The 72,089-nt window shown below is 42.9% G+C and overlaps 3 protein-coding genes and 3 long non-coding RNA genes across 20 annotated transcripts; 5 read left to right on the top strand and 1 right to left on the bottom strand.

Moving 5' to 3' along the window:
* Nucleotides 1-83: 83 nt before the first annotated feature.
* On the bottom strand, nt 84-58,444 carry LOC111271718 (nuclear factor interleukin-3-regulated vrille). 13 transcript variants are annotated; one of them, XM_022852692.2, is made up of 3 exons: nt 57,156-58,366; nt 21,595-21,733; nt 84-2,972 (listed from the first exon to the last, which is right to left on the bottom strand). In XM_022852692.2, exon 3 carries the CDS (start codon nt 2,947-2,949, stop codon nt 1,639-1,641), a length of 1,311 nt encoding a protein of 436 aa, XP_022708427.1. In that variant the 5' UTR covers nt 2,950-2,972; nt 21,595-21,733; nt 57,156-58,366; the 3' UTR covers nt 84-1,638. The 13 variants fall into 13 exon arrangements, 8 of the variants coding, with proteins under 8 accessions (XP_022708427.1, XP_022708425.1, XP_086829140.1 ...); XM_022852690.2 differs by having other exon boundaries at nt 21,591-21,733; nt 57,156-58,365; XM_086973014.1 differs by lacking the exon at nt 57,156-58,366 and adding an exon at nt 50,085-50,662 and having other exon boundaries at nt 21,591-21,733.
* LOC147751958 (uncharacterized) lies at nt 6,274-7,258 on the top strand. 2 transcript variants are annotated; one of them, XR_015315440.1, is made up of 2 exons: nt 6,274-6,372; nt 6,881-7,258. It is a non-coding gene; the product is annotated as an uncharacterized LOC147751958 (long non-coding RNA). The 2 variants fall into 2 exon arrangements; XR_015315439.1 differs by having other exon boundaries at nt 6,284-6,372; nt 6,829-7,258.
* LOC111271719 (uncharacterized) lies at nt 15,241-21,708 on the top strand. 2 transcript variants are annotated; one of them, XR_002687051.2, is made up of 3 exons: nt 15,241-16,999; nt 20,691-20,976; nt 21,569-21,708. It is a non-coding gene; the product is annotated as an uncharacterized LOC111271719 (long non-coding RNA). The 2 variants fall into 2 exon arrangements; XR_002687052.2 differs by lacking the exon at nt 15,241-16,999 and adding an exon at nt 18,297-18,560.
* LOC147751959 (uncharacterized) lies at nt 25,953-48,954 on the top strand. Its single transcript, XR_015315438.1, has 3 exons — nt 25,953-26,535; nt 42,957-43,639; nt 48,265-48,954. It is a non-coding gene; the product is annotated as an uncharacterized LOC147751959 (long non-coding RNA).
* On the top strand, nt 26,793-32,976 carry LOC111271717 (uncharacterized). The gene is made up of 3 exons (XM_086973015.1): nt 26,793-27,275; nt 27,621-27,690; nt 32,492-32,976. The coding sequence occupies exons 1-3, from the start codon at nt 26,793-26,795 to the stop codon at nt 32,692-32,694; spliced, it is 756 nt and encodes a 251-aa protein (XP_086829141.1). The 3' UTR covers nt 32,695-32,976.
* A 4,540-nt stretch (nt 58,445-62,984) lies between the features above and the next one.
* On the top strand, nt 62,985-68,782 carry LOC111271720 (uncharacterized). The gene is made up of 3 exons (XM_022852696.2): nt 62,985-63,267; nt 67,367-67,458; nt 68,003-68,782. Exons 1-3 carry the CDS (start codon nt 63,011-63,013, stop codon nt 68,032-68,034), a joined length of 381 nt encoding a protein of 126 aa, XP_022708431.2. The 5' UTR covers nt 62,985-63,010; the 3' UTR covers nt 68,035-68,782.
* The last annotated feature ends 3,307 nt before the right edge of the window (nt 68,783-72,089 follow it).

Raw genomic sequence — 72,089 nt, forward strand, 5'->3', positions numbered from 1 at the left:
TAGAATAGTGTTGTTTATTCTTGTTTTAAGTATATAGTTATCTGGGTAATCTTTGGTAACCGCTGGCGATAAAGGCGTAGAGATGATACGAAATTGTACTCTTTTTTTATTATTAGTTCTACGAGAGCATTCCGAGGTTTGCGGACGTTAGTTCGGCGTATATATATATAGTGACCCGTCCACACAAAAATTTCAATTTTTGCGTAATTGTCAACAGATCCGTCTATCATTGGGTACTTTTTGGGAAATCTTATAGTTTTTGTGTCAAGGTACTGAAGATATAAATTCGAGGCACTTAAATAGTAGTCACGGCAGTTTTATACGGTCAATCCGATTGTTATGGGAGGAGAAAGCAAATATATTCGACGTGTTCATTACAGACAATATTTTTATATACATTTGGTAGGCGGCTATCTTCGAGAAGACCATGAAAGTAACCGTGTTCCTCCAACGAGTACTCCCAACATAAAATATTTATATATGTATATATAAGTTATATTACTCTGCTAAAATCATTAATAATAATAATATTACAATTATTATCATTATTATACCGTATATATATCTCATTACTCCGACAACAAAGCAGTGACTTGTCATCAAATATCACATAATTCGTTCTCTTCTTTATCATTTTTTATCTGTCATATATAAAACTTTTTTTTAATTCACATTTCGATCGATTAAAAAGCCAGAAATGTTTTCATTATTCTGCAAGCTGCGTCATGTCCAACAGTTTCAGCGTCGCTGACAGACGAAATGAATAAATAGCCTGTATCGATGTCCAGCATACACCTGTATCCTAATTGGCTTCGTAAGGGCAGGATAGGACATAAGGCCCGATGATGTAATTTGTAGGTTCGCACAACAAATAGAAGCGCATAGGCAATAAATTTGAGAGTAGTTCTGAGGGGAAAAAGAGTAGCATATATATACACATATGGGCGGCTCGCTCAGCAAGACTTTCATAGTTGTCCGTCTTAAACATTACCCTTTACTTCACCAGTTCATCGCAGAATCCGCATTCAGTAATCATCATCATAGTGTTAGATCTATTTTATTGTCAGCTAGGTCTAGCGACAGACTTGACGGGGCCGCTGAGGCCATTAGAATTTGAAATAGACGTGCGCATCGAAAATGGCCCTCCCGCTAACAGACAGACATCACCAGCGACAAGACACTTATATTAAGGATAAGGAAAGTGGGTTGCTAGTATTTATAGATAATGATAAAATGCACGTTCGTCGTTAGTGTCGCATTATCACTGCTACTGATGTACTAGCATCAGTCAATGAATAAACATAGAGCAAACTGTTTATTGTTTAGCGTGATGCTATCTTTCTATTACTGTATATGTTATTTTATACGAATTCCTGGAAGTCCTCTACAATGTTTTTGCAGGCAATGGTGCTTAGGTGTGATGATGATCTAATTAAAAATCGTTCTATGCTCCAGTCGCTGTACCGCAGCGTCGACTAGTAGAAAAGGCTACTAGGCGACGTCTGTGGAAGTGTAGTATTTTTGTTCGTTCGTTTGTTTGCGGTTTCAAGTCTGTCATTGGAAGCAGCGCGCCATTGAAACATTAAGAGCACCGGATGGGTCCGTCTTTTAGCGCTTGGCAGCGGTTTGAGTAATATCTTAATGTTCACTTCCGCTAGAATTCCCACACGAGGACGGCGAGCTCTCGCCTACTTTGCGGAGGTCTTCAGGCTCCGCGGGCGTTGAAGGCGGACTCACTGGTGCTTCAGCTGGGGCGCCTTTACCGGCGAACGTCCCACCGGGACCAGGATGCAGCATAATGTCGCGCAGAGTCGCTACTTCCTCCGCCAACCTCTGCATTTCGGAACGCAATTGAATATTTTCGCTTTTTAGATTCGTTTGACCATTTACGCTGACGATCACTCGTCGACGTGATTTTGCCGGCCGAGGCGGACTCGCAGGCACATCCGTCGATGAAGCCCCACTGTCTCCATCGGACGATACACCGTCCTCGCGTTCACGCTGTTCTGGTGAGGTGCTTGCATCGCTGCCACTAATTAGCCATTTGTGGCGTAATTTATGCGGAAGGGAGAATGCTGTCCCTGCAGAAGGCGTCAAAGCTCCAGTGGGCTGATCTTCGGCCGAGGCCCAGGAGCCCGAGGAAAGCGGTGAACTCTCTTCACCTCGGGACGAATTGTGATGTGGCTCCTCGGCAGGATGTGGCAGTGGTGTCAATGTGTGGGGGTGATTGGGAGGATGAGGAGCTGGGCTATACACCGGTTGTAATAGTGCTTTAGGCATCGACAGCGCCGTAATTAACTTCGCATTACTTGTGGGAATTCCGGGGGCAGCAAGTGGGGCGGCTGGTGATGGTAATGGGCGCTGTAAGTGTGGATGATGCAATGGTATTGGCTGATGAATGACGGTACGTTGCGGAATCGCCGTTACTGGATCGGGAAGAGGTGGTGACGCGTGCGGCGGAGGGGGATGCGGTGTCCCGTGAGGATGTGGTCCCTGCAGTAACTGGCTCAGTCCGTGTGGAAGTTGCGCTGGGAGCATGGCTGGTCCAAGGCCGTACTTTTCGCGTATCGCATTTAGTTCGGCCCGTAGCATCGAGTTCTCCTTGACGAGTTCAAGGACGCGAGTTTCGAGAACCATATCATTGAGTCGGCGCTTCTCACGCGACCGTTTCGCCGCTTCGTTGTTTCGACGTCGCCGATCCCAATATGAATCATCTTTTTTCGAGTCGGGAATGAACTCGCGCTGTTTGCGTTGCGGGAACAATGCATCGCGCCCTCCTCCCCCTCCGCCCATAGGCGTTAATGCACTGCCAACGTCTATGGGCATAGTCCACGGACGTGGCGGCGGTGTTGCACAGATGTCCGAGCTGCCAGTTCCTGCTGGTGGACTGCCGTTGAGGAGCGCAATCTCCAGGCGCTGCTGTTTCTCGGGGGGCTCGTCTGCCACCATCGGATACCTCACGGCATCGATGTCTGTAATGAAAAGGGATGTGAGATGCGAAACAAAGACAACGCACACAAAAAAGAGGGTTAGAATTTCATCCTTCGAAGCCTATTTTATGACTGGGTTTTTAGCATCTGGGTTTAAGAAAGAAAAGGAATAGTTTGTGGTCACCGATTAAGCGATCGTTGTTGATTATCGTTAATATTTTATAGATATCTTCGTTTATTTATATATTACGGATATACGGCGATTTGATCCCATAAGCCGGACTGTATAGGAATTGACTAAGAAAGAGAAGAATTGGTTGTCTTTTGATCGAAGAAATCTTTCACACTTTTGTAAGAAAAATGGTAAAATACATACGGCAATTTACAAATATGTTTTTTAATAACGCCGCGATATAAAGGCCTCCAAGAACCTTGAAAAGTTTAAGGACTGTCTCCAACAAAGACATACACAGCCAGGCCCGATACTTAACCGATTGAAAAGGCTTCTTAATGAGAGGCAGAAGGCCACACTATAAGAAAATTACTGCTAGTCAACTAATGAAACAAATTCGAAAAAACTCATTAATCTGTTCTGATACCTACGAAATCTATAGTACGTTCCGCCAATTACTGACCATGAAAAGTGAATGCCCAGTTACCTACGTGTTCACCTACTCTATTCCTATTGCCGTTATTTACGTGCGTCGTCAGCACACACATGTAAACACAGAAAAGTACGCGTATATTACATATCACATGACAATGGCGTATAGCGCACATAACCGATGTCCACATACAAACAAGGAAAGGATCGTATAGAAAAATGAAAAGAGAACGCCCATTAGAAAACGATCTACAACACACAAGGATACGGACAGGTAACAAGCTCGGACTGGTCTAACATTACGCGCAACTCGTCGTCGTCGAGTTCGTCGCTGCTGTAAAGATAGTCCCTTAGATGCTCAAGAGTTCGCCCCGCTATTCTATTTTATTGGGTTATATGAATGAGCAAACTGGGGAGCAAACGACGATCTAGAGCGCGCTCCAGTTGCAGTTCGCGCCGTTCACCATGGCTGGAGGATGCAGGAAAGGGTTAACGCTGACAGACGGCAGACAGCGGCACGAGACGACAACAACAAAAACGACAACAACGAACTAACGGCCGATGCTGCTGCTGTGAGAGCTAGGCTACAGCGACAACGACGATAACGATATTCGACCAAAGCATCGCCGTTCGCAGTCGCCGAACAGTCGCGGCGTAGACGGGTTGATTGCCGTTACGCCTAGGGCAGAGTCAATGGGAGCAGCAGCAGCAGCAACAAAGGACAGCAGCAGCCGTAGCAGACGAAAATGTGCCACATCCTCCACTACAGAGAAAATCGGGTCAAGGTGCCAGCCCCGATTACCGTTATGTCACGAACGAACTAGAGATGGGGGAAAAACAACGATTGAAATAGCAATCCGCTTAACCTGAAGAGCTGCATTTTCTGTGGTCATAATGTCAACATCAGGCCCGAACACAAAAACGTGCTGGATGGCCGAACGCACGTCACAGATACATCGCACTCGATACTATACTAGTATACAAAACAAACAACTCATTCATATGTGGCCAACAAATCGATAACGAGGACAACAATTATAACCATAACCGGCAGATATTTCATATGGTCTTGGAATCGCATTGACAATACGCTGTGTTCGCGTGATATATATGTGCTCGATTATTACTACTGTTAATGTCTTCGGAATAGAAATAATAACAAAGATGAGGAACGGTTGTTATTGTTGATGATGTGGTTATAGTTTTGTTTGTTGTCGGTTTTCCAAAAATGATCGATCGATCGATCGGTCGATAGAAGCATCTCAGCAGAGCTCACGCAGTCTTACCTGAGTCAGACATTTAGCATCAGGCGCCGTCATCGGAGTGCCAAGCCGTGTGCTTTTACACCAACAGCAGGAGTATCCCCATTACAAGGCGGCTTCAATGGCAGTAGTAGTAATAGGAATAGAAGCGATAATATCGGTGGAAAGCTTCTAGCAGGGACACCATAGCACTTACTTGCCACTATGAAAATATTACTGCTACTATTAGAATCTCGAGGCTTCTGCAGGGTGCGCCTGCAGCTACCTTCTGGGTATTATTACGTTGCTATCGTCTATCGCCTAACGGTGGTTTCATCAGCGACGCGTCAGAATGCAGCGCGCCCGTAGTTGTAGCGGCAACAGGGGGAGGGGCAGCGTCAACAACAGTAATTCTAGTAGCAACCTATAAGATGATAGCCTAGTTTCGGCTTGCACATGAACTAGGTCAATGCTAGACAGTACAAAACAGATACAAAGACGGTAGCCGCAGCAATACGTGATGGCCTTACATACTTCAATGCACTCAACGGCTGGTTGCTTCAGCCGTCGGATAATAAACACAGTGGTGCTAGAGGTGCGACTTTCTCACAAGTACACATGTCTTGCTGTTTCATACTCTTCTTGCTGTTTTCTTTCTATCGTCAGTATTCGCCCAGCGTGCACGCCGGTGCCCTCCTATCGTCGCATTCCGTGTAAACGCCGACCGATACTGTAGCAGCCGTTACTCACGATCTTAACGTGTTTACGACTAACATGCGACTATACACCAGTCTGTTAAAACTCATGCCACAGCACAGGTGGCACGACTTTGTCACGACACGTTGACGAATGGAAAAAGAATCGTTTGTTGCTTTAATAGCAAACACAATATTGACAAACAACAACATCCGTTTGACGCGGATTTGCGATGCATTCAAATCAGATTGTGTTCCTGACACTGGGAAGTACTCATCAGAAGACAAGGCGTATGACATTGGCTTAACTGGAACGAGACGAAATAATTTTGCAATTAATGTTTTCAAAAAGGCTGTGTTTAGGCACTGGGCTTGCAAGTACCATAATTGAGTTTGAAAGTAGATCTTTCACATAATACACGTACAGCTTAGTACTTACTAAGTCTCGTTTCGGATTTGGTCGCAAGCGTCCACTCGTGCTTTATATTTGATTCATGATTCCTGGACTGCACCATGCAAAGAATTTCGAACGAGCGATCTCAACAGCAAACATCTACTACTGTGAATACCTCGTCCCTACAAACACTTCGCTCTGGAAGTGATTGAACAAATACTTTTTGGCTTACGACGGGCGTTACATATTGGACCGTTCGCAGAACTTGTCAGGGCGACATAAGGACGCCATACTTTCCGTTACGACCTTCTCATGCAACCCTCAAAGAGCTGGTTGTGGCGTCAGCGCACTAAATCTCTTATTCCATGACATCTACTCAGTGAAATGATAATGAGTCCATACATGAAAAGGCAACCATTGCCTACTAGACCCTTTACGGATGATGTTAGACAAAAAGCCTAGGCCACGACGGCAAACATTTTACTTATTCCTACAACTATGTAAATATGTAAGTACATTAAGAATTTTTAGAAGCGTTGAGATGTTGGATTTCCGAGTTTTCTTAATGAAATATTCGCCTGCGCCCTACTTTTAGATCACATTGTTATACGCCGGCTGCCATTAATACTCAACTAAGCTAACTACTGATTAAGAGTAATTGCGTAATAAATGGATTCTCTTCTAGCCTATAAAACATACATCGTCAAACATGAATTTGATTCCGAGTAAGCGGATAGTATTATACCCACAAAACATCAATATCGTTTTATCAGTACGAACGCAGGCTCGTCATCGACGGTGACAGCTATATCTTGTAGTTCCATTGGTCTCATTAAATACTTTTATTTGTTTTCATCGTCCTCCTGTTATCACCATAGTAAAGCCTTATCACTAGCACGCCAATAGTAGGTTTACGCCTAGATGTCTACCCTATGTATTCTTCTCGGTTTCATAACGACTACAGGCCACTGCCCGTTATGGATACGTATGCTAACACTGAATGTGCCAATTGACAGTTACATGGTGGTGGTAACATATCGTCAGCCTGCGCTACCCCATCAGGCGACATAATAAAGATGGCAGTAAATTGGGACAAGGCTGCCAGACCATGTCGACCTTCGTCGTTTGATATTATGGACGTCGCTAACGAGATCTGTGGCGAGCAGTACCAAAAAGAGGATCATTGTCGTTCGGGGGCAGTTTGTTGTCAATTTAACACGGAATTTGTGTTCTCGTCAGCGTGTATCGTTATTGGAAAACGTCATGAAGGAACGCACCCATGATGATGCGGTACGCATGTATGCGCATGCTATACGAAAGAGACAATTGCGATTATAGTACGTATTGCGGGCTCCTGTGCACACAAATACTGATATTTCGTTGGGTCATTTGGGTAGCATGACGTTTCTAATTACGCCTTCTTACGTTTTTAGTAGTAAACCAAATTAGTGTAATAAGCTTTTTATGATAGAACTCCTATTATTTGTCAATGTCATCGGAAAAACACGACAAACATGAACCTACTTTTGTTACGTGACAGGTTCTATCCTTTTGCATACATTTGAATTATTCCGGGATGCACGCCAATGTAGATTATGGTGTATTTGGAATTTTAAACCTAGGTCCATCCTTATATCGCGATGCAGAATATGTCACACCTAAATAAACTGAGGATTTTAATCGTGCGGGTAATACCATATTTCCAAAGATTACCCTGAACGCGAACCCCGCACTGTAAAACATACTTGTTATATTCATTGAAATAGAATAATAAGTTTTTTTTAGAAAAATTTTTTTAAGGACTCTCAGGACAATAGATGTTGATTATTTTAACAATTTATTTCAGATTTTCAGATTTTTCAATTGAACAAGGTGTTTTTCAATCTGCGACGTGAACCTAAATTCTCATGTAATTGGGGAGGACCACTACAATTATCATATTGGTTTCTACTTAGAAGGTCCTTGGAAGTAGACTAGAGATTCGGTAAGAGTGTATCGTAGAATCGCATGAGAGTATTTTAGGTCCACGTGCGTTGCAGGATCGAGCATAAGTTATAAGTATATAGAACTTCCGGACGTACATAGATTCGAAGAATCCCACTTATCTTTATAGCTAGACTTGTGTCGGGCCACGTATTCTTCTTAGAACAGTAACAATAAAAAGTACTGAAACTTTTGCATTCATTAGCAGAGACGCCGTCGGCTTAGGCGGCCCACAACACCTTAAACATAACCTCCATCCAAACCAGTGTCGAAAAATATGGGCGTAAATTTTTCTAATTTAATAATAAACGTTAGCTAGACTGGTCGTATAGCGCGCCGATTTGACACCACTCATATCAGATGTACTACACTGTACGACACATAAGTTATATGCGCCCTTATATCGCAACGCATACGCGTCTTACTGTTGAGTAATTCGATAAATATACTAGCTATTCTATGACGTTCTCCTTCAAACGTTGCCTCCATTTAAGGTCCAAGAAATACGTTATTGACACTAAAATGATAAACTTACATTATACACAAGCATAGAGATCTATATATATATATAGAAACTATCGTCAGTCATTTGTGCGACTCTTTCAAGCGCAAAGGCACCTGCAAGAAGAAAGAGAGAGACAATCCCAAGTGACATGATGTCAGCCGAATGGCGTGTCAAATTGATACTGCTGAATGTTTCCCAACAACGGTAGTCCCTTTTCCGTTATCTTACTGAGATTCGTATAAACACGCCTAGGTCTATTCACTCACTTCGGCGAGTTTATGCAATTTCTGGACCGCGATACTTCATGATAGTTTCCTTTTGCTGTCATCACAAAAGCTCCTTCATGGTCTGCAACTATAATCACAACAAGTGAACACCATGACCGCACTGCTGAGTCAAGTAATCTGACTTCTTTGTTATGACGTTTAAACGGTTCTAAATTTAGGGTAGCGTCCAGGTATTAGTCGTTATCGCAAAATGATGTAACGTTTTTTACGAGACTCTTTAAGCTTTCGTCTTTACTGGTTGCGAGTACAATAAAAATATTTCGAGTGGACTATGCCGATGAACCACAAAATGCGTCGGCGTACATCGATTTGTCCATCAAAAAATCGTTTTAGCACAAACGGACGTCGAGGAGTCCGATCAAAACAAGACTGTATATGCAGATTTTATTATGCAGATTCTAAAGGTCACTTTGTTATAATTGTCTTTGAATAGACATATTGTGCTGTAGTTATTTTCGAGATAGTGCTCTTAGATAATTCAAAGATAAGCTTTGAAGGCTAATTGTCTGAGGTAAGTTAGAGCTTCACACATCCTTTGATTGTAACATGTATACGCAGTCAAGGCTGAAATAAATGTTTTGGGTTTGTACGTCAGCTACTGCCATTCAGCACTCCTTTGTGCACTTGGCTCCCAGCAGTACGAAACGAAATGTCTGCATGGCCGATTTCAGACCCAGCCCACCATATGTCTCTAATTTTGGCAAGTAAACACGTTAGCCATTGCGTTATCACTGGAAGGAAGGCGACAGAGGACCAAAGAGAAAGGTGCTATTATGTTATTTCACGTTTGTGTTATGGTCCTATTAAACCCGTTTTTGATGAAAAATAGGTATCAGTTATCCATAGCGCGGATTGGCCATTTATCTTGGTACCGAGAATGAATACACGAGTCACTATTGATATTAACTAGAAATGCCAGAGTGGACAAGGCAAAGGGCTTTCGAACGGTCGACCTTACCGTCTAGTAGTTGCAGCGCGCCACTATGGCGATTGACAATTGGCAAGAGTTACATTCATTCCTAAACATTTTTATACAACATATAAAGCTTATTTCAACCCGATAATAACTTCTAATAGAATAAAATGTTTCGATACATAGACCGTAAATAACTGCGCGTGTTTCCTACGAGTCGTCACCCATTCGAGGCACGTGTTTGTTGACAGGCTATTTTTCGACGAAGAGATTGACGGCTAAATAAAAGCTAACAAATTAACTAAATGGTAATAAAATTCTAATAGATTTGTCATTATTATATTTGCGTGCACCAGCCAAGTGTGTCCTTAGCGGTCACGTTCCGGTTAATTTTAATGTTTCTTCGTTTGATGTTATATACATATATAATTGATCCAGGTCACTTACCCTAACAGACACCTGTTTAGCTCAATCGATATAAAGGTTAGGTAACTAAATGCAGTTTATCCTTGTATAAAATTTTTTACCGGTATTTCCGAAAATATACTTCCCTGAATAGTCAATGTTAACTATAAAAACGGTAGACTTATTAATCAGCTCTTCTGTTCTGCAAACCCTAGAACGCATGATATTTTAAAAAGGTTATCAGAGCCTGTTTTGCGTGATCTTCTACAGTAGTACCATCATAAAGGGTTCGGGCTGCAGCTCCCAAAAGCTTTCGCTCATTCGCTTGCCATTTCTATAATGTAAAATAGTATTATTTTACATTATAGAACATATTACATTGTTACAATGTTTTTTCCTTGCTAGGAATTGACTGAATGTTTAGTCTTTCTTTTTTCAAAGCTAGCCTCTTGTGACGATTTTAAGGTTGAAAAGAATGACCTTACTCGTGTCTCTGTAACAAAACTCATAGAGACTAAATAGCAAAGCAGAAGAGCGGGGCTACTGGCATTATCTTCATTTTTTGCATTTAACGGTACAAATGAATTATAGCCCTTTTCTGATAATCGTACTCATTACAGAATGAAAACTAAGGTCGTTAACAAACAGAAACTATTTGCTTGAGTATATTTTGTTTTTTTCGCATAGTCCTTAATCGAGTCCTAACCTGCGAGTGGAATCGCAGCAGTCAATAACCGGTCAGCAGATTAACTAATTTAACTTCTTACCTCATGAACCACTACAATCGACTCTACTTGGCTTTTTGAAGTTATATCACTTACAAAATAATTGCCAGTGTCCCAGTTTTTTAACATCCTCAGATGTTATCATCAGATAAATATATATTTTATTTGTCAATTATCAAACACAGACTTCGGTGTTTGCCAGACTTCTAAGTGTCATTACACCGATTTTCATCACTTTCCAGCGTGGAACGTGTAACATATATAGCCGGGTTTAAGAGCGGAATCATAAGGCATTCGCTTTTTACATCGATTCCTTTGTTGGTCAAACGCTGCGGAAAAAGCCGTTTTCCCTTTCCATCCCCATTTTTTGTTTCATTCTGTCTGTCTGTCACGTGTTGGGTCCCAAACGTATTAACGTGGGGTGAGCTCGCCCATCTCAAAGCAAGCACGCAGCGCCGCCTGCTATCCAACGAGTCAGACAAATGACTTTGCAGCGCCCCTTCTGTTTCCTGAGGCGATGTGAAGTGGCGATACGGAGACCCAGAAAAACGAAAGTGGGCTGTCTAAGTGGAACAACGCTAAATATTTCGCCAACGCTGGATCCATTCAGCCCACGGCATGACCTCGATTAGCCTTTTGCAACAACATTAAGAGAAACAATAACAACAACAATGAAAACAGCAATAATGACGAAATTGTTTAATAAATGAATCCGTGTCGGATGTGTTTTATCTATTTCTATGGACGCGGATAAGTTATAAATACGGTAAGTTCGACGGCAATTACAGTTGGTTTCTGCAACTTGATCGGTTCAACGACTGTGAACGAGGTGGGAAAATTAATTTGCCACGGTATACCGTCGATGGTTGTCGCAAACGATATAAATTGTCTAACAGATCGTCTATTTCAATATGGTACAAAAAGGAGTACTTCCGCTAGCGAGGCACAAAACGTAGTACATTGATTCTGAACAAGTAAGATGTTTAATTTATTTGGTTGCAATGCATAGATGATTCCCCGTCTTATCGGGCTTCTAAGCATTAAATGCTAGATATTCCGTACTGAGACCCTCAACATAAAACATGTACTTAATTAATTGCTGCAGATTTAACAGACCATATGCCTCCATATTGTATATAGTGATGCTTGTTCTTCATGGATAGATGACCAAATAATACATCCTCGCAGTGTGGAACAATTTTTTGGAGTTTGTACACTTCAAGTTGGTAACTTCGGTTACCTTCGTGTGACAGACTCGATACGCCATCATCTATGGTCCTTTACAGATACTGCCGGCGAGCTTGACCGAATTCAGTGTATTGATGAATGAAATTTAGGTAGCGCAAAAGCAACGTTTTTAGCGGTGAAGCAAACCGCGGATAGCATTCGATATGGACTTTATTTATGTATATCAGCACACCTAAAAGGTTCATCTGTGAAAGCCTGAAGAAATATTGCCAAAAAACTTTTGCTATTCCTGATAATTACGAACATTTCGAAGTGGTATCCTATGACACTTCAGTGGCACATGTATCAGCAGTGCCAAATTTTTTACAGAAGATAACTGTGCTGTATCCGCACCTGTTTGTGTATCCTTGTCAAAGATATTCCAAGTAACAAATATTAACAATGACATCTGAAAGCTACCATATTTAAAGACAACACTCGTTACTTTTCCGCAGTACATCATTGTATCGGTAGATTTGCAGTACTTTGCTATAATCCGTTCACCTTCGACAAATATGAGTGATTCGAACAACGGACACCGCTCCATGTGCTGAAGGCTGCAGTTCTCTGCAACACGAACGTTAGAGCCTGAACATCAGATAAGCCAATGGCCGAACTGCAAAAAAGCTAATACACGAAAACGTCATAGGCTAACATCAAGATGGAAAAGCAAAATAATCATTTCGGCAGACGAAAACAAAGTTGGCGCGTGGCAGAGAGGGAAGCACTTGCTGTTCCAAGGCTCGGGTTCTATTTAAGCGAATCTGGGTTGATCGAGACGCTGATCTGAGTGTTGATCTGGGTTGCGGCGACCCCGTTACCCCGGTCTACGCCGTCTTGTTGAATGTACCATTCCGTTCTTAACTCACCACTCAATGAATGGGATAATAAATCATTATCATCCACCATTACTAGTGAGGATGCGTGGACGGGTAAATGGGTAGACGTAAATGGGGTTATTTTGCAGTCTCTGTTGCCTATCCGACTCAGAAGGACAGCGTCTAGTACGCCGTAGCGTGAAGAGATAGCAGAAGAAGAAGCTAGAGAATGCAGCTGGCGAGCGACGCGTAACGATCAAGCGCTGCAATTTATTTGAAGATGTTCTCCGACTGGTGACGGCCGCGGCGGCGCGCTCGGCAATATTGTCTCGATGACAACAATAATAACAACTACCATCTGCAAAGCCCTGACGGGGAGAGTCAGGACAACCACGTAACAATCATTCCCGACAAGCGGTATGGCACGATCTAACTGGCTGTCTGGCAATCTTAGTATGTTAAGGACACGAATAACATCGATGCTACCACCGATAGGAGGTAGGGCATAACGGCCAAGGCTAATGTGGCGAGAGAATCCTATGCTGAGTCTTATCGACCTAGTTTAATAAACGCTAGTAATGACGAAGGGTCACAAGACGTAAACCGCTGGTCCTTAATTGTACGCACACGAGTATGATCGGGACAAAGTTTACTGTGCTTACCTGTCTTAATTCTAGCTCGTTAGGGAGTGGCTTATTAGCCAATTGGACTTGCATAAGGTACTCCGATTATTAAGTTACTTAATCCATCTTCATTAAAACCACCAGCTGAAGCAACAGAAGATCCAGCTGTATCATCTGCATTAATACCGTTTATGAAAAATCATTAATCCTATTTAGTGAAGATAATTCAAGATGTTGAGGTGGCTCTATAAATCCAGTATACTTGGCCAGAATAGTTGTTGGTATTAAAGGCCCGATAATTAAATCGTCTTTGATCACATATTCTAATCGATTTTGAAAGCCCATAGAAATGGAAATCGTGTATTTTTTTATGGATGAGAAACGCTTAATGATACTGTGGTCGCGGCAGCGGGATTCAAGCGAACGGGATGAGAGCACTACTTCTGGCTTATTTCCATAGAAGTTAATCAGCAATGGTTAAACCGATGGACAGTTTTTGCCGATGGATGGCAAATGACAAAGGTGGGAAAGTTCGTAATAAAAACCTAGTATTTATAATTAAGTCTCCGCTGTTCTTATTTAATAGTTGAGCGTTGTGCTGTTGTCTAGTATTGCCTTTACATCCTAAAGGAGTATACTGCAATACTGGTTCAGATTCAGCAATAAACGCCTAAAGTTTCTGGGTACTATTCAACGAAACTGAGGATCTCCGAATGTAGCAGGTTTGCGATGAGGTTCCTCCTGACTAAATACGCTCACGATAATCTCGAAGTAAATTATCTCACGATAAGGTCGGCTATAGTCTTGCTTGAGCCATCGTAACGTGTGTGATGTAATACGATGGACGAGGCTTGTATATACCTATGCGCAGATATAAAACACGTAAACAGAGATTGTCAATTGGATACACTAATATAACAACATGTCGTTGCTTACAGTGGCTTTAAGGTACCCGTAGTAAAATATCAATGATGGCTCTTAGATAAATCTCATCTTGCCTCCAAGGCGCCTGATATATATCATTAGGCTACCACGATTATTATGCGGATCGACCAAAACGATAAAAACTAACTCGTTCCACCTCTTTTTAAAGAATCAACCACTATTTGAGAAGTTGATACATTTCGTATTAGGTACTGTTTATGAGATAACAATTGACTTTTTTTCGTACATGTAAGAAGCCGGCATCTTATTGTACCTTGCATAGCCCTTTCCTGATCAGAGAGCTGAATTTGCGTGCTAATCGCTAGTAGCACCTGCCGATGTGTCCATCAGACGACAGGCGTATTCTCTCACTTCACAAGTCTCAAGTTGAAGACCGCTTTTTTTGGCAACGTAGAAATTTCAAAATCGTGCTATATTTATTATTCAAATTTAATATACACTTGCCATGCATTGCTGGCTCTAGTATACATATGGCTAGTAACAGCTAATCAACGGAAAGTGTCTAGAATTGTCAGATAACAACATTATTATCTAGTCTTATTTTCCCTTCAACAATATATGCCTTTGGTACTCTTGTTGTGTGTGCTGTTGTTGTAGCAGTTTATTGCTGTCGCTTTAGACGTCGTTAGATGTAGTTTGGGCGCGTGGACACCGATACTGTTTTGAAGATAGGTTGTGTTTCGTTGACGCGCAGTGCAACGTCACCCGTCCAGTGGCGTCCGTTCGTTTATTCAATAAGACGACCCGAGAAGAGAGAAGAGGCCTTCAACGCGAAGGCTTCTCCAATGGCAATCATCGAAGGTCCTAGAAGTAGCAGTATGTGTGTGGATGGCGTACAGGATGAATGGGCTGACTGCGCCTGCTGTCACAATTACGGCCACGAAGGACAGCAACTAAGTTGAACTGACCGATCCTTACAATCAGCAATCTTCTTAAATCTAAATTTGTTAACATACACACATATATATATATATATCGAAATTATCGAAGGGCAATGCCCACTCTACTGAAAAAAATTAGCGAGACATAACTTATCAATCGATGAAAAGGCGATACTTGCAATACGCGTTTAATATAGTAAGTTTAATATATTAGTAACATTCAATAGAATAGGGTTGAACATTGACTTCCAGGTAGCCCGAAGTGGTTGCTAGTGATGGCAGCCTTTTAACTTATAACTTATAACTTTTCAATATATAACTTATACTCGTGAGCTTTTGAAAGAGAGGAGGGAAAAAACGTTTCCTTATGGTCATCCTTTATACTGATTCGCATTTATGTAGCATAATGTGGTAGGATAAACATTTTATGTATGATGATGTAGAAGCCACAGTCGTTTTGTACACCAAATTTCAATGGCATGGAAGAAAATGTGTTTGGAACATAATAATGAAATAAGAATACATTTCAATTGGCATATTTCAAGATTATGTTTTGCATTGAGGATATGTATTTGAATGATCTCGTTTTCAATTGTTATAGTGGTTAGTAATAGCGAAACAGATATACACGTTCAGGAAATGTACGTTTGTTTCTGAATTGGATTTTGTCATTTACGATTTGTCGTCGACCTGTTTTTATCAAGGATAGAGTATACTATATACATCAGAAAACAAAGCTGACAGGGCTCTCGTCAGGATTTGTCTGACATTTGGCTCAGTGATCGGTTTTATCCTTTATATTTTGTTATTATCCAGTTGGTTGGAATCGGCCACTGTGCGAGCGATATATCCGCAATGGGGATAATACTTCACAACAGAACAGAAAATAGAGACCGAAGTATCTGTTCAGGTGCACTGGGTATAGGCTCAGACATCGGACTCCGATGAGATATTTATTGATCGGTCCGATCGTTTAATTAGCATTTCATAATCAGACTTATTCAGCAAATACCTCTGGGTGCTCTTGTTTTGTCTTAACTATTACAAGGCGACAACGGTGTGTTCTCTTTAACATTGTGTCTCTAAATCGACATAAATTTTTATAGAAAGTTTTGATCATTGACTTAGGTACAGATAAGTGTTTGAGCACAGGTATGCGTGATGTCCAAAGCTTGATGATTTCAGAGCTGCCTCTTCACTGACCGGCTCTGCTCATCTGAAACTGCGTGTTCATTACACGATTTAGCCAAACTACTGAACTTCTTGCCTTTCTGTTGTTCTTTTTTTTTTCATTCTAAGACGTGACCACGATGATACCTTTAGTATATCCACAATACGGTTATCTGCCGTGTGCTGTTTGTCTATGTGCGTGTGTCCTATTGCCGCCTACGTGCGCTAACTGATATCGCCATTGCCTTGGCCGTGACAGTCCTTACCATCCGCAGCAGCCCCAGCGGTAACAGCGCACGCAACCAGAATCAGGTAGCCAGGACACGCCAGCCGTCGTCAATTTGCTTCTACTTATTTATCTATATCCGTGTGCAGTCTATCTCAAGTCTATCGGGCCACCTGTCCGTTTGTCTGTCTCTCCATTCATAGGGGTTCCTGAGCCCTTGACGTCGTTCTGCTGTGTGTGGCAGTGGCCATAACGATGGCCACAGCCGCTGCTGTTATCGCCCTTGTAGACCCTGGCGTGGCCAGCTATACGGACATCGCTGTATTGCCATCGAAATCACCACAACGCAAGCGTCGAGCATAAGCCCGAAACAACAGGACAGCCATATTTGGTTCTTTTTTTCTGCCAGCCACTCTCTATACAATCAGTAAGTCGTATAGTTAGACTACTATTAGCTTAGCTAGTGTAGGGCAACGCCGTAACGAACGATACCATAGCAGCCATCCACAACAGCAGCAAAGAGACGCTGCAAAACTGCTACGGCAGAGGATCAGCGGTGCGCCCCTATGCGATGCTGTGACTGGGTGCAAGTGTTTCGATTGCCGTTGTTACTACGATCGCCAGTACGAAAGAGTTACACTATATAGACGTACCATACAGTAAATAGACGTTGTGCGATGGCTATGACAAGGCGCTATAACAATCACGCTTCACTCTTTCTGTCCGCTCTTTCTGAACATCTGGGTCATGGCCTCGTTCTTACATTGCTGCTATTCCTTATTTCTGTCTTAATGTATATATATATATATATCTATATAAAGTGAGAGAGAGCGAAAAAGGGAAACTACATGTATGTGCTTTGATTTCTATTACAGTATATAAATACACACGGAGAGAAATTAAGTTACTCGAAAACGTATCAAACTGTTCCGCATATGTGTGAAGAAAGATCAGGCCCCCCCTCCCCCCCCCACACACACACACAGTTTAGAACAAAAAAACCTCTATTGATCTGGTGAGGGATTAACAAATGGAGTAAAGACAAGATGCAAGTTTTGCAGTAAGTTCACTTAACTTCAACAGTTATTGTCAATGCAGCTATCATTTGCTTTAATTAATTATATATTACGTGACGAACACGGTATATAATCGAGATGCGGGTACAGTATGTGATCTTATGTAACCAAACCTACAAATGTTCAGTGCCGGAAAACACCCGACATCTGGTTAAACTAACCATAGCTACCAATACGTATAGTGCCACATCAAAGCCAATGGAAATAATCTTCTCTCATTGAAATCCACCAAAATTCCCACACGAGCCGATTAGGCATACGCTTATATTAAACAAATTCACTTTTTTAGCATTGATACCGGGCGCGGGACCCTATTAATTTTTCGATTTTAATAAACACAAACATATTGAGCCAATGGTTAGTAGGATTCTTTCCGAATACTCCCACCAAAACATGTTCAATCCGAGTTGTCACAGGACTGTCGCACATGGACTGTCGTATTGGAATTGATTTAACCGCTTACTAAATATTACAATAATATAATAATAAATAAATAAAAAAAGATAAAAATAAGAACAAAAATTTTGCTTATGTGGACCATCTATGGTAGTCTTTTTCGTCTGGCTTGGCTACCAAAGTGTTTCATGCGTACTAATCAGACTAAAACCTCTCGTCACGTTAGTAGAGAGAGATCCTAAGCACATGAGATAACAGTCAGTCCAATTAATGCAGGGATTCGTAATGAAAATGACGGCCAATTCTGCAATGTGCCCTGTATTTCTTACGGCTCAACCCAGTAGCGCCGGTAACCTTCATTCAATTTTGTCACCAGAGTTACCACTGAACCCGAGTAGAGCCTGTCGTGGTAATCACCCCGCCAGCCGCCCCTGATAGCACAAGATTAGCGACGAAAGAAAGCAGGACGGTAAATGGAAGCTACCAGCTCTAACGTATGATTGGACGGATTTCAATGTAAGCATTTGTTTCGAATATCAGCAGACTCAGAACAGCACAACCTCTCCAGTTTTTTAACGCACGTTTTGATTTGTGACAAACGTATGCTTTTTCCGTATATTGACTTGCAAAATCAATTGTCTGAATGTCGTTCATGTACTCCAACGAGCATTTCTCGCCTGCCGCAGTGTCGCTATGCACAGATCGTTGGCCGTACGCTACGCGTGTTTATTTGTTATAACTCTTCTACCGCCTGTAAGCTACAGTCACATCCACAGTTCTGCATATATATATATATCATGGAAATGACCTCTGCCGGTCGCGTCAACCAATGGTTGTCTAGAATTCAAGCACCGACTATGCCAAGCAATTGCCGCTGCTGCCAGTAGCAGAATCAGCGAAGAACGCCAGGCTGGCGTATTCGAAGGACGCTGCACTGCGGTACTATGCCATCTGCTATAGCGCTCACCCTTTGGTTGACTAGTTAGTGAGCTCATGTGAATGAATGAAACGAAGTGCTTCAGTCACTTCAGAGCTCAGCCGGGCAGGCTCAATTGGCAGTACCAGTTCCGAGTCATGTCCGAGCTGTGCACCGACTTTTCAATCATAAACAAACAGTCACGCGCACACAAAGGCTATACGTAGGATCAGCATGTACTATTATTGATTGTGGAAACAGCAACGGCTGCACGGATCCGTAAAGATGGCGATCCATCACAGCAGCGCTGGGCGGTGGGCAATAACTTTCGCTTCGGATTACTTTTCTGGTCGGATCGCTCCTCGGGTTCGCTTTTTGCTTGTGTTCATCATCCTATGGATAGCAGAGACTTCGCCGACTTCCAAACATCAACTTCACTTATATGTCCCAGAATCGCTTATAGGCCGCCCAGAATCGGCATTAATAGCAGCAATTGGACAAGATGTAGAGGTCCAATCAAATTGATGTGGCTATATACAGGCCGGCGTATATGTGAAAGGGCTCGCTCGCGAGTCAGTGGCACTACAGAAAAGTTGTTGGTGAGCTGAAGGATCGACTCCCTAAGTTGACTAGACGATGCCGATGATAATGATCCGGATACCAACGACGGTAGCGGTAATAATACTAATATTAATAACAACGATCATACGTAGAAGAAGAAGAAGAAAAAGAATGAAAGTGTTTATTTTCTGTCATGATTCTTGTTTTGTCGTTTCGCGCTTCATGTACTTGCTCTTTCTGCGTTCATTCATGAATGAGCTCGTTTGGTTAGCCGATCAATTATCGTATCCATGAAAAAAGCAAATGATTGATGAAGTGTAGGGACACGACATAGCGGAAGCCCAAATCAAGTCAAAATCAGACTGACTACGGATGCCGGGCTGAATACGGAGGACGTTGCTAACCAACAAGCTTTATTAGGCCAAAAATCTGCAGCGGAGCAGAGGTCAGAAATACTAACAAAATGAAAAGTACAAAGTAGTGAGGCTGCTGTGTATTTACTGAGAAAGTCCTGTACGTCGAAGCAAGTACTTACAGGTCCAATGTACTATTTAAATGACAGTCTGCGTGCCCTAACCGAGAGTCATCGTATATGAATTATAACTATAAGACATAAAATTTCCTTCAGATCTTGCCCCTAGCGAACATGGCCTGATAAGCAAAATTTTGACCAGCGGTGCTTCTTGTCGTCTATTGCTTATGTGTGTTGTTTATATTTATGTGTATATGTTTAATAACCACAATAACAACCAAATACGCGCAGTAAATATCTTCATTAATTAGCAGTAAGAAATAAATAGCAATTAAGAGCAGTTCCTTTTTTATCGGCTACTGTTGCATTAGTACGCCTTAAGGATTCTCAATTAGCATCAGATTCTATGATTTGCAAGCAATCTCTAGTAGAAAGAAGAACTTTGACAAAAACGCATCATTTTAATTTCCCCTATATATATTCATATTATACTATAAGTAACTTATAGTAGTATAAGTTAAGTACTATACTAAGAAATTTATACTACTATAAGTATAAAACGCGTATGTATTCTCTATTTTGGTGACTCTGCTGTTGTTTTTTTATAGATTAAAATTTGCCAACAGTTAGAACATAAGCTATTGTAGCAAAACGCATTTTTCTTTCCTTCTACTGTTACTACATAATGGTTCACCAGTTTGGAAGAAGGATGCCACTTGGTCATGTGGACGTATTTTCATTACGATACTTCGAGACGTTGAATGAACCTTCGGGGGGCCGGCAAAAAAAAAGATGACGCAATAATAGGAAAGTCAGCTCGATCAATTATTCGTCTGTATTAGAAGTGAAACTGTTGGAACATCACAGTGACGATGTCGGCGCTCAATTCCCCGCTCCGGCCCACAAATTGATCGCTTGGCCGTCGGCTCCGGGCCGATCGACCATCAGCACACGCATGTTTGCACAGGAACAGAAACTTCAGGGTAAGAATGTAGAAGTCTGTGCCATAGTGTACATATGTGGGCTCGTTGCTCCTTTACACTATTAGATTTGGATTTCTATGGGTTTCTAGTGTTTGACAAAATTACACGCCGGGTATTTGTATACATAGACAAGGCTTTAGAGGCCTTTGCAGATAGTAAAGCTTGTTAAAGAAAGGGCAATAGGGAAACCTATATCTAATGGATACCCACGTTCAGATGAGTTTCCCCATTTGGACATGTAATTCCTTCTCATTTGGAAATTTTGAATACCAACGAAAATGCGCAGGCTGTGTACACGTTTATGACCTAGGATTGTATCTTTGCATACTTCTAAATGATTAGATTCACATGATCTTCTTGAAATGAAGAATGGACAAGCAATAACGATTTAATGACTACATTAAAAATTCAATAATGGAAATGAACAAGATGTCCGAATATGAAATATTGCTGTGGACATGTACTGCTTGGCATGTCCAGAGAAAGACATAGGGAAGACGGCCAAAGATAGTTTTTCCGTCCTTAAGCTTAAAGCACTAAACTCAACTACAAGCGTAAATAACTTATGGAATAATTGTTAAATCAAAAACAGGTAAAGCCAGCACCAGACCTACCTACAGATAATGCTACGGAACTTCAAGTCAATGAAGGCCGGTGTTGGGGTCCAAGCTTCAGGAAACGGTGTTTTTAGTTGGTTGAGCTATTACCGGCTGAAGATCGACGGACTGGAGTTGTAATCTGCCAATTCCTTTGCCACCTGTAACAGAATGAGAAAGTAGTTTTGTAAGTTATAATATTGGATTTTAAAATCAGGCAATACGAACAGTCAAAAGGTTAATACTGCAGGTCCTACTATTTCTGGTGAACACTGTCTTAGAATTTTCTGCAAAGGTCTGGGAGTTATATGAGCAATGCAGAAAAGAAACGGTAACCTTAATAAATTGTCTATTTAAATATTAATCAATCACAAATTTAGACGGTCCAGTTTTTATTTTTAGCTAATAAAATACGAGTTCGAAAGTCGAGCGCGTTTTCCTTATTGTACTGCCGACTCATTCGTACACCCCCTTTTTCGCTGACCTTTTCCTAGTTTCCTGCTGAAGCCTTTTTCTACAGAAGACGGCATTATAACTGAACAGTTTGTACAGCGATCGTGTATAATAGGACATCGCCAGTTACCTTATATACAATACTATATTTATTTTTGCTTCAGAAATACGTCGTGCGTGATGTGCAATGTTCGACGAATGTGACGTCGTTCACCTGCTCGAAAACCGTATAGTTATTCTCGATGGCGAACAGCACAGACATTATCTGGGCGCCCTGCAACACAAATTCCGACATCGACAATAATCGGAACAGCTATTGCGGTAATATCATGGCAAAGAAAGCTTCCAAACGCCAGCTAAAACCAGGCCAGCGTCTGGCATCAGTCAGTACCTTCTGGGTAAGATTGGCAACACGAAACGACATATATCCATGCTTTCTTCTATCCGTCGCTCCATTGATTCTTGCAGTTGCGCCAAAAACCCTCGCGCGCGGCGGAAAAAACACAATGACGACGATAAGGGGTCCGGTAACAGCCAACAGCGACACGATAGGTGTAAGGCTGTGCTCCAAGATGCAGCTTCTGCTGCCACGATGGGACAGCGGATGAGGACTCCAACGGAACCAACGTCGTCTGCAATGGCGACTTAGTCATGACGGTGATGATCGTACCCGTGCGTTGAGGATTCACAAAGCCAAATGAAGTGGGTCTCGATGGCTGCTAGCTGACCGCGGCTGTGCGCCGCGCGATCATCAGCCGTGAACAAAATTCTTCAAGACAGACCCGGCGATTTTCTTCGTGTCACCGCTGCCGTTGTTGTTGTTGTTGTTGTTGCTGCTGCTGTCGCCGTCTTCTGGAATCGCTTGGTCCGCGCTTGTTGATTTAACAGCGGCGCGGCCTCCTTGCTCCCTCTGTTCGTGGATCAGTTAACGGTGCTAGTGCACCAGTGTTATAGAGGAATGGGGTCGCGGCTCGCGCGCCCGAGCAGTAAGGAAACAACAAAGGTAATGCTAATAAGGAATGACGATGTTCTAGCAATACCAGAATCGAAGCTAAAGTAGAGTGCAGGTCCATGATTGATTATTGTCTATCAGATAAATAGGCAAAATCGGATTCGGTGTGGAAACAGTTGAAAGTCAAGGGATACTTATTGCACTATCGGCATTTTGGGGGTACATTCCACTCGATTTAAAGCTGTCAAACCATTTTTCTGAACATAGATTTAACTATCGTAGGCACAGAAAGTAGAGCAACTCATCATTGCTCGACCCTCAATATAGGTTCAAGGAGCGGAGGAAGTGGAAGACATGATTTTACTACTACTAATAAATAATTTGATCAATGAATAGTAATTTTGCAGTAACAGTTCATCAAGGTGATCGGTATCATGGCAAGATCGAATTTTCATCGTTCGACTAACTTCAATTCTTTTTTTTCAATTCTATGAAAATCGAACATTGAGAAGTATAATCTCTTCGAAGCCAGCCTGTAGTATAGATCAGCTTTTAGTAAAAATAGTTTTTTTTTTTTCTTTTATCACGCTGCAACTTTTAATGAGATTTAATTGAATCGTGAAACGAAAGTGGTACATGACGAAGCAAGTCAATTTAATCTCTTAAGTGAACTAATGCAAAACATTTTTGCCAGTACTCGGGCTGTAGTTAACGACGCTCGACACGCGATGCAATCGCGCTGAAACAACTCGTTACGTGCATAAAAATCTACGTTCCTGAGTCTTGGATCGATAACAACCTGTTGCCATGCTCTAACCGATAAACCAAAACAACAGACATATTCAAAAATGCGCGGCAGTTTTGAATTTCTTGAAATGGTTTTGCCGATCACACTAACCTTTCGTAAAGTTCGTTCGGTAATCTTTTGTAAGACTTTGTTTCGACTAAGACGAAGTAACAACGAGACTGATGTAAAAATATTCCACACTACACAGCATACCGTGCTAACACCACTTCTACTAAGTGAATTGTAGGAGTCGACAAAGACCATATAATTAATAGGTGTATCAACATTACTCTATATATACAACTCTATATATATATATATATATGAGTTTCACTTTTCTGTCCTTACGTATAATTAAAGTTAGTCCAATAGACCTCGTCAACGGATCCGCTAATCGAATTTTTAAGCTGCCAAAATTTGAGTATAGATGTACACACATACAACTTCTAACGAAGTTAGTTCATTTCCTTAACTTCATTCAATTCATTATGATGATACATTGACATTTGCATAATTTAATATAAATAATAATAAAAAGTTTTACAGCATTTGAAGCAAATAGTCATTTCGTTCCGAACGACTGTAGAATTGTAGCAAGAAGAAGTAAAGACATTTGCCAACTGATGGATTGTCAAACTCTAGAGATTATAGAAGGGTACATGGACAGTACGCAGGGATTAACGACAGATAAGAAAGTCATAGCGGACCTCGTCGTCTGGACAATGCCACAACGATTTTACCTTTGCTAATTTTTTGAATAGCTAAAGTTCGACAAAAAGTATTTGTTGTTTTTATCGTAATGGCCAAATACCGGTAACCCGCATTATTTGACAAGAAGGTTCGCTCCTCTCAGAGCTGGAAGCCGTTGTTTAAGTATTCTGGAGTAGCTGGCGAAAGGACTCAAATAAATGCGCGATACACGTTTACAGCCGACCGACACTGGATAATCGTGTGTCAGCAGCACCTTCTGATAGACCACCTGTGCGGCTCGCAAACCGCAGGTGAATTCTAATAACGAACCACGTCTATAAAAATAGTTTCTCAAAAGTAGCAGGTAGAAGCTACTAATTCCCTAATAATAAAAGTAGTGTACTTTTGCCCGAATCATTTGTTATTTGCAGGCTCCGTCAGCTAGATCCGAGACATTTCATTCAAGTTTATATTATCACAATAAAACAATGGGACAACCAGCACTTTGTAGATGTTACAGGTCCACCGTTTTTGGGGTAAAACCATAGGCCCGTCAAAGCCGAGCTAGAAATGTCGGGGTTTAAGTACAACCCGAAAGCTCTACTATCGAAAATTTTCATGTCAAGATTTCCGTACGCGCACTTCATTTAGTAGTCGTAATCAACACCTCACGAGGTGGTAGCCTGTTGCGTGACTTCTGAAAAAGCCAGGGAAGGACTCAATATGTCAACATTGATGACCACTGTAGAAAACAGATTTGCACGCCTCGACAACTAATAAGCAGATGTAAAAGTCCATATCTGATAGTGATAATGCTGTATTAGAAATCAGGTCTCTGAAAACGATACATGAAGAAGTGTTCTGTAGCTTCTAATAAAAACGCAGACGATCGCCATTGAGCGAAATGCCATCCGTATTTCTACAAATATCAAAACAGGCATACATCGGGCATTTAGTCAAAAATGAGCTCAGTCATTGTTTGAATCCTCCCGAAGTCACGAAACTTCTGCCTGTGTAATCTCATTGCGCTAAATTCAGCATATCTGGGTGCTAAACCCAAAAAAGTCTCGAGATCAACATCAGGTCACTTTCCGTCGATGCTAACAAAAGGTGCTTCGCTACGAAAATCATGGATGACACAAATTATTCCTTAAGAGATACACCGCATAACAATTACTACTATATCTGCGCCAAAAGGTAAGCTATTACATGCACTGAACACGAATTGACCAAAGCTTTTGGGATTGAGTTGATTCCCATACAGGGTCTTATCAGCCCACTACCGAATATAGCCTTACATTTGAAGGAAACAAACCCCAGTGACTCATGTTGCTCCCGGCGATTGGTAGGCAGATTTTCTTATGAATTATTCTAGATGTGTCCTCATTGTATTAGTATGAATACCATCAATAGTCGTCGTTAACCCTGGTACTGGTTGGAAAGGATAGTGCACATTATTGGCAATTGAATATGTTTGTTTCTTTTTTTAACGCACATTTTGACAACGGCTGTACAAAAGGGGCTCTGTATTCGCATATACCCAGACTATTATTATATAAGCATCTATACACAGTAATAAATGATGTGATCCATTCATGTACGCGATTTTGGAGAGCTTAAAGCAAAAAAGTAGTTTGATAGTAAGCAATAAATCGGCTAATACGTCGTAAACATACGATACAGGATCTAGTGTAAGGGCCGATTTCTGATACTACGAATTTGTTGACTCCAACATCTGCACAAAGTTACGTATTTATCAGAGCAGACGATTTCGAGATAGTGCGCGTCGTGGCAATGCTTCGATGTCAATCTCCATGCCGAGTATCTGTCAAAGGAACATATCTGTTCGTTTGCTTTCATTGCGACTTCATTCTTGTTCATTATATTCCATTCTCTTCATTTGCCCCTAGCCCTTTATCAATAGCACCCGATTCATTACCCAGCAAACATACCGTATCGTATTGGTGTTGTCGAAACGTTGATATTTCTAATGTGTGAGTGCGCAGTGTACACGAAGACAGCAGCGACAGAAATCCGCCTTCATCCTTGCCGTCGACATTGCCTACAAGCTTCAGCCCAAGGTTCGATGATGAGACTGTAGCAGTTAATGTTATTTTAGCTCCATGAGTAATACAACAAGTAGTACTAGATAGTAATCTTGGCTTTTTCACCGTTATTGTCATAACGGAGGCGACAGCGGCAGCAGCAGCAAACGCTGCTGGTGCTACGCAAAACGGCAGCCTTCACTTCAGGGCCGGCACTCTGAGAGCTGTGGCACAGCCGTACCACGACGCACTTGACAAACAGTTCTGTTAGGGCTGTTATCGTGGCGTTGTTGATGTGGCTGCTGTGGCGATGCTCGTTGTTGGTAGAAGGGGTAGACCTCAGCAACAACAGCAGGAGCACCAGCAGAAGCCGCCGCCCCTGGCGGCGACGTTCGATATGTGTCCGTTACTCGATCTGCATATGTGAGTGTGTGAGGCGCAGCCGCGATGGCGTCGCTATAGCGACGGCGTTGACGAAGCTATATGGGCGGCTTTCGTGGTTATATAGCGTCACCAGCACAAGGGCAAGCGCTCGTGCAGGCAGCCCACCGCCGTTGACAACAACAACAACAGCAGCAGCAGTAGCAGTAGCGATTCTGGATGACGATATTTGCGAATTCTGGACGACCTACAACATCAATAACAACAACCACAGCCACGACAAAAACGACAATAGCAATAACAACGGTAGTGCCGGTTTCAGTAGCAGACGAACGACCAGCACGAGCCAGAGGGCGACGGCAAGGATGATAATTATGGTGATCGTGTTGATGCAGGTAGTATTTTTCTGGTTAACGTTAGCAGCGGCGGCGGCGGCGGCGGCTTTACTGCTCGTGGCCCCGTTACTATTATTACTACTAGTGTATGTACTATTATGATCTTATATTTCGCCATCACTCGTATTGCTATCATTACTACTATAGCTTTTAATAGACACGCTACAATTGCTTCTTATAGCACTACCATGTCGAAATAGCTACACAGCTCTCTCCGTAGCACCAGCTGCTAGAATTAGAATACTGCTGCAGATGTTGCCGTTGAAAACTATCCGATTGCTTGCAATTGAGAAGGTGAATAGTTCGGCGACAGTGGCTGCCAGCTAATGTATATGAGTATTTCAGCCCTCTCGTTCAGCAGCAGGATCGGGCATGACTTTGGCCTTTGATGTGCCTACTTCAACTATATATATTGGTATGTGTGTATACATAGTACTAGTATATATATAGTAGTGGTATGATGAATACAGTAGTAGCTCGACGGCGATGTCATTGTCGCATGGCCTTTCCAAAGGCCGCCGACGAATCAATTTAGTTACTGCCAGCATAACGACGATTGACGGTTAACGACAATTCATACGCATTTCATACGATCACCGTAAAAATACGTTGATGACACATTAGGAAGGCGGCACTGGCAACTAGGCTGGGCTGTCTCCGCGCTGTTTTCACTCATTTCACTTGAAAATTAGAACACTTTCTGCTTGAACCGTTCTGGGTTTTAATGTATTGCTCGTATATTGTCTTACATCGCCGGTGACAGTTTTCAGCGCGGTTAAATCAAAACTCAGCATTTCTTTGCGGCTCAGCGGGAGAATACCGTTGAAGCTAGAACGAAAAGCTTGAAGTAAGACGAGCGCTGAACAGAAATCAAAAACAATAGCGTTTCCCCACACTCTGTTAGAGGTTTGAGTCTGAAGCGCAGGCCATGCTACAGAGGGCCACATATAACGGATAGTCTGGAATCACGAGTCACTTCTTGAACGTTTGGCGCAGTCATCTCAAAAGCCTTTTGCATAACAAACAATTAGCCGGCCTTGACCATATGTGTATGATTGTTTATTGGAAAAGAAGATAATTTCTTCACAAGCTTGCTGCGCAAGGTAGGCAAGAAAATTTTCAGGGCAATTTCCAGCACAAAATGGATAATTGAATTCCGAAAGATTTACTACATCGACATCTTAACAAAGTTGGTGAAATCTAAGAGAAATTTCAAAAGCTTCTGAAATTTGTTCAAATGGTGAGTGCAGACTGTAACTCAACTCATGTATTAGAACTGAATAAAAATTAACGACATAAAGGTTCTGGAGCACGAGGGACCGTATGATGTGTTCGCGTTATATAGCACTATCTGACTTGATGTGGCGCTGGCGATCCGGATTATTCTGAACAGGTTTCAGATGGAGTTCCTTCAAGCCGGATTATAGCCCAGATTTTGCTTGATCGAATGCAATAATTCAGATCGATTCAACGCGGCAAGCTGTTCACACAAGAGGCAAAAGTCCCAAAATGACTCTCTATGAACAGATAGCCCCCATCGAAGCCACTTTCGCTTGCCGATTAATTTTTCTGTTGCCTGCTCGGTCGAGGGAAGCTATGCGAAAGAAAAATTATATATATAGGAACAAAACGATTATAGTTACTCGACCTGGCAGTTGAACGAACAGAACGACATGCAGCATTCTTACTTACGTATATTTTTATCTGTTTCCCGTACACGAGCCGTAACACATATCAACGGTCAGTCAAGCCTGCTACTCTATCCTGGTTCTACCATTAATTGTATCCCTTTTAACGATTCAGGCATGACGCTTTATGCATGCTATAACCAATATTTTGTTTCGATTCTTCAATTATCCTAACTTACATTCTTCCGCTACTTCGTAGCTATGTTGTACCACCTTTTTGTCTCCGGGACAACGCTGTATATAACGTGCTTATCTGGTAAACAGGTTAGAATCCGAAAAGAAACGCAGTGTGGTCCGGAAGCAAACGGCTGGTCCGCGCTGTAACGGGCCAACCATCTCAAGTAAAACCTAACGGCCCAAGTGCTGCACGTGAAATACGAAAAACATTCGCATAGTACGTGCTATTCCCCTTCTAATAAGATCTTCCCCGTGATAAGTGTTACTAGGACCACAGTTACTTAACTTGCTCAGGCATTAACGTTTCATTAGGCCGTTAGCCATATTAGGCCGTTCGATAAATTAAGCATACAAATAATGCGAGAACTTTCATACTTTGTAGAGATCCTTGACCTTTTTTGGCAGAAACCCCTTTCTTGGACAACAAGAAAAAATGTAAATAATCGATTTTTTGAAAATTTTAGTCTGTGTCCGCTTGCGTAGAAGCCAAAGGACTAAGTAACTTTATGATACTATGCATATAAAAATGGTTTGACGTATCCTCTGAGTTAGTTTTTACCTAAAAAGAGTAATAACAGATTGAGCTTCTCTAGTGTGTATAGGTTAGGCAATTCTCGGGTAGCATGCTTGTCAAGTTAAGCAAGACAAAACGAAGCTGCCATAGCAAGTGGTAACATTTAGCCATATCATCTGGGCAAAAATCACAAGCCGCCACTGTGTAATCATTCTCGAAGGCTAAATGCAACAATACTATTTGTTAGTATGGGGCATTTAATTCAGAGTCGGCGTCCTGAAGTAACTGTTCATCATTAAATACTTAGCCGCATGGTATAACCGCGTAAGTAAGAAGAAGATAAGCCGCAGTAAATTGCATTAACTTTTGTCGCGAATGGTTTACTTTTCATATTGCTCTACGAAGTTGAGGCCGTTGAAGTTGAGGAGGAAATTATATAATAGTGCCTTATGTTGAGCCATTAATATGATCATATGCCCTTTCTATGGGTATCACCGACATAGAACAAGTAACTTTGCTGACCTAGCATAAATTCGTATGTACTTGGTACATTTCGTATTATATTGCATTATATTGTAACGAAATCAAAAACATTGTTATATTTATTATGAGCTCGATGGTCCTAATCTCAACCATTTCAGGCGGCGTGCTTCATTTCGACGAAGAAGCTTAAGGCCCCACCTCCCTAGTCCCTGCTGCTGCCGCGATACTGGCATAATTCTCGCGCGCACAAAGCGATACGCCTGAGAGGAATCCGGTTAAATGTGGCGATCTAGCATTCAGCCTTTCCCATAAAGCTTCGGAAACTGTACGTCCTCCTTGGCCATGAAGCCAAAGTTTGCTCCTGAACACTGGCGTCGCCATCTTGTCTACGCTACGGCACCAAATATGTTCGAACAAAGTTCTGTACAAGAACGAGCTTACCTGTCACTGGAGATGCACGCGTTCCCCAGAAGCGGATCACTGGTGATGTCGATCACATAGTACGAGGAAAAGCTAGAGTGGAGAACCAAGCCAAACAGTGACTTGACCGCTCAGACTCTGTCGGAAGAAATTTCTAGGAGCGGGTGAGATCTGTAATGTTGTAGCCGGGCATGGAATCTGCACCGTCTTAGACGGTGCTCTTCGATATCAGTTGAAGAATTTCTGCTGTATGTCAGGAGTGTATTATGACTTTAATGAAGGTAAAAGAGGTTCAATAGGGCCTACCCCGTGAAGGGATACTGCTATACATGGCTAAGGCGTGCAAGTTACTGGTTTATGGCCTTATGGTTCATCAGTTGGGCCTATTTGTTAGCGATAAAAGATTGTTCCTTTGGCGCAAAGTGTAGTTTGGGTATAAGTGTCAATTTGAAAACACGCATTATCTGCATCTCTGATATCTGGCAAGCATTGGCTTTGCCTCTTCATGGAGCACTTGTAGTCTTTGTCGGCTCCATTCAACTCGAAATGTTGAAAGTTATTATTATTCAAGCACGTTAGGGTCGAGGTACTAGATCCTTTATTTTGGTTTGTGATCTAATAATTTACTGCAATAATATCTTAGTCTCCATCTTAGAAGTAGCAACAAATTTGACTCCGGCCGTGTCCAAACGTGTTCATCGATATTGGCACTTATCGTGGGGTCAGCTAAATCCTTTTAAGAGAGTTAGCATCCTGCCAGAAAGATCGCCACGTATGCAGATGCCCTGTAATATACTGCAGCACCAGCTTCCATACCTATTCGTGTTGGAGCTTATTGAAAAAATAGTTAAGGCACAGAAAGTAATGGCGATGAAACACAGCTATGGAGGAAGCGCCTGCGGGGAACGATGCGCTCGAAATAACGCACAATGATTGAGATTTGCAAATTGGTCCGACTCCTTCGTCATCACCCTAACTCCGTCAGCCAGGGTTTTCAGTATATATATATATATATATATATATTTGGGCCCAGTTCACTATATATACACACACACACACACACAGTAAGAAAAGTGAAGAGTGACTGTTTGCATATATACATATAGGCACGTAACGTCGTAAATGACCATGTTACTGATAATATGCTCATTTACGTATGTATTTATATAAAACGTGTTTACCGCTATAGCTCTTGAAGTAGATGAATACCTGCGGTATCAAACAGCTTTCATTTTTCATGGGCAGCTCACGAAGCGTTGATATTAGTTCGACAATAACAATAGGCAACACCCATAGGATAGGAAGATGTAAATTAGCAACCATAAAGCATATTCTGTTGCTTTTACGGGCCCCACTGCGTGGTACTTTTCTGCAGTCGTATCCATCACTCACTCCTGCATTTACAAATTTGTGTGTGAATATTAACATTAGGTATTTGTCTGTCAATGTGCACGGACTGGTCATCCACCTTGTTTACTTCTGTTGTTTCTTTGTTGCCCTCTTTTTCTCTCGCTGAAATGTGTACCGTACATATAACAGTGTATGAATTTGTAGTAGAACGCAATGTAAGAGCGTTGCCTTCGAAGTCTGCTGGCTTCAAACGGCGCTCATCGCGAGAGTCGCAGTTGAACAGAATTGTGAGCAGACAAATAAATAAATGTACGAACGAGTGCTCTAGTAGAAAATAAACTGGAACCGGTGTGAACGGTGAGTTTTATTATGGCTGTTGACGCCAGCGATGACGCAGCTGCTGTTGCGATTGGCGCTAGGCAGCGCGAAGTGCATCGTGAAGACCTTGGCCTCATTGGTTTCACGTGAACAGTCACAGCGTTACAGGGCTGTTGTTTTCTGTTGCTGTTTCCAACGGTAGTCTCCACAGCACCCTCATGTATAGCAGTAATGACAACAACAATAGTTCAAAATATTCGTTGCAGTGTACGCACTTCTGGTGATGATGGCGGCTGAGCTTGTGGTCGTTGCGGCTATGAAGCGTCTTGCAGGAGCCCGCGCTGACTGTATCAACCCGAACCGAACCGCTCTGGGTCCCAGAAGTTGGGGCCTTTTCATGATAACGGCGATGATGATGATCGCCAGTTTGCTGATGGTCGTCACAGCGATGCCAACAATAACGGGGTAGTCGAAGTTGTAGTATCCAACCAGAATACCGAGCGACAATGACAGCACAGAAGATCTACGCTACGCTGAAAACACCTACAGCGATAGCAGCGTTGGCCGTGGCGACAGTCTCGGCAGCAATCGATAGGATAGAGGAATAAGACCCAAAGTTCTTCAGTTCATTCGTTAGCGTTCGTTATCATCTATAATCGGCTTGATCGTCGGCGATATTTGGCAGGTTTCGTTCTGTCTCAGCATGCGGAGAAATTCGCCTAACGTGCCAGACTGCCTAAGATGTTCGAATATTGTCGATAAATAAAACGCGATAAATTTCTAAAACAATTAGATCTAGCTTAGATATGACTAATTAAACCAATAACAAGCACTTGTCAAGCATACTGTTGGCGGCGCCCCTCTGTTTTTTACCTTATGATACTAAAATGGCGTCCCCAGTAGAGTCTATCATCGTTCGGGGACATTGAGCTAACGTCTTTCACCCGCTAGTTCGTTCTGCCCAACAAAAGGAAACTGCGAATTGTTTTGCTGCAAATTGTGAGATACGTCCCGTTGATTTTAGCTGTTATTAATAGCTCATATTGACGTAGATAGATACCTGCTTGTCATAGTAGCAATGCTCCAAGCTGTTGCTTCTAATTGTGATAAGTGGTAATATCACCCACTGATGATTCTTATAGGCTCTTCAGACAAGATGGGATTTCCCATCCCTACATCCAGTACCTTCAACCGATAAATCGCTTCGTTAATCCGTCCAACTGTATTCACTTAGTTCTTCGTTGAAACAACCTCTTTTTTCTTCGTGATATTAACGTCAGTAGCAGTAATAATAACGCTACTTGTAACAGGGTGACCGTCAGAATTATCTGTCGCTGTCAACAGATAACATAGTACGAAGTCGCATCCTTCTTACTTACCAGTTATGGCCGACTTAATTGACTCGTTAAAGTTCTCGCTAAGTCGCAATTCTTTTAGTCAAGAAACAATTCATGGCTGTCATTGTACAGTGATTTCGCTGGTCAAGATAATCACATTGAGTCCTAGATAACTGTAGCTGCAACAGCACTTGCGCTAACTGTCAACCATCGTTGCGGCCTAACTTCCATTGCGGTCCTACCATTTTCAAGTGTGAAATACTGGACCGCCGCAGGCGGCCTTTGAATGGGCGTTTCCGAATTCATAGACATACAACTATGGGCTCCCTGGTGTGCGTCCGTACGGCTCTGCGATGCTGTGCGCGCATCAATCCGCCGTCAATTTGAGGGCTATAATGGCCGCGCCATGCGCACCTTCAGACGCGAACATCGTTTATTGGTGGCTAGAAAACAGTTACATTCCCATAGCCAAGCGAGAAACATTTGCTAGCTGGGGGCAACAATGGCTAACGTATGAGAGCTAGTCACATCATGATGTAGCATCGCATATCGATGTCAATTGTTCTATGGCTATATCTTGCAGTAGCAACTGAACGTGTTCATTGCATTTGCTGGGTTTCAATAATCGGAAAATAGCTGAAACACTGCGGAATACTATAGCATTGGAAGCCCTTTCGTTGATGAGTATTCCACAGAAGAAATTTTCTTTTTGCTTATAAAGATTTTGTTGCCGGTTGTGTTAGATAAATTGAACACCCGGGGATTGGCTTGAAGTCGGGCCCCAGTCCCTGGGGGAAAATAGGCTTACTGCTTATAGCCACTTTCTGGGTAAGGATCGTATTTTTAAGACGGAACCGTGACGGAATATTGTACATTAAGGACTTGTGTTAGTTATAATAGAAGAGGAATACGCTACATTTTTCGACTATGCGGTCGGCGAAAGTTCTGTAGAGACGTGGTATTTTAAGCCTTAGCTATTTCCATTGTTTACCTACATGTAAACCTGTGTGAAGCAAACTGATGTTTGATGAAGGAGTTAGAAAAAAATTAGCCCATCAGATGAAACAGTAGAACAGTTCGATGCTCGAACTTTTTGACGTTAAGTTTGCAAGCAACGATTATGATAACCAATAATAGTAAATATAACATGCTAAATGAGCAGAACGGATCCTGACGGCCGATTTGTCCAGAGGCGCTGATGTGCCGATTGAATAAAAACTCTGTTACTCGACAAAGAAAGCGCCTCGTAAGTGTCCTACAACCGCTTGAACTTTACTCATTCGTTGGAGGCAAATGCCACCCAACTGGCGAGTTAGCGGTGATATGAATCGTACATCTACTTACATACGTATACACAAAGGTACACAGACTATTTTTCAGGGCGCGACATGCTAGTTTGGTTTTCGATCTAACCCTTTCGGAGAAACAAGATATTTGACCCACTTAACCAAGGACATTATCGACTGCACTTCTCCAGGCACTCTGCTATTGTTAGCAGTGGAAGGCTCACGGCACGCTATCACTGTCACAGAGTAACCGTGCTGCGCACGCGTTCTCTAAATGAATGACCCGTTCAGTGTCACTGCTGCTGCTGCTGCTTAGCAGCTGCAACGGCGACAGCAGCAGCAGTAGTGGCGGCGATCGAGATGTTTCACTGTCCTCCTTTCCGAGTCTTGACCTGTCACTCAGTCCCCAAATACGAGTGAATATGGTTAGACTCCGCCATAAACAAACCGCCAGTTAGCATGGCACCGTAGCGCCTGCCAGGCCATGCCGGCCTACCTTCACGACGTTATCCGCTTGACAGCGTTATTAGGGAGGCCGTCAGTCGTTGCCGCAACTAAATATGCCCGCTCTTGTTCGGTGGCCCGTCATACGCTTCTGTTGCTGCGGTTTAAAGTTCGACCTACGCCAACCGCGTACGTTGACTTGGTACAACAAGAGGTCTCACGCGCGTTTCTAATTGACTAGGACGTAAAAAATCAGACAGTAGACAGGTTCCATTTGCAGCTCTGTTACTGGTTCAGTATTGCAGTCGCTATATTTGATTGGAAAGTTGAGCGGCCTTGTTTAGAATGAGAAAAAAATTACCATGATGAAAAGCCACTAATGAAATCAGCTTAGCAAAATTTAGACTAAACCTAGGCACGGTGCGTGCAATACCTTAAACACTTCGAACATAGATCGCGTTCAAAGCTGCATTTGCGTACTGTCGACAGGCCGGCATGGGTACAACAACAATAACAGACATTACAGCAACAGTCCGATACTTCATTGACAATGATACGATTATTACTCTGCCTGATCCGAGTCTTCAACACTAAGCACGAAGACCGCTCACGAGGGAGCTAGCAAACAAACAGCCGAATCGTTGTGGAAACGGAAAGAGCATTGCTAGCCTCAATGGAGAAGCCAATCAATACAATCACAATATTCACTGCTGCTGGCGCTTCTATTACCGCAAACGACGCTGCGACGTCCCTCTTAGCGGCCAGCGTCGTTACGCTGTGGCTGAGCAACCCCGATTGAAGCGATGGCGGAAACCACGGCACCAGCGACGGCAGGCACCCCGCTAAACGGCAGAACCATGGGCAGTGGTGGTAACTCGTCGCCGGCGACTAAAGTTAACGGCCAGCTTCAATCCGATCCAGCGCAAGTCAACCTGTTGCAACAGAGTCAGCACCGGGCCCGCAGTACTAATGCCGCTCGAGAACAGTTAGCCTCTAATGGATTATGGCGGCATCGTTGAGCTCGGGCAGTGTTTGACACTTGACGCCTGACTCAGTGCAACGATGCCTTCGGCTATGGTATTCCATCGCTGGCTGTTGACGGCGGTGTCTGGTCTTCCGTGATCAGTGCTCCCCGATAGAGACAGGTGAAAATAGGCGTCACAGGGGAGAAATCGTATGAGTAGCGGCAAGTCGAGTGGAATAATGTTGGCCATGGTGAATTTGTTGCTGTGACACAATTGATCTCTACGTTTAGGTCGGATTTTAACCGAAGCAAGTAAGTCTATTTCATTTCTACCCGGCAGAAAATTACTACAGAGACGATAAACAACGACAACGCGTTGGCTAAGTGGGAATCAAACGTTCAGTTTTTATGACGCATCGTTTAATCTTGCCTACTGACGACATACTCAGACATGTGAGCATAATACAGCAAGTGTAAGCGTGTTGTCTGCCGGGTTTATTTAAGATACCTATTTTGTTTCGATTAGAAACCGCGTACCCTCTGTTAATTGACACATACAAGTAGCTTTTGAGACACGTAAGTGTTCTATTCAGTAGGCGTATTGATATCAACTCGACACAAATCTCCCAATCAACCCTAATAACATTCGCATAAGGCCGGACGTAATGTCAAGTCGCCTGCTTAATTGGCTATTGTCTCCTATGGTTTGCCCACGCGTCATTGGCGCGGTTCCTAACGAGTTGTTGATATGATGATAAACAAAGGGAAACAAACATAAACAATTGCAAACTAGGTCAGTCACAGGGACCTTTATGCGTCATGACGCACATGCGCGCCCAGAACGACGGAGGAACCAACGGACAGCGGAAATAGCAGCAGCGGCTGTCACCGCCGCGATACACAGACGCTCCAAGCTCTCTAGGCCAATCGAAAGCCGGTGGCTTATAGCCAGCGCCACGGATCACGAACACGGAGAAATGGCACGTTTCGCTGGCAGAATTGAATCGGTCGGAAGTCAACTCCGTCCATGAATGGCCGTGGCAGAATGTGACTGAAATGGACGAGTCGTCGCCGTCACTCTTCAGAACGGGTCAGCTATCCAAGCCTGATAACACCGACGGCGATGCTACTAACGTGGCGTATTGCACCCAATTTGTCAGGTAAACGATACGTAGATGTGTTGATGCTCGAACGAAAATGCTGACAGTAACGCTACAGAATATGCTCTGCGAGTCTAATTGGATATCTTATTCTGTGGGCCAGAGCGGCATAATTTCAGATAGGACATGGAAAGAAAGCTGTGTTATTGCTAAAAAATTTCGTCGAACTGACGGGCTGATCGAATATTGCCGAGAAGTTGTATATTGAGACTTTTGCATTTGTGTTGGTTTTTCTGAGCAAATGTTAGTTATGGGTGAGATTCCCGAAGTGCGTCCCGCGGTACTGCTCTAGCTTGGAACCAGCGTGAATGCCGGTTTTCTATTTGAGTACTGCCATATTGGAAGCGTCCAAGCTATACCCTGTTCGTGGCTAAAATCTCTAGCTTTTAGATCGCGACATTTAGAAGATGGATAGATCTCTTCCAGTTTCCTGTTACATTCTCTCACTAAGTGTACCATATAATTGTCGTCAATATAGAAATCAAACACTAAACTATTGCATCGCATTAAATAAACTAAAGTCTACCGAACTTTCCGTTCTCTTATAAAAGTTTTACACTAAAATATCACATCGATTGCATGTACCGTGTGCTATACGATCATGTAAACCGTATACGTACGTGTGCATCTTCTAACAACATGCATGTAGGATTTGTATCTGTTTAATCTAGATAAAGGCGAGAAGTACTGGCCGCCTTCTTTACGCCGGATTGACTAGCGTCAGGCATTTGACGTGACGACGCTTCCCGTCCGCTGGATAATAAGAACGATAATTATAGAAACCTATCCAACGTATAACCCAGTTTGATAAAGGCCTGCAAAATCAATAAGAAAAAGACCATGCAATTATTTGGTACTATTCTGCTGTATCGACGTCATTGCCCGTTCGGACCGCGGGTGGTGAACACGGATTCGAGCCGACTGACTGTGGTCGAGCAGGATGTGTGAACGTGATGATCGGAGAGTTGCAGCGCTCAGAAACCGATCAGGTATCTTGCTGGTAAGCTTCAACACTGACTAGCATAAAATATCGGAAACTGAAAAGGACTTGCAGCATGGCCTAATATGATACAAGCACTCGAGGGCGAGAGCAAAAAGAAAAAAAAAAATGCAAATAAGAAGCCAATGCATTCTCTTAAAAAAAATTTGCGACGATATGGGTCAATAGGCCTACCGGTTTACGTGATAATGACATATTTAAGAAACAAGCAAAGCTTCTGAGAGTTCGATAGTCACTGTTTACCAACCGACATAAACAAAAAATTAGCGACGTCACTATCATTGTAATGATGTAGGATAGTTTTTCTAATTATAAGTAATAACCACAACAACAACAACAGCAACATAATGTGTACGTGTGATCAAGGTTACAATAAAAAAAAAAGGACTTCGTCGTGTCAAGCGCATCCTTGAAGAATCGGTAAAACTTCCAAATCATAGCAACTCATATTGAAAACGTCAGAAACGGGGTTGTCATGTGGCTAAGATAACGAAAGTACGTTTCGAGCTGTAACTGTAAACCCTTTGATAAAAACAAAAGCCGGATAAGCAAAGTTGTGCTATGGCGAAGGTGGTTTTTCTGAAGATAAAAATAGATAAGATAAAGTGATTGGTCACCGGTCCTTCGGGATGAGCGGGGCGTACGTGATGCCGTTCTGTGGCAATTTGACAAATGATGGATTGAACCCGGATCCAGCTCATGCAATACTCGAAATCAATACTCATAGATAACAGAATTAAATTACCCATTTCCCAATGAAGCATGTGGCTAAAGGTGTACTCCAAAAAAGCCAGGATGAAATTAGTAACCACCCTCGTTGCTCGTTAGTCAATCATATATTTTTTACATGAATAGTTAGACATGTCGAATGAATCGTATATGTACACTCTTCTACTACCACCTACACCCCAACGCTTAGCCTTTCAACCCGCTAAATATAGGATGCCGAGAGATTCGCATCTACTGTCAGTGTTGTTATCATCTCTACATTGAACCCACTGTCCTACCCTGTTCTAGCCATGTTCTAACCATGTGATCACCTCTATATGTGTGTGTGTATATATAGTTAGAGGACTATCACCTATCGTTTATCGGAAGAACGACTCTTAGCGGCCGCTTGCCAATGTTAACGGCGTTCGCCGTCAACCATCGCACTTGTTCGTGTGTCGGTCGGCCACTTGGTCCGCCAGGACGTTTGTTCAGAAGTTAAACATAGCCCGCTGCCGTTATTATCGCGGCCGTTGCCAGTCGCCTCCACTATGGAATAGACGAGGCCTTCGCATGCTGTTCCGATCCGAGTCTTGTTCAAATGGACTCACTCATTTACTCGTTCGTTCGCTTGTTAGCTTATCGGTAGTCGCGGATGTTTCTAGAGCAAGCGCTGGAACGTCAGCGCGCGAATCAAGCTGATACAAAGGGTGACACAGTGGAGCGAGCGCGACGCATCTGAGTACCAGTGGAGCAGGAGTCGCGAATGCTGCCTGCGACCAGAGCGTCCCGTCGGAACGAGTCATCCTTCACCCATTTCCTTTCCGAAGTTAAGCCGATGCACCTTGTTAGTGGCGGCAAAAGCAACGGAAAATTGGTCAGAGGCTGCAGCGACGGAAACAGCAGTATGCGGCATAGCGCCTGCATACCCACGAGTGATGGTGAACTAGGGACATGCGCTGCGTTCAGCTGATACTGCCCCTTCTAGAATGAAGATCGATCAGTAGCAACACCTGCTGTAATCACAGTGTACGGCAACGTATCCGCGTTCGAGTAAACGGAGCAAACCAGTGCTAATGCTACGATCCTAACAACTCTACCGAAGATATTGACAGGGTTTAGCAGGGTACAGGGTCTCGATCCTTCTCCGACGTAATACAGACAGATAGATCGACTTAAGTATTGGAAGTACCATTAACGGAAAAGTGTCATAATCAGCGTATATAATGGATCCAGTATGTTGCCACTTATTGTTATATTCAGCGGTAAGCTGATGCAATAGGTTTTAACATGTGGTTTTTTCATGGCATCAATTGAATAGGAAGACCTGCTGCAGGTCCTGACCTAGATAAATCCTCGGCTATATGTGCTACTGATAGGGTTATTTAATTAGTATATAAATATTCTTCAACCAAACGACGAATTAGCAATATCGTTATGCTAACGAGAGAAGATTTAAAATGTGAAAAAAAATAATATATTAAACGTAAAAGTAAATTAAACGTAAAAATATATTAAACGGCAGTTATTCCCTATTTTGTGTGTTCCATTGCAAGTCGCTCGAAATACGTTGTTGGGTTAATACCCTACGTACAGGTCGGACGCATGTAAGCATCCACCACGAAATTAAATGTCTCTTTTCTACGTCCATTCAAAAAAGTCGTTTTTGTCGTTTGCCCTACAACCATTTGCCCCGCTGCCCCAACACGAACGCTAACATATATAGAAGTACGCAGGCCGCCAGGAGAAAGCGCACGAGAAATCGATCGCCAAGCAGATAAATGTTTTGTTTTTGTTTTGTTTGCGAAACTATTGCGCTGGCAGCGATTCTTGCCAACGCCTTTGTACTTCGTGTGTCACAAAACGTCATCATCACCGATACATAACCGCCATTTTCGCCGCTACTGCCGCCGCCGTGCCCTCTACGTTTTGCCGCCGTACTTGACGTAGTATTTGCCCCCTTTTCAGAGGCTAATTACGATTTCTGTCCTGCGCAGTCCCTGTGGTAATGGCGGCTGCTGATGTTGCTACGGCATCACAATAGGCGTGCAGGGGTCCCCTTTAGGGGACATCAGCATAGTATATAAACATTATCTGAGCTGAAACTCGCCGCGGAGACTATATTATACACTGTTAGCTACTTAAGGCTGGCTGAACTCTAGTTTGTACCGTTCGGTGTCCTGTTTCGCATGTCAGGTCGCTACAGAGACAGATTTTCTGTAGCTGTATCTACGCACACCGACACTCCTACGATGTCAGCGACAGCACGCGGTAGCGATGACGATAATGAAGACGAAACCCCACGGGGCCGAAGTAAGTGCTACATCTATACGTGCGTGTTGCGGGCGCCCGTTCGTATGTAAATGTCTACTGGCAGCAGCAGCAGCAGATTCCAGCTAGACAACTGTAATAATTTAGCTGTTCGTTCTGTGTCCGCACCGAAACAGTGAACGAGCGAATGAACAAATTCCCGGTCAACTGAATTTGACGTTGGCCGTGTAAAAGACGGCTCGCTATGATACTATACTGCGGCATGTAAACATACATGGACTATTTGCTATACATTGACAACTGTAGAATGCTACTAGTGCCGCTGGTGTTACCCAGAATTGGCTGGGTGTATGTATATTGTTGTGCAAATGCTGGTGATGGTAACCAGACTGTTTTTAGATGATGAAGCTACAAATTAGTTTGGGTGCATGTATATTCTACTCGATATGGTCGTTGTGTGACTGGTTTATTCGCCGACGCGCTGCATACTATCGTATGTTTGTATGATTGAGAGTACAACGATTCGCGTGCACTTAACCCTATGGTCTGAACCTTCGGCTGAAGGTAAGCGCAGCTGCTGTCGTCGCTGGCTCGCGTTAAACGGCGCCCACGTTGTTATTTACCGCGGCTCTTCATAATTCAGAAAATAAAATGAAAAATGGCCGAATTCAGAACATAGTAACGAAAGCGGCTGTTCGTCCGCACAGACTGGCACATCGTAACAAACATGAAGCGAAACGCTGCTGGGACGAATCAGCTGTTTGTACGAGCAACCGTAGTGTTTGAGGAGGGGGGCTTGAGGCACCCGCAAACTGGTACCTGTTCGCCGGTATCAGACCCGTCATTGGCGTATTGCTATGATTATGACGATTATTGTCGGTTGTATCTGACAACATGTTAGCGACACTCGACAGATAACACCGGCAACGTCGGGATGAAAAGGTATCTTAACAACAACGGTTCTTCAAGACTCAGTATCTCACTAGTTAAAATCTGGGAGCATGTTACACATGAAACAATGGAGTAGGTTTCTGTTCAATTCTTGGGATGAAGTGAGGCATCCAAATAGGGTTTAGAGAGTTTATTTGGACACGCCAAACCTAATCATTTTCCAACACAGTCCGACACGGAACAGAACTCGTAAGCAGCTGCATTCATCACATTACTTTCGGAGTTTTCGAACCTAAGGCAAGGTCATTTGCAGCTTTAGGTAACCTCAGCAAACATATTTCCGATAGCAGTATTCCAGCTTAAGTAAAAAATTTCGCATCGAAACGCTCATAAACTGAAAATACGATTAATCATATCAGGTTTGTACAATGTACGTGTCATATAAGATAGCTTTCCTTCAACCAGTTCCCCAACTTTTTCCTTAAATCTTGTTTAAAAGCTTTCCCAGCTCGGGTAGGTTCCGGCCGCTCCGTGTACACTACACACAGGGACAAACGCATGCACACAGAGCTTACAAACGACATTCCCGGAAGTGGGTTTTATCCAAAAGAAAGGGGAACTCGATTAACACTCCTGTTTTGCATTCATCTTCTTCCTGCTTCTCTTTCAGACTGACTGAGAATCAGATAACGGCTCTATTCTGCGACATGGTGTCAGGCGCGCAACAATCTTAATCCAGCTTCTTTATGGCTTGGTGATTTTAATATAGATGATAACCTAGATCTGAGAATACGCATGTCATCCCGAGCTTCCGTAGCGGATCCCGCTTTATGAGACATGCGGCCTTCGAGCGCAGGACGATCCCCGGGAACTGTCGTTTCTGGATATCGAGTCAATACAGCTCCCTTGTGTTGTATTTTTTTCGCTCCCGCTTTGCAGCAGTTTCATAGAAGTATTCATGGGACGACGCCATCTCTTCTTGAAAAATCTGCTTTTTCATTCACGAACCCAGTCAGTCATGCATTGTTCCCCCTCCTGTTTTTCCGTTCTCTCTACGCAGAGAACAGGACCATACCAAGGACCTTTTTCGTCCGCTATGCATGTTCCTCTTTTTCCGCCTACAGAATTTCCCTTTCGCTGGCAGTACTCTTTTCTTCCAAACAGCGTTTTTTTTCCAGTTTTTATTCAGCCTTCCACTGGATTACTCAATGTCATCATCCATCTGGACCGGCGCATATCGTCGCCAGGTACGCTAGTATCCCCTTGCCGGTCTATTATAAACTCCTGGACAACGACCGACTGCCCGAGTTTTGCTTTCTTAGTGCAGAGATTGTTGAAGCAAATGTCGAGAAGGTAAGCCGTACTACGCTATTCAATTTTCCTAATAGTTTGCTATAAGGCTGTTGGATAGTGTAATTTTTTGAACTTTTTACCGATTAACATCGTTTGCTATCTTAGCGAAGTTGGGTCCTTTCCCATTCATTTTTTGTGCTTTTGAACTTTACAGCGCTTCTTTGTATAATGGTAGGCTTTGTCAACCTCATACTGTAGCTATGAAGGTTAGGTTAAGAAAGAAGCTAGGTAAATGACAGTGCCATGACAAACTGGTTGAAGCGCGTTGCCACCGCCGTCACCTCCATTTAAAGACCGAGTAAGCCCATACTATTAGATTATGAGAGTGAAATCTAATTTGTCGCGCTGGCTTAACGAACTGCATGGCCAGCTTGTTGGTTGATTGAATTCGAATGCGAAGGCAAAAGGGCTGACTCTTCGTCTTCGCTGTTCCTAGCCTCTTATTCAGTCGGCGTCGACCTCTCCTGGAGCAGATCTAGGTCAGGGAGACTTTGAATAGATTTCCCAGTTAGCCAGTAAGTCGGCGGCCTGCTGCAGATGCGTTATTGGCCTAAGTTCGAGTGCCGCTATCTCTCTCCCCCTCGCTTTTTCTCTCTCCGACTCCCCAATGGGACGGTATCAGCGGCGGAGAAAAATGCCATAGAGGCCACTCTTTGCCGCAAAGCCCTCCCATAACAATGACCGACCCTGCCTACACTCCACTCACTCTACTTCGAGCAGCTCGACGAACATCTCATTTCGAAAATAAAGACCTCTGAGTATCGGTTGGTCGACAGGTGAAGAACAGATGAGGTTATGTCGTTGCTGCTGCTGCTGTTGTTGTTGTTGTTACTGATGACATCATGAATAGTGTAGCTTAACATCTTGCGCTTTCTGCTCGGGTATCCGTCCGGGTTGAACATGGAGACGGCGGATAGTTTACTTCTTGGATGCGCCTTAAGGCCGAAAGTTTCTCTCAGTCAATTCGCTCGCTCGCTCCAGCCCCAAGAGAAGGCGCTGGTGCTTCCTTTTTTTTCTCGGAGTGCTGCTGAAGCCAACGCAGCAGGAAGAGTAACGGCGACGACGGTAGCGGCGGTTCTATAGCAAATGGTGTCAGATCTCTTCAGCAGGAGCAGCTGAAGACGGACGCGTGACCTACTTCTGCCTGCATTTCTGCTGCTGCTGTTAGCATTAGGTAGCGATTGTAGCACGAGGTCACAGGTTGTCATCTATAAAGCAGCGGTATTAGTGGCAGGGCAGGAGCATCGGCTGGTAGATGTTTCTACATGGATGTGGCTTTTGTGTGACTAAAAGAGGGGGAAGGAAAGGACGGGCGCGACTGAATTAAAGATAACAGAAAGCGGTAGGGTTCGTTCCGCCGCTGGTGCCTTGGCTGTGGCTAGTGATTGGTATTGAATGGCCAGGTTGAACGATAGAAGAAAGAAGGTTAGACGACAGGCCAGATAGGTCCCGTTGTTCTATCTTTTTCTATAAGCACTTAGGCAAGACAAACTTACGCAAGTATCTGGAGCCGCCTTGTCTGTCTTCCATGTGGGAGAGTTATAGACGAAGCATGCATGAGGTTAGTACGATGTCCTTCTTTACTTCGTTTAATTCGGTACATCGGTACAAATAGCGGAGGGGGGACTATCATGCTGTCGTAAGGAAGAGGTGGGCGGTACTCTTATTTAAAGGCCTAGGCATCTAGGAATTTTGATTAATGTTAGAACTAAAATACTTGATGTACAAAGTTGACTCTTTACATAATATATAAACGAATACGATATAAAATAATAACATCTAAAGGGACTGTATATAACCAAAGGTTAGTTTTCCCTAATTCTGATAAAAAGAACCAACAGCAAAACATACGTCTTCAACAACTAGTGACACCTGCCGGAGTTCGACATAAATCTAAGACGACAATAATCGAAAGTTCTGAAATCCGGAAATATAGTCACACTGATCACCAATGAGATCTACTGTATATTTCCGTATAACGCAAGCTCAGTGTATCTCGAAATAAATATGAAATCAATTTTACGCTTCCATATTTAATTCCTAATGTTACGTAATGAAATCCAGTCATAGGAATTCTCTCAAGAAGGGGAGGAACTAGTCATCTTCAATAATTACAATATTTTAAGATAAGATTAAATCGATTTACTCAACTTCCGAAATTCGGCCGACCCGACTCAACTTCCGCAAGACCTTCGCTAACGCTCCCTGTCTCCTTTTTATGTTTTTTTTCTTTGCTTTGGTATGTTATCTGTTGGGCACCGTTACTTAGCAAAGATGGCCTTAATAACAATAATGGATTCAAGCACTGGAACAATGTTTTCCTGGAAACAGCACAAAAACTCGTATTACGACTATTTAATGAAGCTTGTTACGTTAGATACAACATACTTGTCACCCGCCGTAATAGCACAGTAAGTAACCTCGTCGTCCACCAAATCTGAAAACACGTAATGGTCTAGATCTAGCTCGAGCGTACTTGTATCGAGCGTATTGAGCTCGTTTAATGCTAAGAGTCAGCCCTTCCTTCCCTGAAGTGATGCCCAACGTTAGTTTAAGTACCGAACATAAAAATAGTAACGACATACCTAGTAAAAAGAGTAACTAAGAGGAAAATCACTGGTCTTTGTACTTCGGTCGCTGCACGTTATTACGCTGTGTACCATATGGCTCACAATAAGAGCTAATTTAATAAGAGACCGAAGGAAACACAACTTGTCATTTCACTTGAACTCATAATTCAGCGCGTTTTGTTGCCAAATCTAGAAAAGAGAATAGGTATTGTACATTTTACAGCTTAACGGAGCTAGGTTCCGTTGTGTCGCACGTTACCTTATGAAGGACAATCTAATTCGGTGCTTTCTCAAGGTAGTCGGAAGGAAGCAGGCAAGACCTTTTGCATTTCTTTTGTCCACATTAGGACGGAAGAGTTAATACGGCGTTCGGTTAAAGTGATAGTATTTGTTCTACAATAGGTGTGGCCGTTACATGAGCAGATTCAACGTTTTATTGTGCTCTCCGAACGGCCGACCATTTTCATGATATGTCCTTGGCCACCCTCGACAACAATAACGGCGCTCAATTGTGTTCGGCCGTATGTGTGTATGCTTCGGAGCGCTGTGTCACTGCGCTGTTAATCTGTGATGTTCAGTTTCCCCCACCTCCTTTTCTACGCACAGTTTCCTTCCGACGGAAACCCTACTACGACTCCTTAAACTCTGAAATTGTTGCATCGGTACAATGCCAAAAGGTTCCGCGCGCACCCACTTGGACGGCGGTACGGCTGGTAAGAAGGTAGGCGGCTTAAATCGCTTCGCTACAACGGTTTTACTGACATCACTACCATCAGCAGCCCAACGCCGTGATTTTGTTCTGTAGGAGTAAATGGTTTATGCAGGATAGGATTGTCTCAGCCGAGGCGGTATTGTGCAATTGTTAAGGGAACAATAAGATCATCGGATAGGCATCGTTAGAAGAAGAACGCAGCTCTTGAATCTCCGATGAACAGTACTGATGGCTTGTGCGGGTTGGTTCGACTGGCCCGACTAGAGCGGTGAAGGTCGGAGGGAGAGAGATTAGGTCGTTTACGAAACCCGTACTATACTGTGACTATTACCGTGTGGTGCCGGAAGGCTACATGGTTCTACGTACGCTCTTATGTGTGTGTTGGGTCTAGTAAGGCGAGTGAAGAAGTAGCTGGGTTAGCTGAGGTGACGACTTTAAGAGACCAGCCATCGGTCTCGTCTCTATTCGGTATATCGGATCAATGTCAGATGGCCCACTTCTTGCTTTTACGCCTACCATCTTCAACTTCGTCAAGGTATAGCTGTACTATGCTAGGATGGAGACCATGCTTAGATTTGGCGATACCTGTCAAATAACGGGATCTTTCGGAACGAACTTCTTCGCTGTTTCTTTATTTTCTTTCCGCATCTCTGTTCAGCTAGATCTATTGTCTGTGACCGCCATTCTTTTCTAACTAAGCAGTCTTTTTTCAAACTCCACACACCTATCAGCATATCAAAGCAAAACTCCGAAGCAGGTCATATGGCTGGGTAAATCGGTGAACTAGTCAACTGTAGTAGTAGTACTAGTAGTTTATGCTGCCTATTAGATTTCACTTTCGTAAGGTTGTTTCTGTTCGATATTGCTCTAAAGCGAATCTAAATCACCATAGGGGGTAAGTTTTATCAGCGTTAGCGGGCGATCAACATTCCAGTTAAAGTCTCAGTGAGGTTTATACAGCCACGCGGTCTCGATGTAATTGGTTAAATGCAAATGGTCCGGTGCTACTATTTAAACAGGCTAAACAACCATAGGGTAATTTTTCCTTCAAAGTTATTCTTTATATATAAATTTATAGGTACATGTACATGTACTAGTTAGAGCTCTAAAGAGGATCTTCATTGCGTTATTGGTTAAAAAAAAAAAAATAAAAAAAAAAGATGTACAATCAGTCGAAAATTGTTATGGCCAATATAATGTGGGCTAAGTATTTGTTTATTTTAGAAAATAAATAAGTTAATTAAATGCTTTCTGCTGCGGCCAACTCAATCATTAGGGATAAATCCAAATTTAACAATTTAACTAACGACATTTGCTTGTTATACATTTTTACTCTGTTCCAGCTGAGCTCCACACAAACGATGGTTCTCTATGACCTTCTAGGTATAGTAGAGAAATGTTTTCCCGGTGTTTTGAGACCGAACGGATGGAAAAGCCGTGCAAACTCGCAGAGCTGCAGTACACGGAAGGCATATAGATGGCGAATGAGAACGAGCCGTCATGCGACCTGCTTTATGTGACTGTGTATCAATCCCGTGAGGCTTTGGCCTACCTTAAAATGAAATGGTCCGTTTTCAGGTGTCCGAAAGGTATTTCTAATTGTCGACGCATTCCTACAGTGTTTTCTACTGTGTGAGCCACACAAAGAGCACAGTCGGAGAGTGACAAAATTTCAGCGGTGCCCCCAAGAACAGCAACGGCGCTGGCGGCTTGCTCAGAACGATAGATCTCAGCAGCGAGTGATCCTCTCTTTCAAACTGATAATTCAAAAGGACTCTATGAACAAACTCACTCTGGACCTCACTCATCCCCTTTAAGCGTTCTTCTTGTGCTTCTTGTTATTATAGAGGGTGGCAGTCGCTCGAAATGGTTACGTAACGGGCAAACGCAAATCACCGTGGATCTTAAGCAAATCAATTTGCTGGTGTTATCGACATTTACAAGTTATCAGTTGTCACAATCATCCAGTAAAGCTGTAAAATACCCTTATATAACTTGGGAGCATTGCGAATAAAATCACACAGTTGAACTTATGTACCGTTGACTTCTTAGCTATCATAATACTAACTGTGTTTACCACGATGACGAACATTTTAACAAAAGCTAACGCTCGGTAAAGCTAACCCGTATGATCTGTTATTTTCTGGCCATTATCTTTAATCCATTAATCAGAGAGCAGCCTTAATTAGCCTAGTTAAACTAGTCCTAATAGAAACAGCAATGCTACCTAGAAAAATCGTAATAGCAAAAAAGAGCATACAGCTTGGGCGCACACTCGTAACTATACTATTTCAGAATAGGTCATAGTAGGTTCGGTCGACCTTTAATTTCTTTCTTTCTTACTTTCTTTCGTTCTCTTTTTTTTTTTTGGCGTATTGAAATCGAAATTCAAAGAGCCGAATCCCTCCCCCCCCCCCACTCGCGATTTTGAGGAAGCGATAGAAATCACCTGTTGACCCACTTCCAGGGGGCGCAGCGCGTTCATGCATAAAGTGGCGCCCCACAGAAGAACAGCTCTTTAACTTCGCTATTTCATTTTCATGCCATTGCTGTCAGTGGACGGAATAGCTCCAATAGAGGACCATTCGGCAAACACGAAAAGATACACAAAAAAATTAAGAGTGTTCAATAGTATGGAATCTTTCTTCGCCTTATGCTGGAGGGATACGTTTTTCTGATCATCCTGCAACTCGCCACCAAATGGTTCCCCTCTGCTCAAACTTACCCTACTAATGTGCCACTACACAAACGTGCGAAAATGAAGACGTCATAGAGGGTGATCCGTGGCTTGTGTCCCGGACAACAACCATTGTGAAAACTAGGTTAAGCAGAGTAACAGGCGCACGAGCAGTCATGCCGAGGGTAGGAAGCCTAAATATCTGCATCCTTCTACTACAATCCGCAGCCTTAGACATAGCTCAAAAAAGCAAGAGAAAAAGCAAAGAAAAGGAAGATTCAGTAAAGGTGCCATACGAACAAAAAGACTCTTTGGAGAGCCGTTTTAGCGGAATCGGCGGGTTAACAAAATCATGCGATCGATGCCAATAGGAGGACCATGTAGATAGAGCGCTACGACACGGGGGAATCAGTTCACGGGGGAACATCCCTGTCATGTTTACTTGGCAAAGTATATCCGTATAAATAGTAAATTCTGATAACTTACATACTAAGTGGAACGCAACCAATATTAATTCAATATCGAAGTCAACCATAAAGGCGAAGGAAGATGTAGGATCGCTTTATTGTCATTTTGGTTACATGGACGGCTGTCGCCATAGCATTAGCAATCTCAATAACAAACATGTCCTCGGTAGTAATGCACTGACGAAATGGTGTGGGCCGCACATAGTACACAGAAGAGCTGCACAAAATAAATATACACAAGCCTATGTCACCGCACATTTATTCAGAACGAATAACAGTGTCCACTTAATAACATCTGCAATGGACAATGCCACTATTGATAATCAGCAGAGAAGAACGTCGTTGGAACTGTTGAAATGGGGGGAGCTTGCTTGACTAACCCAGTTGGCTCGGCCATTACCCAGTTCAGTATCGGCGTCTCAACTCAACAGATTTACCTCCAAACCCCGTTGCAAACCAACTGTGGCCAGGCCGAAAGACAGCTCCAACTAGGTAGGCTGGTAGCAGCGATAGTCGATAGCACGTACCGCTAACATCGACGAAGTGTTTACGACGGCAAAACGCCCGCAAACGTCCGGGTAGCGTTTGACAATCCGAATTAGCTAGTCTTTACAATGACGATCGGCACCGTGGCCGCCATAATCGCGAGATTTATGCTAAATCCATATAAGACTTGGTACTGATTGTGCGCGTCGCTGATGCCATTGCAACGCTCCCAGGCACTACAGTAAGCTAACCTTATCAAACAAAAATAGCGTTCTTTCTTACGGCATACGTGTACGTGCGTGTGTTTCTAACAAACTATCTGTGGGGTACCACGTTTAGCGTCTGACCACAATAGTCTCTTATTATCAGCGGTTTGTTGACCACTGGAAAGCGAGCTGGAGTAGTCGAATATAGCGGCCAGCTGTCGAAGGGGTTAATGTGGCCGTTCTTTGAGTACAGAAACGGTTACATCAGCACAAAAACTGCACGCCGCACACGTAAACCGTAGATAACACATGCTATTACTAACGTGTTTAGGCTAAACAATAAAGTACATAGTAACGAAGTGGACGACGGAAGCAATTGAGACCGCTGCGTGGTGTAGCCAATGTACATCGCACGATACATCCGCTTTCTACGGGGAGGTTTGCGTCATATACGTATTTTGCTATTTAGTGTGAAATATTGGCATAGGTGAAAGCTATGGCTGAGAGGTAGAGGTTATGGGAATTCGAATTTGCTAGTTCTATCCATTGTAGCTATAGCGAGTCTAGGTAATGATGCCTACTAATGTGCTACTTCAATCTCGCAGAAGGGTCAATATTCCTATAGCTTGTTACAAGTACTAGCCAATCAGCCTAATTTGGATTTAATCAAAATTTGGAGAAAGTCGAAAGGGACACTCCGGGTTCGCGGAATCAAATGGCGGCTTTATAAAAAGGAACCGTTACTTTAAAGTGGAAACTTTTACACGTAGCGGCAACGATACAAACAAACAATGACGGATTTGCTGTTACTGGCCAAACAGTTTGCAGAAAATGAAATGCTAGCGACGAAAATGACGTCGGGTCGCACGCTGCTACGCTACGTCGCTAACGTATTATGTTCTGACAATGTTCAATTGCGCAATAACTCGATGCGACAGACGCAACTATAGCAACAGTGTCCTCGCCATCAGCACCAGCGTCACGGTAGCTCGCGGCGTTCGCCACTCAATGGCAGCCCAATGAAACTTTTGGCCCCGCTGCTCGAACAACACCCGTACCTAAATGCACCTAAATGGGACTTGACGCCGTTGGAGTCAGTGGGTTCCAGCCTTGCCCGACGTTACCGGCTATGCGGCGGTAATTCCGACGCTATCTAACGTCCGCACCGAGGAGGACAGCACGGACGGTTCGCGTCAACACGTTAGCCGCCACGCCTATCGTTATAGTTAACTCAATCATGTCGCTGCATCGCGAGAAGCGTTAGCACTTGCCGTTGAGCGCTGAACGCGCCGTACGACGTAACTGCCGCTGTTCCTCTTGCAGCTTGTACCGATCCTGACCGTTGCCCACTTTGTACGCAACGCCAGCGTGACAATGGCGACTGCAGCAGTAAACAACGAAAAAGCTAAGACGAGAGACGAAACTTCCGATGAAGTCAAACTCAGCGAATGAAATAATGAACTGTTTCTATACCAATAGTAGGCACGCTACAACACGTTACTATGGACGTGCATCCGCCTAATATTTTCTCGCCGTGATTTACCCCCTCCTTCTCTCTCTCTCGAGCCCGATTTTCCCAGAAGCGACGTAGAGTTCCAGTGTCGTCAGCAGCGAGCAACGTTAACGACGGCGGATGTTAATGGTTCCATGACTCGGCTGAGGCCTGAGAATGGTTTACCCGTACTGGTCCATATGCCGACGCCGGTGCCATGATCCGGACTAACTTAGTAGCGCAAGGATTTGTCAATCGGACAAGGGACCGCGTCGCGTGTTATGTCGGGCTGCTGCTGTTACTGTCGACTTTATTAGGACAACAGCGACGATAACGACAACACGCTTCCTGATAACAACGACAGAGGCGAACAGCATTAGCAGAAAATAGGAATTACTGAACAAAGTATTCTGGAAAAAAATAGGGAGTAAGCAAAAGAAGCGTGACAGCAAACTAAGCGGCTGAGGGCAAAAGAGACGGCAACGATTACAGTGGCCTCGCTGGCATTGGTGACGGGGGTCCGTGCACCTATAAGGATGTGTGAAAAACTGTTTGGTATTGGGGGATTCCAGTAATTAAAACTAGTAGAAAAGAAAAGTAAGCAAACGAAAAGCATCACCTAAGCACGCTCGCAGCAGAGAAAGCATAACTTCTACGATATTAGTTTTTGCTGTGGCCTAGGAGACGGTACCTAGTACGAGACAGGCCGAAATCAAAGAGCACAATTGGTACAGCGCAGATAGTGGACCCATTCATATGTAGCCTTCACATCTCAGTGTTTCAAGACATTGTGTAAGCTTTTCAGATCCATGATCCATTTCCGGGACCTGGATCCAATATGAAACTGTATCAACTTCCATACAAAACCCAGCTATCGGTTCACCTTAAACATGCACGTGTAAGAAGCAACCCTGTTCATTCTTAAAGACCAAGCTTATTTCCTATTAAAGCATCATTTCAATCATGCATAGAAAGGTGTCAAACTGGGGCATAGTAAGAAAAACTCATTGAACAATCGGCCTTTATACGATTTGGAAAGGCCGCGGCGATCAGGGTCCGTTCTTGTCGATGCTTCTTTAGTATCTACTAGACCCAATGTATATAGAAAGCATCGTTACCGGTGTATGATACGTTTAACGGGTTTTGCATAGTTTCGTGTGACACTACGCGTAATGGCTATTAACATGCATGTACGTATAATGACAAACTCTAATTCATAAACAGAGCAAACAGACTGTTATAAACATGCATTTTCTAATTGATCGCTTCCTGGTACTTATTTATCTTACTAAGTCCGTTGGGTTATAAAGGCAGCGTATAAATTATCTGTCTCCAGATAACGCTTCCTGTCACGCACCCGTACAAGCTACCAATAAGCCTAAGCCAAAGTCAACGCGTAGACTCGATCCCCGCGACGCTGTAAAACAACTTAAGTAACTCGATATATATTAGCATCACTAAGGGGTTGGACGAAGGCCGGATTGAGTTTCGGGAGTAGAGTCAACTTGCACGTTTTTGACGGTCGACCGATGACCGGTTCATTTTATAACATGCTGGACATAAAATTATCACGAAAGCTCCCATCTTCGATTATAGTATATTTTGACTCGGCTGACAACCATAATATAAAAAAAATGGAAAATAAACCAAACTTGTAGGTCACCAGATCCGAAGAAACTGACCAACTGGCATGAATAATAATCGTCTTTAATTTCCTATAGTTACAACTTTTGAAAAATAAAACTATGCTTTATATAGTTTATTATTTAAGCAGATGCGCGCATTAAAGGCACAAAGAAAGAAAATATCGCAACTAAAAATATGCTCATATTGCAAGGGCGGCCCAATTGTCCATCCTAAAAACATTGATATCTTCTGTCTGTCGAACGGCTCTCAGATCTATCATAACCAGAGATCAAAGTTCCTGATGCACGTATTTGGTAAGATATTCATGAACAGGAAGTTCCTTCTTTGAGAGATTCACGGCAGGATATGTCTGGTTACACAAATGAAAAATGGAATTACTAGGTATCTGCCACAGTTGTTATCGACGGTTGATTCTTATTGGTTCTTTTCAGTCCGTGCTCGATATCAGCTTGTACTGAATGCGATGCGAAGTGTTTCCTATTACCAGTCACTTAAATTCTCGAAAAGAAACCCGCCTTACTAGTTCCTAGGCTGTCTGTTCCCACGAGCTTGCTTTAATCAAGATCTGTATATGGCCTTTAGTACATAATTACGTAGACATAAATAAGGCCGGCTATACTCATTGCATATTCTTAGCTGGCTGTATAGTTCATATAAGGGTCTATTGAATTCAATGCGACTGCTCGGTATCGTTGTGCACAGCGCGTCTGCCGCCGATGTGCCCGTAGCGCCATTCAGCTGCGATCTAATTCCACGAGTCATTAGAGTAATAAAATCGTCCATAGAACTATCAATACTCAATTAACTTAATTCTTTCTTAACTAGTTTAGTCGTTCCCAAACGCTGTGAGCCATAATTATTATGTCAGCGTGTCACAGAATAGGCGCCATATCCACCACAGTCATTACCTCGCTCCGGTCGTCGAAACCCTTTGTCGATCGAATTGAATGACTTTAACGGACTGCTCTGTAGAAGACTAGGTCGAACTCGGAGGCATCTGCTAGGTGCAACGTTTGATTGGGTTAAATTGAATAGCACCTGTTGAAATCAATCTTTGGGTCGTTTATGGGTTTTAGAGGTAGCTATCTAAACTCATATATGCGACGACTTCTGCTTCTCGAATATGACCATACGTATTTTCAGTCCTGTAAAGTGTAATCAGACTGCCTTCCGGATGTTTCCGGATGAAACAAATCAGACGTGAATGTACTATAGCGGCAGCTGCTATGTCACAGCTAATTCAACATGTACGTATTCTCAATGAGCAAGGGACAAGAAGTAACTATACATACTATATTTTCCATCACCAGGAGCTCAGGCAGCGGCCGAATATTTATCGATCATGCGCGCGGACACGCAGAAATTCTCGGCAATGTTTGCCACCTGAGTGTGGCCCCCAGATTACATGTGAACTAAACAGACGTATCTCAGTTGAGCAAATTTAGGCCATTGCCGAAATCGAATGGAACCCAGGTCCATTTTTTGGACACAGGCATGAACGCGCACATTAAGATCAATTACAAGCACAATAACGACATGGCGCTCTAATCGACAATGAATAACAGGTAAGCGTGCGTCTCTGAAAAGCTACCGAGTCTTCACCTATCGTGCTGAGATTTACCATATTTCAGGCTGGGTTTTCGTATGTCCATGTCTTGTAGTGGCCGGTGCCAGCCTTCGACCAACTACAGTCGCTTTTGACCCCGTTATGCCGCTACCGCTTCTGCATCCGACGGAGCATGCATTGGTTCATTATAGATGATTGTATACATGCTGGAAGTTCTCAGTAGAAAATGTATTGTTTTCTCAAATCTCATTAATGCAATGTCGGGTCACGGGATAATGAAAAGCAAAACTTCCGGGTAACTAAGTTCTGCGAATTTTTTCACAGAGCAAACTAGATTAGATGTCACAGTCCTCCGAAATCCATCCGAAAATCAGGTTCGCCCAGGATAAATGAGTATGGTGCAGCAAAACTATTATGGCAAAAATAGCGAAACTTCGATAGGCTACAACTTGCTCATCTCCCTAAAAAAATTATCTGTCTAATTGAAACTTTCGACTTGAGCTTGCATGCGGACTATCTAAAAATCACAATTGTCATTGTACTATTGCACTAAAATAGAAGTTATCGATGATTTCTAGAAGCACAGCATGAGTGATCTTAGGGGCTGATCCACGGAGGGGCTTTACGCATCGAGATATAGCTAGCTATGTACATTTTCATACATAAAATAGGATCACAGTTTCGAGTCAAACTCAATTATCGATGCGGATTTTCAGGTCCCAACGGGCGTGTCATTGTCTATCGCACTTTAACGAACCCAGTAATAGCTTTATACGTTTTCTGTTTTCCCGACGTTTCCTTTGTTCATCATGACAAAATAAGTCAGCTAGGTATTAACAATGCGTTGAACTCAATGCCAATCTAATCTGATGGCCCAATCCCTTCCAGTCGTCCAGGGAAAGGTGGAACCGACAACGCAAACATTACAGCGGTATGGAAAAAAAAAGTGCAACAGGCCCTGCGCATTTTGGGACACCCAATGGGCTACAAGTGACGAGCAGGGCCAGACACTTGGCAGACTGGGTACTTTCGCTTATCAGAGCTGACTCAGGCTATCGGTATAGATTAATAGGCATTTGTTTGATGGCGTTATGCATAGTGAATGATATCTGTAGAGCCGTAACCGATGAGGTGTTTGTTGAGATAAAAGAAAAAAAAGGAAGCCTATTCTATATTAGACGCCATCTTCCACCGCCGATGGTCGAACTCGTTTCCATGAACAACTGGCAACAACCTGTTGATGGTACGATAACAAAAGATTCAACGTGACGAAGTTCGCTGCCTGGAAAATCATCACACCTGTGTGTGTCGGCGGCTTACGGCAATGCGGGAGGCTATTTGGAGTATGTCTCTGTTTACATTGACCCACCTGTCGAAGCGACAGTGACATAATAGAAGACTTAATGCTAAAGTAACTGTCTGGTTGTATTTTTATCCGTCTCGCTAGATTATCAGCTTACTCCGCTAATCACTCGTTGCAATAAGGGGCCTGTGCAGTAGTACCTGTTCAGATGGCAAAAACGTTTTTATGAATGGAACGAGAGGACTGGCCAGCATGTGGAACGGATGTGTGTTATTATACAGCCTTGATAATCGATATTAAGTTCGATCAATTGGCTGTTCAGATATAGCCCATTTAGCAGAGATGCTCGTGAAAATAGTGCGAGTGTACGTGTGAATAGGGTAACTCACCGGTTTAAGGTAGGCTTCTTGAAAATTGCAGAGCGAGACAACTAGATGATCCGATCTCCACTAACGCTTGAACAAAAGTCGTTGTCCTAAACGCTGGCCAGTACCACAAAGAAAAATAACATATAGTAATCCAGAGCGTGGACCACAATCCTCTTTGGCGAGACAGTCACTTTTGCGTTTTTTAAACGAACCTGTTTCGTAAAAATTGACGTCCTCTTGCCCAGTTTTTGTCGATTTAGAATAACGTATGTCGTTCGAACAGAAAAAGTACTCCAGGGCGACTTTTGCAGATCAACAGGCGTCTACGGTCGGGCGTTACACTTTTTCTTTTAGTGGATTACACTTGTAAATTATACTTTTCTTTAAGTAAATCGTACCACATGCGACAGGTTCCAACGTACGCGACAACCCTTTAGCGTTTACTTCATCACGAGCACCAAACCTCTCTTGAAGCGACCTATCCCAGAATGTGAGGTATCCCCTTTTCGATGTCAAGCTTGTCCAAATGTCACAATGTTATGTGCAAAACAGTATACGTAACAGTAGTAGTCCGAGGTAGCTGTTCAAAACACACGCCATCTTCTTGCCTTGACCAATCAATGTTCGAGGAGTCGTAGTAGATCAATAGAGTAACAATCCTTTTCGACCTGTCTTCCCTTCCGTCCTTTACTTCCACTTCCTGTTCAGTTTCGTTTCTGATCTTCTATTTTGATCGTTTTTCATTTACAGTCGCTCGTAATACGGCAAGGCGGCTCTGTCCTTGCGACATGCGTGAGCGACATGTCCTCTGCCGCGTGTGCACGCCGGCAGGGTCAACAGCAGAGTTATGGTTAGGTATTTCCACCCACGTTTGATCTGTCAACGCCTATCGTACTGTTACGGCGACGATATGCGATCCGGTCCGTCCGCGAAACACCAGTCTCAGCGGAGTTCTGCCGGTGTGCAGGCCATTCGGCCTGGCGCGCGGGTCCATCCGTGGAGAGGCCGTCGCTGGCAGGGGAGAGGGTACACTTTGCGATTTGTGTTAGTACTGCTAGTGCTGGTGCTGTTTTGCTGGTGCGAGGCTGGTGCTGCTGCTGCTGCGTCTGCTGATTCTACTGCTGGTGTTCGCCAATGGGTCATGGTGGCGAATATGTAGGCCAAGGACGCCTGCGAACGAATACAACACGGCGACGCAGCACGCTGAACTGCGCTCACTCGTCGCTTGCTATAATAGCGTTATAGCAGCGACAGGCAGATTTGCGGACAGACCGACTAGCTACTGCTCCCGTTCTGCCGCTTGTGCCACGAACGATTAGTTGTAGCACTCACCACTGCCGCTAGCACTCTGACAGCGAAAATAGCGCGCGCTAGCCACCATCATCGATGCGGATGGGGAACGCCGTCGCAATCGCGTCGGCTGCCACAGACGACGACGACGATGATGACGGCCATAACAGTAACAATAACAATGAGAACAGCTTAAACGACGTTAACTGTCGCGTTAACAGCGTAGCAATGCAACCGATATTGACGGAAGAGGCCAAGTCGGCTATACTATCATTTACTGTATAGACGAGTACAGATGTATACTGGAACATAGGCAGTGCCAGCGGCCGTAGCAGCAACAGTCTCGAGAATTAATCAGCCTGCTCTCGCTGTCTGTATCCGTGTAACGCTCTGTGGCCACGGCTAGATCTCTGTAGCCCCGCTTTCGTTGATCTTCGCGGAGATGCACTATCTCAATTTGCCTTGTTCTTTCGCCTCTATTTTATGGGGTATGGCTCACTCGTGCGCTCGTTCTTCATAAAAGACGAACTCTAACCGAATGAACCATACATGAAAACACGGAAAACGACCCAGAATCATAGCAGCGAATCAGCAATTTACATGGCAGGTGGCCCCAGCTACAGGTAGGGTCTGTAAGCGAGTTCATTACAACTCAATATCAAGTTGATCGCTTGTATTTTCCTCTTCACTCAGTCGTCGCACGGGCGCCTGTGGTAACTCGATCTGAACCAGCCAGATCAGGGTCTCAACGTTGAGTCGAATTTTTTCGTTAATTTCGAGAATTTTCCATAGTGAATAATTTAGAATAGTGTAACAGGCTTGAAGAACAAGAAACACTCTCTGTTAAAGAATGCCTTGAGCATTACATCTTTCACTAAACCCCTAGTCCAACCAAGCCACTAAAACCCTAATGCCCTAGTCCAAATCCAAGCCATTTCCATGATGCCTGTTACTTAGAAGAGGTTGGCTCTCAATGATAGTTCAGAGGCGGAATTGTCGTATGCGAACAGGGAAGAAAAATACGAATTGACCATATGATAAGATGACGTGCTGACTTTCTCGTCCGTTATAGGTAAAGGTGTTCAATAAATAATTAAGCAGTCGTTTGATTTGAAAACAAAAATCAATAAGGTACAAATAGTCGGAAGGATTTACCAATTTTTTCTCCCTTATTTGTGAAACAGGTTGCAGTTGGCAGCAGGCTGTAGTTGGCCAAATAATATAACAAAAAAAATTTCGAGTTTTGACACGTATGGCACTTTTCGTCTATTTCAAATTGGTTCTAACTTCGTAGTTAGATACTTAGGACAGTTAAGTTTAGGATTGCTGTGAAGTTGACAACCACCGCTATCGGAATTACTACGTTCCTGGATTCAGTGAACGACTGATCCCGTGACAACTCCCTGCACTGGGCCGATCAGTGCAATTGCTTTTGTCAGATATTCTCATTTTTTAACAAATTTGTAGTGCATGTTTTGGGGGTATCTTTTAGAATCATATAACTTTACGTTAATATAAAGGTTCCTAAAATATTCAGCTTTACGCCAACATACGCGAATCAAACACTCTGTGATGCGACATCATGATAAGGTGCTACAAGATATTTCAAAAAACAGCTGATTTTTTCCGAACCATGTCATCTATTGTTATATACATGATTCCCAGGCCTAATTTTCAATTCAGTTGCAGGCCATACATGAGGTGATGGGAATCGAATTCGAAAGTGATCAGCTAAGTTCTCTAGATACGATTTCAGCGTTAATTTATCTACAATATAACTTAGTTAGTTGAATTATTTGGCTCAGAGAGCGCAGCTAATGCTTTTGGTTACTTTAGAAGTTCTAAAGTAAATGATTAACGAACTTCCGGCGAGTACTCCTCGCACCGAGTGTTTTACTAGGGGTACTAGTACTGCAACGGCATGTATTAGCTATAGTAGAATAACAATAATGGACAAAACAAATAATAATCGACATCTGAGCAGAATTAGGCCTAGCCTTTGCTGTTTCGATATTACCTATATACATAGGACCTATATACATAACACGAACTACCACTTAGGTAGAAGGCTTTAGCTGAGGTGTTTCAACAATGAGCATCACTATTGTTACTTTTCAAAGTAATATTTATATAAGTTCTATTGGAGATTTTGTTAATCATGTCATAATCTATCCATAATAGAAATAATAATTGCAATCTGAAAGATGTGTATCTTTCTAAGGAAAACCAGCTCATCATATATATTTTCTGTCCAAAAAGATGCGCTTTTTTGCCTATGTATGCAATAACGACACAGGCGTTAAGGCTCTGTATAGCGGTTCTGTTCGACGACCACCCCCTTCCCCCCTTTCGGAATCGCATCTGCATAGCGCTCTCTATCCGATGACCTAGAAATAAAACACACTCACATCTGATTCGTACACTCAATGGACTGATCACCAGGTGGCGAAATTGTACAATGTCCGATACCGACACGTTTGTAAGCTTCTAGCTCTGAAAAACTCTGTGACGGAAACACGTTTTCAATGTCTCTGCGATGCGATTCCCTAACATTCTAACTGACCGCATTTTGTTCTGTATACTGCAGCAGAAACAGAAAATCTGTCTGGACGGGTCGCTCGATCTAGTTTATAAAAATATCTACAATAAGTTTGGCTATAGAGTTTTTCTTTTCTGTAGCTTAGATTGCTTATTTTTTAAAAAGCGATACACACTACACCTTCGAAAATTCAGATTGAACAACAGTCTTGTAAATAGGGGTTCGCTTGTTTAGATTTTCATGTTTACGCCGGGGAAGGCTACATAACAGGTTGACGTCTTAGTATCGTTCGACCTTCACAGCTAAAATGCCATATTTTATAGGTTTGTGCAGATCGTGCAGCATGAATCTCTCTGGTCTCATTTTTTTCTGCATGTCAGCTAGATATTCAGCGCACAATAGTAATTTTATCAGGTACTCTTTTTCCTGATTTTACAGAAATGCGAGCGTTTGGAAACTATCGACTTCCCCAGATGTTCACCGAACTACTTCAAAGAATAGTATTCTAATGGAATTTGATCACCGAACATAGCCTTTTCAAGCCACAATGGGCGCATTTTGCCAATGAGAATAATATTTAGAATCTGTGGTTGTATCAGGCTTTGTTACCTACCTTTGACTATTTCAGGGTTCTCTTTCGATAGTTTCCCATCTTCATAATGGCTAAAGTCTACTTCTAGTACTAACCCTGCTTATAATGCTAATGCATTAAAATATGCTGTCAAAGTTCCATAGATTCCAAGCAAGCGGGACTAAATGTCTCATTATTGATCGAACAAAAAAAATATCACTGTCGAAAGTATGATGAGGCCACCGTGAGGTGATACTTGTTGCGGATTCACAGATAGAGGGCCTGGAATATTGTATCTGGTGCTGCTTGATCCTGTTGACGGGAATATTTGCGTAAAACAACAACTTAGACAAAATACTAATTTCGAAAGTGAAATATATTGATTGAAAGGATTCAATCATTGAGTTGTTTGGCGTAGCAATGTTGCCTTTGATGGCTTAATTACAATAACATCTATCTCGCGTCCACCGCAAAATCCGTAACGCTAACGCAAGACATTTGCACTTAACTAGTATACTAGCAGACTCTATTAAAACAAAGACTATTCATATGAAATCTATCAACATCCGTCGTATAGTGTCTTTTCTGGTGTTGCCCCACACAATTAACGCCTTCTGTAGTTGCCCCTAATCGTTTTGTTATCGCGTGGCCTTTATCATCATCCTTCCATTTAACCCCCTCGTTGCTGTGTTCGTGTTTTGAACGAAGTGAATTACTGATTCCATTTGGATACGCTCAGATAGCTTTTTTTTTCTATGACAGCCGATTTCTTAAATTTTCTACATGTATTCACTAACAAAGAAGTGAGTGTAGCTTCCCTCCGCCCCTTAATTGGAAATGAGTTAGGACCTACTTGGACCTTTTAAGCCTGTCACTTCCGCTGTACCAATGCTGGTAATGGCCGTTGCAGTAGCTGAAGCGACTGCGCATCGTCACGGCGGATCATGCCATCGCTGCACGAAGCTGCCATCGTCACCCTGTTGCATCAAACTTAGCGAGGTTCTCAATCGTTCAAACCTTTTTTTCGACCTGCGGGCTCAAAGCGGCGTCTGAATCGGTTGTGAATCGTCGGCGCAAGTAGTGCAGCACTAGATACGCTAGGAGACGCGTATGAAAGTATTGAAGTAGCAGCCTGTTTGAGCTGGTTCCTACTGCTGCTGTTGCCGCCATGTTGTGTGTGGATCCTATTCTAGTCTATTGAAAACATCATCAGCTACAGCAACAGCTGCAGGCCAATGATGGTATGGTGACGTCGACCTTGTCCCTCAGTTGAACGCTTAATACCAACCAGGTCAGTAATGCTCTTTATGGCATTCACTACTTGTCCTTTGTAGCTTTAGTAGAGCATAATAAATATAGCAGCAACACTACCTAACTGTAGCCGACTGGCTACCCACAAATAGTCGTTTATAGTTAACTGAACCACGCACCGCTTAACATCGAATGGCGATGTGGCCGCGGGCTGGCCACATCAGTATGGAAACGATAGCAGCGCCTGCAGTCAGTGGCAAACATAACGACACACATCGTAAGGACACCAGCGACAACGAAGACGACGATGACGCCGGCGGCCGGCCACCAGAACCTTTTCGCATCATCGGTCCGTTTGCGGTGCGCCGCTTCGGGTCCAGAACCGAAGGCCACCGAAGGTGGCGCTACAGGCCCCCAGAAAAAGTTTACCCCCGACCGCGACCTGACGCACGGAGGCAGCAGCAGCAGCAGCAGCAGCAACGGTAAATTCCAGAAAATTTTTATAGAATAAAAGTGCTTACTAGCCAGAATTTTACCCTTTCTGCGTGAATCCGCCGTTGCAGTTTTATGTATCATGTATTATATATTGTATTATATAGTAACAACGGAGCAACTGTTGCCGGGGCTCTGAAATCCTGCCGCCGTCTACACACAAGCACTTACAGATACACGCACGCTCACAGAGTCTTCAGTATTATTATCAGACGGGTTATACGTTACAGATATGCACAGATACATTCGTGCACCGTTCCGCACGACTAAACAGATACACGATTGTACATTCGCGTTTATTTTTATCCAGACAAAAATATCCAACGGTCAGGCAATCCGATGCATAGAGGTAGATACATACACAGACTCACGATGAAACCAACGATAGCTAACACCGTAACCGATAAGGTCAATGTCTAATAAAGTGTGTGTTAATGTGAGCAAATGTGAATTGTTCATATATGTGTATGTGTGTGTGTGTGTATATTTAAATGCGTCAATTTGTCGTCAGTCGGCTTCTTGTTCCTATTTGGTGAGTGCCTCTTTGTAAAAGTGTTTGTGTAGGGGCATTTGTAGTTTGGCATATAGGCTTATAACGTTCATACTTCTGCCTCCTATTGCTGCTACACTTCTTCCGAGACACAGTTTTCAAGCTTATGTCAAATGTTCAATAGCTGGAACGGCGCTGACGGCAGCGGTAGTAACCGGGGTCCTAGTGGAGCTCTAGAAGAAGGAGAAATCATATGGAGGAATCAGCGGGGGATCGGGGGCTCGTTATATGACTGGCAGAGAAAATAGAAGCTTAATCTGCGCCAGAAAATGAATGCAGCCGCCGTGGTAGTTACTGGTGCTGCAGCAGTTGGGGGGTGTTTGGCCTCCAGAGGCACAGCCAGACACAAATAGAGTGAGAGGAATACGGCGGGTAGTGACAGAATAGAAAAACGAAATGGTCACAACGGTAGCGAGAACGATTACACAAATTAAGGAGCAAATCGTAAGGATAATTGTCAGTAAAGTATCTATTTTTATACGACCGCTTCGCTTTGTGTGAACATGTGAATTATATTTAGAATCCAAAAAGTATCAAAAATACCCACCTGTCGTGCAGGTAGACGCAATGAAGGGATCTACCTATGTATGTACGATCGTATGTAGCTACTAGTTTAATAAATAAAAGTCCGTAGGGCATGCTGGTTGCCAGACGCTACGTTGCAAATGATCATGCCAGTTAATATCGATCGGTATCATATACCAGTGATAAATTATATCACCTCGCATCAGCCTGAAAAGAAGGATCTTTTCAATGCTATAAGTGATGTTTATCAATCCTAAATATGCGTACACAATGATAAACCTTTTGGTTTATATACTATACAATATATGAATCAATAAATGATGTTGACGCTCCACGTGCTCGGCTTCTGCCTGATGGGCCGCTTTTATCCAACTAGCCTAAACCAATAAATTCGTACCTTAAACTAATTCCTCCAAGCTACAAAAGCTTATGTTTGTTGTCGCAGCTCGGGTTCGAAATCGTTCATGAGTATTTCAGAGAGAAACATTCCGCAACCCGACTACCCGCTCTTTTTGGGCGAACGGCGCTGCCATCTGCACGAACGCCCCATGGTACTTGGGCCTTTGACCTAGTTTGCAATCGATATAGTTGTCAAAACATAACACCTCTTGAAATATCAGTGTTCTATAAGTCTAGACGACTCTTTATTATTTTGCTATAATACTAAACAATCGGGTTGCTGAGCGTTTTCACGAGCAGTTCGAAATTCCGCTGAAGTCCTATTTATGCATTTAATGAACATTGTAAAGATACACCGACACTTTCGACAAAGATACTCTCAATTGCAATGAGCTGTCATGCAACACTAGAACATTTCTTTCAGCAATAGAAGAATCGTTCCTTACCTTAGAAATCGGCCAAGCATGGCACAATGAGAACGTCCATTTACTTAGGCCGCCGACAAAGTACCTAGGACAAAACTTGAAAGTGTAGATTATTTAGTTCGCTGGAAAGCTTCAAACGTAACGCTGTCAAATTGACAATCACCTTAAAGAAATAGCATTTCCATAACTTCATTTGTACGGACTACGACTGTTACCACATCGGGGCGTATAACTAGCAGATTTCATTTCGTTTTGAAAATCTGTATTTCCCAGCATGTTATCTAAGAGTATTGGAATTATTTTAAGCCTGCATCCTGCATGTTCCTACTGAGTCTTACTGTTGCTTATCATGGGTAAGTCTCTTTCATTCGAATATGGCAGTTATCACTAATTAACGGCACGGTATGGAACGAAATGTCAACAGAAGCAGAGTCGTACCACTGGGACGTGGTTTAACGATTACCAAGCCACGAACAGCTAATCCTAGACAAATTGAGTTGACCGCTACTCGTGATAACTTTAAGTCTTCAACTTTTTGCTAAGTGTGATTCCTTTCAATGAATAATAAAGACGACGATACATATATATATATATATATTGAACTAATCACAAGGTCTTTGCAACTTCGTTGCGACCATGAAGATGGTCGGAAAAACTGTGTTCGTACTTTTCATTTTGTAACTAAAAGAAAAACGTGCTTCCCTGGGACGACTGCGCACGTATGATGAGCTACTGATGCTGGCGTAGAAACAACCCCAACCAATGTAGGTTATAAGTAAACGATTTTTAGCAGTATAGTACTTTATACCATTTTTAATTCAATATCGTTGAGCATAATTATATCTGCAGCGTCATATCTAGACTACGAGTATGGCGAAATACAAAATGTGAGACTATCAGTTGGCCAATTTGTTACCTGGCCATTATACAGCGCTGACAACTTCCGGTGTCATATGTTATTTGCAAAGCAAGAAGAAGGCCTTGTTAGGCCTTTGGTTAGTTTTTGTTTGCATTTTTTCATCTGCAAAGGTCGACATTAAGCTCGAGATAGTCGTGATTCGTTCGTCGCGTACAACCGTATACGATAGCGTTAATAACGTGAACAACAGCGCCGAATACTCTGCCAGCACGTTTTTTGCCCTTCACCTACATATCCAATAAAGTATAGAACTTTTTTCGCCCACTAGTTGAACCTGTCATTCAGTTGAACTGCCGTTGCCCTGACCTAGAAGCTGTATCGAGTGAGTCTTTCTTCCTCATGTCCTCAATTTCTTGTTCGCCACCATGAGCGACAGTTACAAGTGAACAGTAAGTGGCAATAGCGTCCGTACTGTCGAAGGTAAATTCTATTTTTCTTGGCCGAGGTCCGCCCAGGGCCTGTGGAGAAGGCATGAGAAAAGGACTGCATTTTATGTTGTGTGTTTACTTCGAAGTCTCTTACAACTATCTGTCAATATGGCCATGAACTGATGGCGACCTGGCCGATTCTCCTACAGCACGAGAATCAACACGTGCCAGCCGAAAGAAGAGCTAGCTAGGTTTCGCCCCTCGCCAGTCTTCATCAGTGGGCGCCTGTAGGGCCATTTCACGTCCAGGGGATGACACATTTGCATATAGCGCGACACGTCGCCCAGTCGCATCGGGTCCTAGATTAGTGCAAATATACACAGCCTCTCCCGCCAATACGAGCTAGCCTACAACAGTCAGCTGTACACGAATGCGGTGCACAAAAAGACACAGAACTTTGTCTGATGAAGGATGAGAAGCAGTAAGAGCAGCAATCATGAAAGAATTAACGCAGTAACGTACCATGGCGCTGACATCCGCCGGCGAAAACCCGTTCCCAGCATCAAATATCAAAAACGTCCGCAGTCGTCGGCGATGCGCCCAAACGCTAGTAGACTATCCGACGTATTAAACTGAGCCTAGCGCCTGTTTTCTGGTGAAAACAGGTCTGGTATAGGCCTGTACGAGAGCTGTATGGGGTGCGTCCCAACCACGCTGGCTGACCAAAACGATGAACGCCAGAAAAAGGAAATAGGGTGAATAAGAAAGACGAAACAAATAAAAGAACCGCGGGAAAAAGTGGGTCCTTCAGCGAGCACAGGAATCTGGAAAAGAGAGACCGAATTAATAGATGACATACAATTGGATTTATATCTAACTGTTTGTATTCTTCTTTATCTTTAGACGACGAGGGTCCCGTGCCCATCGGACGATGCAAATGAGTTCGAGGCCAAACGGAGAGATCACGGCTGCAACACTAACAACAATGGCTATGTGTAAGCCAAGAGTTTATGTCGGAAACATAGTATAACCCGCTTTCTGGAAAGAAAGCTAGCTTTACTTCGAGCGCACACCAGCTGATCTTTGTTTATAGTTTGTATAATAGTACCATTAGTAATTATTAGTTTAGCATAATTCACTAAACGTATATATATATATAAATGTGAAGCTATATAGGAAAAAGTTTGCTTAATGTTATCGTTAACGGAAGAGAAAAATATGCTATTAGGTTTTTCCATAAACCTAATAGCCTATTTTTCTCTCCTCGATCACGTGATAGACTCACTGGTATTTATTCATTTGGCGGAAATACCAATTGAAAACTTCCATATGTCATATCATCTCACAGGGTGTTACTATATGAATCAGGAGCGGGCCTATATCAGCCACTAATTATTCCGTACGAAAAAAGTAGCTATTCAGCCCAATTAGAATGGAAATGCTTTTCTTACTAGAGGAGGCTGCGGTTTGAGCTAAAGAAATCAATGCTTTATAATTAGTTAGACAGGTCAAAGATTAGATTTGCTTGTTATCTTGCAGATTTGCAGGACGTTCCGTGGCGCAGGTTCTGATACCTTAACGCGTTACATTCTACCTGAGAAGCGTGCAGAGACCCTACTAGTACACCTGCCATTCTATAAAAGGGAGTTTAGCAAACAGAAGTTTGCGCCACTGTCGTGGTTGTGCATGACTCTAGCGTAAAATTATTCCCAATCAGGGTTTTCCGTTGCACGATAAACTTTGTGCTACGACAATGAAGTATTTCAAATTTTTCGAAAATCGCTTCATGTGACACGCCATTGACAACAACTGCGCATGGTGTGAGAAGTACGAACCAATCCTTAGTTTAACTTAATAAACATTTTACGGTTTAACTTAATACGCATTTTAACCAACCAAGCTTAATTGTACTCTGAGGCCACTTAGTTTTACTAAGTTAAATTAGCATCAGTGAAACATGATTTTATATAATACACTGGTCCGTACAGCTCTCAGAGTAATCGTGTAAAATAACTTAATGACTTTTCTACTCCACCTAGTAACACAGCGGTCTAGGAGAAGCTATGAAATGCTATATATACATATGTACGTTTACTTACAGAGGGTTAGTGGACGAAATCTCTCAGATGCAATAGTTTATGTCTACGGAAATACGTGCCGAACACCGAACATGAAATTCCTCAAAATTTAAATGGAAAAGGAACTGTTTACCTTGGTAACTTAGAATAATGGACGATCGAAGCAGCCATCTATATATAGATCACGTGATTCATCTACGAGCAGCATAATGAATACGAATCATAATAAAATTCTGGCATATTTTACTAAAGCCCATAGGTGAATTGCTTAGGTAAGTGTAACTTATTTCATCATCTATAACCAAATGTTTCCAGTTCAAACACTGCGATCTGAAACATGTTTTAAATGTGTTTGCTAAGTTACCTGAAGTATAGAGTTGACTACAGCTGATTTCTGTTGTCTGTTTTTAGCTATCCTAGTTATTGTCATCTGTTTAACAGTAAACCTGCCGACTTCTTATATGCCTACTTCAACCGCGCCCGATTAAAATAACCGACCTTAAAAATAGTAATTCTTCTTAATGCAAGCGATCGATTTGGCCTCTAATAAGAGGTTCGGCGTGAATTTTCCACCTACCTTACACGCATCGGATCGAGCTGAGCTGTTTGAAAGCAACTGGAAAAGTCTAGCGGTTCCTAATCTAAGAACGCGCTTCATTGTGTTAATTTTGGCAGCGAGCGCGATGTCAAATACAGCCAGTATCTCGGGCACGTATTGCTGATGGTTAGGTTTACCTTATTCTCATTCAATGACAACGTCCAGTTTAATCGGGAAACGATCCGACGTCTAAAACCGCTCGGGCTATTCAGGTTCTTCCTTTTCTCCGTAGATTCCTATGTATGCGTATCTTAGACGATAGAGAATCTATGTGGGCCTTCCTAATACTCATATGTCGATCGCATTAGATGTCAGAGCCAAAACTGGGTGAAGGATGTTGTTTTTATAGATATTCCAACAGCGATTACTACACGCGTTGGATAGATGGCGACAATTAATTGCTGGTAGCAAAGATGTAGTAACCATTGGTCTGCGTCTGCATGCAGTCGACGCATCCTAATGACCGACTATCTGTCACAAGTGTCATCCAGCTGCATGATAAAACCCCAGCGCTGGAAACCAAATACTACAATTATTAAATCGCTAATTTCCGGTTCGGGAATTGCGGGAGGTACAGTTCCTATTAAAACCGCAACAAGACATCGGTTGAAAGCAAAAAGATATAGAAAGAAATGCGTATACTTATATACTAAATAATCCTTTTTATTGCCATTCAATTTCCATTAGGCGCAGTCAGGCCGTCCGCTGCCAACTGAATTCGAGTAGATTTAACTGTCCATAAGTACTCAACCTGTTAATCATAGTAGAACCATCAACATATTCGTAAACCTATGAGTATTTAGCATACAGCCAACTCCTTACCCTATTTTTATTCCCGTCCCCTTTCATCCTTGTAAACACATCGTAGTGCTGATGAAGCAACACTTGTCAGCATATCGATATAACATAGCGGTACTCGCTTCCGCACGATCGATGTCACATCGCGTTCGGTAACTGGCCATAATCCCGACAGCAGCGTAACACAGTGTGGACGCTCGCTGGAATTATCTATCCGAAATCTGTTGTTGTTTTAAATATGGAGGCGTCGTAGTGCTTGCTTGTAATGTTGTTGATTATAAGGCATCAGCGTTTGATTTCTGTCATTCATCCCATGCAGTAGGCGGTGTTACGTCAGGCGAACGCGTCGGATACCTCTGCCAGAAATCTCCGTATACCAATCCAGTCAGTATAGAGTTACACTGAAGTGAAATGGGTACATCGCCCATATCTATATACATAATTAGCTAGATGAAGCAGATCGAAAAAGGGTTCACGTACGTGAACGAAAAGGTGGCAGAAGAAGGTGACTGTAGATGCTGAAGTCAGTTTGCGTTCGTGTTACGTATGCATTAGTATGCGCTACCGAATCGCTGACTGTTTTTCGTGAGAACAAAATCTACGTACGTCCCGTACGGAATGTTTCATGTAGTCACTACGTTAGAATCGAAATACTGTCTTTACGTCAGCCGGATGTCGGGCCGGAAAGGAATACGTAGGCCAGTGTACATACGTAACATGCCTGTATTGTAAGTTTGCTGCGGAGGAAGACCGCACGAGGTAGACCAGAAAAGTGGTAAGTTGTCTTTGTGGGTGCGTCTACAAAAATTTAGCATCTGCTACTACTTCTACTACCGTAATCGAGTAAGAGTAAATAAAGATAAACAGCCAAGGTATGGATAACTGCCATTGTAGCAACAGCGACCTCATCGATAAAGGTCGACTTTGCTACAGATATAAATGAAAGAGTCAGTTACTATGTGGAACAAGTCGTCAAAAGGTATCGCCTTCTTAATATGGCGAGAGACTGTTGGCCGCGTATCGACTGACCCCAGTTTGGGTTACTGCTAACGTTCAGGCGTCATTAATTAGATTTTCGAATCTCGGGTATATGATCTATACGGTTATATATATAGCAATTTGGAAGTGAATATAGTGTGGGAAGTACCAAGTGTTCTTAGTGATGCCGTACCCTTCTGCTGATACCGTCCTAGAAGCAATAATGTACACTAAAGTGACTTCTTATTTTCTATGCTGACACGAACCTGTGTTCGACATGAAACCAGATTTATACTAAGATATTTACGGCTTTATCCGCTGGGCCGTTTTATGGAGCAAAAAAAATCCGACCGTTAATAATCAGGACCATCTTAAGGACTTAATCTTAAATAAACAGCTATCCACTTACGTAAGATGATGATACGTACCAGCTTCATTACGATGCGTCTCCTGGAGAAAATAGACAACTCATTTGTAGTCGCACATGTAGATAACTGAATGTATCTTATTATGTTGGGCTAGTTAAATCCTAGTTTCAAAAGTAAAATAAAACTTATCTCTCCAAAGGGAACATATTAAGGGTGTGAAAAAATCTACTTATCCTAATGATCGCTACACAGTATATTGTGTGTTAAAAAACGAAGAAACTTCAAAATCGTTAGATGATTGCACACTTACTGTTTACGATACACGATAAACTATTTACTCTGTTAAAAAATAAACAATAAATAAAAAATAAGTTTTTGGTGCTTGTCATTAATTTGACATGGAGGCCTCGTGCGTCGAAGAACTCACTTACGATACATGCCGTCGTGAAACATAGTGGGCTCCGTTAGACATAAGGTTGCTTTTCGCTCTCGTATGTCGATGGCTCAAGTCATTCCGTCTTAGTTTAGCGATCACGAACGTCAAAGATATCGAACGCTTTCTAAACTTTAACCAGCGGCATACAAGCGACGACAGACAGATCGAACAAAGTACCGATCGCCTCACTGGTCCATACATGCAATTAAGCTTTATTGTATTACCTGTACGACTTTATTATAGGTTATAGCTAAACAGGCCTTTTGCTCTATATACAGCTCCGAGTGTCACCAAGACAATTTTCTTCTTCGAATGGATGTCCCCCTCCATGAAAACCCGTTTGGCGCGCGTTCAAATGAGAAATTGTTGT

Source organism: Varroa jacobsoni, unplaced genomic scaffold, assembly GCF_002532875.2.
Source record: "Varroa jacobsoni isolate VJ856 unplaced genomic scaffold, vjacob_1.0 contig00913, whole genome shotgun sequence".
NCBI lineage: Eukaryota > Metazoa > Arthropoda > Arachnida > Mesostigmata > Varroidae > Varroa > Varroa jacobsoni.

What these genes read in the sequence shown, in the direction of transcription:
- LOC111271718 (XM_022852687.2), bottom strand. Translation starts at nt 3,725, where the DNA reads ATGTGGACATCGGTTATGTGCGCTATACGCCATTGTCATGTGATATGT. An exon ending in CTGGGCATTCACTTTTCATG is followed by an intron (nt 2,973 to 3,565) that starts GTCAGTAATTGG and finishes TTTTCATTACAG; the next exon opens with ACATCGATGCCGTGAGGTAT.
- LOC111271717 (XM_086973015.1), top strand. Translation starts at nt 26,793, where the DNA reads ATGTGGCTGCTGTGGCGATGCTCGTTGTTGGTAGAAGGGGTAGACCTC. An exon ending in TGGTGATCGTGTTGATGCAG is followed by an intron (nt 27,276 to 27,620) that starts GTAGTATTTTTC and finishes TGAGTATTTCAG; the next exon opens with CCCTCTCGTTCAGCAGCAGG. An exon ending in TACTTCAACTATATATATTG is followed by an intron (nt 27,691 to 32,491) that starts GTATGTGTGTAT and finishes TATTCGTTGCAG; the next exon opens with TGTACGCACTTCTGGTGATG.
- LOC111271720 (XM_022852696.2), top strand. Translation starts at nt 63,011, where the DNA reads ATGGAAACGATAGCAGCGCCTGCAGTCAGTGGCAAACATAACGACACA. An exon ending in CAGCAGCAGCAGCAGCAACG is followed by an intron (nt 63,268 to 67,366) that starts GTAAATTCCAGA and finishes CTTTATCTTTAG; the next exon opens with ACGACGAGGGTCCCGTGCCC. An exon ending in ACTAACAACAATGGCTATGT is followed by an intron (nt 67,459 to 68,002) that starts GTAAGCCAAGAG and finishes GTTATCTTGCAG; the next exon opens with ATTTGCAGGACGTTCCGTGG.